This window comes from Solanum dulcamara, chromosome 8, assembly GCF_947179165.1.
Source record: "Solanum dulcamara chromosome 8, daSolDulc1.2, whole genome shotgun sequence".
NCBI lineage: Eukaryota > Viridiplantae > Streptophyta > Magnoliopsida > Solanales > Solanaceae > Solanum > Solanum dulcamara.
The window spans coordinates 12840655-12912743 of record NC_077244.1 but is presented as its reverse complement, the minus strand read 5'-3'; the positions used below and the strand labels follow the sequence as shown (position 1 = coordinate 12912743).

The window sequence follows — 72089 nt, the reverse complement described above, 5'->3', positions numbered from 1 at the left end:
AATGAAGATAGTGTTATAACAGAGCTAGAAACACGGGTCACTGGAGTACAAGTACTTTCGGATGGAGAAGTTGAAATGAGTATGAGCGCTAACTAATCACTAGTGGGGAAGAAAGAAATTTTCCCTATAGTCTCTGTAAGATTTTGAAGAAGGTTTTATTTAACATTCGAGGACGAATGTTCTAAAGGGGGGGAGAATGTTACAACCCGTATTTTTTCGCATTTGGACATGTTAGAAATAATGGTAACAAGTCAAGGGCAAGGTTATGTTTGATCTTGTTGGATACAAGATTCTTATGACTAAATTTTGGATGTGGAAATACTAGAAAAGGTTAAAGGAAAAATTGGAAATTTTGGAAATTAGTTTTGTGAGCTACTAAATAAGACTTATAGTTTTTGGGCTCAAAAAAAAAAAGAAGATAATAATAGGAGAAGTTGAGGCCCAAAGCAAGGAAGGCCCATTACCCATATATTATCTATATAGATATATCATCTAGATTACTAGAAGCTTCAAGAAAAATCAAAGTCATCAAGACTAAAGAGAGGGTGAAACTAGGGCCGAACTTGAGGAAAAAAAAAAGGGGAAAAATTGCCAAGTTCTTCAACTTTGATCCAAAAATCTTGTCTTCTTGAATTCTTGTCAAGTTTGAGGCCCTCTTCAACATGGTATAATTAATTGAGCGAGAAAATTTCGTTTGTGGCAAGTCGAAATTTGAAGAAAAAGGTAAGAATTCTATCTTTTATGTTATGGAAGAAGTCTATGTGTTGTAGCTAGTAGAATTAAGTGGAAATCATGTAATTGTGATGTATGTGGGTGTGTGAACATGTGGGTGTGCAAGTGGGTGTGTGTGGACATGTGGTGTGTTGGTTGGAAGAAGAGGAGTTGAACTTTATTTAGCTTGTTAGTTGTGTTGTTATGGCGGTTATGGTGTAATTAAAAGTTGAACGATTCGAGACGGCCTTGAAATTGGTTACAAGTTGTTATATGAAATTATGTGATTTTAGTATAGTTTTATGAAATCATGGAAGTGGAATTTTAATATGGGGATTATTGTTATTCTTAATGAATTTGGAGGAAGACAATGCGATTTGGTAGTTCCGTTGTGTTTGTAGAAGTTTTGGGTGGATTATGATTTTGATGGAATTTTTGGTATATTGTATGGAATAATGTTAATTTCTTTTGAATTATGTTTAAATGGTCTTGAGCTAGTAAGGGAATAAGAAATGTTGATATTAGTTGAAGGTGTGAAGTTGGAGTAGAAATTGTGGCCTTATGTAATAAAAGAAAGAAGAGAAAGAAGAAAGAAGAAAGAAGAAAAAGAAGAAAGACTACTAGTGTAAATTGTGTTTTGTAATAATTGCTAATATTGTTAGTATGATGTGGTTAGTGTGTAAATTATTGGGTTGTGGTAATTGAATTTGAAACAAGGGATTAGATTGTTATTGTTCTTATTGGAATTGAAAGGTCTTGGAGAAAGTAGTATATTGATTTGGTATGATTGTTGGTAAATTGGCCGAGTTAGATTCTCGGGGATGGTGTATTTACAGGGGAAGTGCTGTCGAAATTTCGGTAGACAAAATGTTAGTTTAGAATGAGGTTCTTGGATACCTATAGCTAATGTTGGCATTTATTAATCTTGTTATAGATTTTGGAAAGGCCAAGAGTTAGGTGGGGTGACTAAGGAAGCGGACAAAGTATGTAAAGCTAACCGTTCCTTCTTTTGGCATGTCTTTGGCATAAGTATGTAAGGCTTACCCTTCTTTTTCAAGGCATAATTCCGATGCTATGGTTTCATAAGTGCTTCCATATATTCTTTGTTTTCAAAAGCTAGGTGTCAATGGTCCCAAGGAAATGACTACTTTTCCTATAACCCGTCAATGTTTCCAAAATGTCTATAGTTTCCCAAAACAAAGGTTTACAATATTACAAGCTTTTATGGCAATGACGATGGATATGTTTTACAACGACATTGATGATGTCGAGGATGAGAATATGTCTATGATGGCTAAGATAAGAACGGCTTCATGTATGTAATGTTTACTCTTCTTTCTCTTGGCATGTTTTGACATAAGTATATAGAGCTACACTTTCTTTTGGCATAATTTTTATGAAACAAGTATATGTCATTTTATACAATTTCAAGAAAGTCTTATTCGTAGAGCCACTAGGATGGCCAATTTTCTTGAGTTTCCAAAGGATATTTTCTCGTGCTTAGATACGCGTATATGATTTCAAAAGTTTTATTTTGACATAATCCATGGTAATTTTCAAAAGGTACTTGACATGACTCTTATCTTGATTTTGAATCATAGCTCATTCCGATTTTTCTACGAGTCTTGAAAATTGGTCCTATGTGGATATGTATACGATTTGACGTCTTATGAGATTGTGACCTTATTCTACGTTCTCTTAATATTATCTAGAAGTAGGAAAAGACAAGCTTTACATGTACCACTCTCTATCACATGGAAGACTTGAAAAGTAATGACTCAACTTGTTACAAGAGTTCTAACCAGTAGGAAGTGAAAAAGAGCCTTAACTCACACTAAGAGTTTTAAGAGTGGAATAACTCCCAATTTCCTATACATAATACTTACATCTAAGTCATGCCAAAAGAAAAGAAAGGGTACCTTTACATACTCATCCTTTTCTAACATATGGAAGGCTTGAGAAGCCCTAGTTCGATTACTGTAAGAGTGATTTCATCAAGGAGTACATAAGAACTATGAATTACACCTGGCATTTATGAGTAACTTTACCCTCAATTTCCTATCATTCACTATTTAACTAGAAGATATGCCAAAAGAAGAAAACGTTAGCTTTACATACACTATTTTTTAGCACATAAAAGACTTGAGGGATGGGAGCTTAACTACTTTAAGAGTCTTGACATTCAGAAGTGAGCATGAATTATGAATCATGAATCATGTTCAGAGCTCATGAATAGAATTACCCCAGGCTTCATACACATATCATTTGTCACTTAAAACTAAGACATGCCCAAAAGAAAAAAGAGACAGGCTTTACATACCTCTTACGGGTTACTCTTTATCCCGTTTGCCTCGTCGTTCCTTGAACCTAGGTAACATGAAAGTAATGAAAGAATCAACAACCCTTAGCTTTCAAGAATCTTAGGTTACATATGAGTATTCATAGAACTCAACCCCTTGCTCGCCTTCTCGACTAGTTCCTTAACTAGTTAAGAAGTTAACGAAAATTGGGCAGTACCTCCCCTATAATATGCCCTATCCGAATTTCCAAGTACACTCCTAATAACTACAGCCAACCAACAACAACAACCTGCAGTACATGAATAATCAAAATATGACAACTTTATGCAATACAACCTCCAAGCAACTCACTTAAAACTACGATACCAAAATAGGGTTTTTAACCTTTATTTCATGAAATCTATAATTGTATGAAATAGAGGGCTGTGTGTCTTCAACCAGAATCTACCACACCCTAAATAAACCATTTTCCAGCCCTGCAACACACCACCACACAACCAGCAGCTTCAGCATCACAACACCATGCACTATTCGACTTTAATTTAGCTACGATGACTTCAATTTAAATTGTTTCTAACATCGAGAATTTATACGAAGTTCGTACACTTATATCATCATAAAAGATGTATAATACACCCTATAAAAATACCAAAAATTTCAAATTAAAAAGAAAGACCTTATCTTTCCCCAAATTGGCCAAAACTTGCCAAACTTTAGCAGACTATTTGTATCTTTTTGGTGCTTCTCCAAACCATAACATTACATTAATAACACCTTCATAGAATTTAAAAACCCTTACCAAAATGAGGGAGAAGAGAATCAAGTCATACCTTAACAAACGGCTTTCCAAACTTGCTGAAAATTAACTTTGGAACTTCTCGACGTGACTGAAATTAAGGGGTTGTTTGCGTTGCTTCTTTCTGCCCCAAATCAGAAATTTCTATTATTAAACACCGTTATATCACCGTAGAATAACTTAAATAATTAATTCACAGAACAAAATCAGGGCCTACCTTTTCTTTTGGCCTAGGCCGCCACTACTCTCTCCTTAGCCCTAGGGTTTCTCTTTTAATTTTTCCAAGTGCAAAGCTGAAGAATGAGACTTTTTTCAACATAATATACATATATATCCCTTTTTGGCAAGTGCCACATGGAATCCCCCTAAGGGTGATATGTGGCATCCCTCTAGGGCGCCACTTCAATCATGCGGCTAATCCAAAGCTGCCATATGGCAGCGTGGGGTCTACCCCAAGTAGGTGAGTCACCTACTTGGTCCAAATAGGTGCATCACCTACTTGCTTCAAGTAGGTGCATCACCTACTTATTTTAAGTAGGCACGTCGTCTCCTTATTTCCTTTCTGTGGGTTCATAATCTCGTCTTACTTTAAGAGCCTATGAAATGCTTGCTATGTGGGCTCAACATGTACTCCAGTAGCTTAAGTATGTAAGATGTCCAATTTTGTAGCTTACGCAAGCAAGTCGAGTCCTACGACCCATTACTTGGACTCCAACTCCTTCCAGATTCTTATATCCCCATTTTCCAATCTTTCTTATTATGGAGTATCTCATTCTCCTTTCCTTAGAGTTATTTGATAGCATTGTAACTAATCGGGGTCACATGGACACTCTTAAGAAGTTTAAGAAGGCTTTGCGAAGTTAAGAAGTACGGGGCATAACAGGTCATCCTTCAAAAGTAGAGAGTATTTGGGTGCAGGCACCCATGGTTATCAGGCAGACCAGTTCAAACAGCTATTCAGGACACAAATGGTACAGGTAGATCTAGATCAGGTCAGACTGGCTATAGTGGTTTTTTGGGCTCTGGTAGATGTCTTGACACTTCTGGTTATCCTCTATGGGGTTCAGGTCCTTGAGGTTTTATGCGTGTGATAAGTTTGGCAATAAAGCCAAAGATTTCCCAAGACATGCTCCTTCTACTGGATGACTCAAGATACCAGCTGTTTGTTCTACTCCCACTTCATTTGTTTGAGGTACTTTACAGAGTACCACAGGTGGAACTAAGGGTGCCAAGGGTTGAGCTAGAGGTGGAGCTTATATTAGTTTGTAGGATAAAGGTGATCATCAGCTTTGTTATGCTATTCTAGATAGATATAAGGTAGAGGCCTCTAATGTGGTTATTATAGGTATTGTTCCGGTTTGCCATCATCCTGATTCAGTATTATTTATCAAGGGTATACCTATTCTTATATGTCGATCAATTTTGATATGGTAAGTGATTATATGAGTAAGCCCCTTGTTGTGCCTATTACGATTTCTACCCAGGTAGGTAAGCCTTTAATGGTAGATGGAGTATATTAGGGGTGCTTAGTAATATTTTTGGAAAGAGAGACCCGTGCGAACTTGATTTTTTTTAGACATGCTTAATTTTGATGTGATATTGGGTATGGACTAGTTATCTCCCTATCATGCTATATTAGATTGTTATGCAAAGACCGTGACCTTAGCGTATCCCGGTTTGCCTAGCTTGTGTGGAAATGGTAACTCAAGTTCGTATCCTAAGGGGATGATATCTCATATTCGTTCTTATTGTTTATTGGATAAAGGTTGCTTGTCTTATTTGTCTCATGTGTGGGATCTTACTAAGGAGTCATCTCCTTTAGAGACCACGAGAGTGGTGAGAGAGTTTATGGATGTATTTCCTACATACTTGTCGGCTGTTTCTCTCAATCGTGATATCAATTTTGTGATTGATTTAGAGTTGAGCACCAAGCCCATTTCTATTTCTCCTTATTGGATAGCTCCAACTGAGTTGAAGGAACAATTGGAAGATTTATTGAAGAAGGGATTTATCCAACCTAGTGTATCACTATGGGGTGCACCAATCTTCTTTGTGAAGAAGAATAATGGTACTATAAGGATGTGTATTGACTATCGACAGTTGAACAAAGTCTATATCAAGAACAAATATCCTTTTCCTCGCATGGATGACTTATTTTATCATCTTCAAGATGCATTGATATTCTTTAAGATCGACTTGAGGTCAGGCTACCATCAGTTGAGAATTCGAGAATCTAATATCCTTAAGACTGCATTCAGGACTTATTATGGGCATTATGAGTTTGTGGTCATGTCCTTTGGGTTGACTAAAGCCCCTGCTACTTATATGAAGTTGATGAACAGGGTATATTGGCCTTATTTGGACTCATTTGTGATTGTGTTTATCGATATTGTCTTGATTTACTCTAAGAATAAGGATGACCATATTAGTCATTTGAGGGTCGTACTTCAGAGATTGAGAGAGGAGAAGTTGTATGTAAAATTCTCTAAATGTGAGTCTTGGCTCAATTCCGTGGCATTCTTGTGTCACATGGTGACCAAGGATGGTATTATGGTCGATCCGACTAAGGTTGTAGTGGTTCATAATTGGGTTAGGCCTATTTCAGTTATTGAGATTTGAAGCTTTATAGGGTTGGCATGATATTATTGTCCATTTTTTAGAGTTTATCTTCTATTACAGCCCCATTGCTTAAGCTAACTCAAACGACCATGGCATTTCAGTGGACTAATGAGTGTGAGGCGAACTTTCAAAAGCTCAAGGAGTTACTAACTTTAGCACCTATTCTAGCCTTACTCGAGGAGGGTGTGGCCTTTATTGTATTTTTTGATGCTTCGGGAGTCAGTTTGGGTGGTGTATTGATGCATAAAGATAGATTTATAGCTTATGTTTCTCGACAGTTGAATATACATGAGAAGAACTACCCTACGCAAGACTTGGAGTTAGCAGCGGTGGTATTTGTTTTGAAGTTGTAGAGGTATTATCTCTATAGTATGCATTGTGAGATCTTTACTGATCACCATAGCCTTAAGTATATCTTTTCTCAGCCGAATATAAACATGAGACAGCGTAGGTGGTTGGAGTTATTGAAAGATTATGACATCACCATTCTTTATCATCCAGGCAAAGCTAATGCGGTAGTGGATGCTCTCAGTCGCAAAGCACCTAGCATGGGTTGTTTGGCCTTCCTTAAGGCGGATGAGAGGCCTTTGGCTTTGGAGGTTCAGTCATTGGCTAGGTAGTTAGTCCGACTTGATATTTTTACATATCATAGCATTTTAGCCTTGTGGGGGCTAGTTCTAATTTAACGGATCATATTCATGCACACTAGTTTGATGATGACAAGTTGAGAACTATTCAAGAAAAAGCATTGAGAGGTGAAGCTAAATTAGCCTCTCTTGGCCTGAAGGGACTTTTGAGGACTAATAGTCGTATTTATATGCCCAAAGTTGGTGATTGGGTATGTATGATATTGGGAAAGGCTCACTGTTTCAAGTACTCTATTCACCTAGGAGAGGCAAAGATGTTTCATTACTTGAAATAACACTAATATTGTGTGGCATGAAGAGAGACATTGTTGATTTTATAAGTAAGTGTCTAAATTACCAAAACGTAAAATATGAGCATTAGAAACTGGATGGTCCTATGCAAAGGATGCCACTCCTGAGTGGAAGTGGGAGCGTATTACCATGGATTTTATGACTGGATTACCTGTGGCATTGGGTAAGTATGAGTTTGTTGGGTTATTGTGGACTGATTGATCAAATTAGCTCATTTCTTTTTGGTGAAGACTAGCTACATTGCAGAGAGGTTAGCTAGAATCTACATTTGTGAGATTGTTAGGTTGTATGGGGTGCCTATCTCTATTGTGTTAGATCGGGGTTTGGTGTTCACCTGTCACTTTTGGGAGGCATTATAGTGTTGTTTAGGTACTCGGTTAGACATGAGTTTAGCATTTCATCCCTAGACTGATGGCTAGTTCTAGAAGACTATTCATGTGTTGGAGATATGCTTAGAGCCTGTGTGATTGATTTTGGTGCATCATGGGACCAACACTTGCCGTTAGTGGAGTTTACCCATAATAACAATTATCACTCCAGCATTTAGATGGCACCGTTTGAGGCATTATATGGTCGAAGGTTTCGATCACCCATTGGGTGGTTTGATTTAGTTATTATAGATGTATTTGATACTGACTTACTCAAAGAATATTGATAGCCCTAAAGTCGTCAGAAGAGCTATGCTGATAGGAGGGTCCGTCCGTTAAAGTTCTTGGTAGGCGATTGTGTGTGGCTCTAGATATTGCCCATAAAGGGTGTGATGAGATTCGGGCACAAGGTCAAGCTTAGTCCAAGGTTTATTGGCCCTATTGAGATTTGAGGAGAATGGGTGGGGAGTCTTATGAGTTGGCCTTGCCCCCTAGATTGTCAGTTGTCCATCTGGTGTTTCATGTCTCCATGCTTCGCAAGTATATATCAGATAAATCCCATATAATTTCTTATGATGTGGTAGAGTTGGTCCGTATTTGACTTATGAGGATGAGTTTTTAACTACCTAGATAGGCAGCTTCGTAAGCTCAGGACCAAAGAGATCGCTTTGGTTAAGTTGCAGTAACGACATTGACTTGTTGAGGAGGCGACTTGGGAGTTAGAGTCTAACATGCGGGCCCTGTACCCTCAACTTTTTGAGACTCTAAGTACTTTTCTTTATCTTATGTTCGAGGGTGAACATTACTTTTAGTGGTGGATAATGTAATGACCTCGAGGGTCATATTTGGAAATTCTAAAAAATTACCATTTTACCCCTCTCGTTAGTCTCCCCCACTGTTATTTGATCAGTTTGTGTAGTTGGTTTATATAAACTCTTAATAGGTTGTGAACCGTGCAAATTTTTGGAATTTGTAAGGTTTAAGTTGCTCAAAAGTGGCTTTCGGTATGAAACAGAGATAAAAGTCTCAAAACAGAATTCTATCGGTTCCATCAGCTTCTGAAATATGAAAATTAGTCTAAGAATGTCTGTGTATTCAAATTCAGAATTGTTTCGTGAAATTAAGGTCCTAAGTTGGAAAGTTTGGGTTTAAATGAGGTATGATTGACTTTGGTCAACAACTCAAGTTCGAAGACTCGAATTGGATTTTTGATGATTCCATTGGTTTCAGTAGGTGATTTTAGGACTAGGAGCGGCTTTTTTATAATTTTTGGGGGTCACAAGCTCGTTTTGGTCTTTTTGAGTTTTGAAATTAGTTTAGTTTTGACTTATTGAGTTTTGGATCATAAAGACCTCGAATTTAAATTTCGATGATTCCTTTGAGTCCGGAACATCGAATTTAGTAAGTGTGCATATATGGTTTATGTGTATGGAATTCCGAACAAATCTCAAGAATCCGATCGAAGATTTGAACTTTACTTCTTTTGCTGTTTCTGGTGTCTGGTGCCTTGGGGACCACAATCGCGGGTGCCCTAGCACGTTCGCAAAAAAGTACCTTGGGAAGCCTCCGTGTTCATAGGTAGTGTGGTGCGTTCATGGAGGGTAGAGCTTTTGGTGATCCACATTCATGGCACTCTTCACTACTTTTGTGGAGAGCTACCTCTGTGTGCTCCGCATTTGCGGAGTTAAGTGTCTGCATTCGCGGAGAACAATTTTTACTTGAATAGTGAAATATCGAGGGAAACCCCCTTTTCATCATTTTTGGATTTCTTAAGCTTGGTGGGGCAATTTTTGAGATTATTCTTCAAGAGTTTTGATTGGGTAAGCATTTCTTTCATTCTTAAATCATTTAACTTTGGTTTTGCCTTCTAAAATCATTCAAAATTGTGTTTTCAAAGGTGGGTGTTGGAGATTTTTCCCCAAATTTGAATTTCAGGTTTTCAATGATTCTTGATGATTTCTTGATTAATTCTTGTGGACTTTACACCTACAAACTACCCTCAATGAGTAGAACATAATTTTGAAAGAAATTTCCAGATTCAACCTTTTTCGAAATCTATCAATTTTTGGATCATTTTACCCCCGATTTCAAAATTGATCAATATGGGTGTCATTGGATCCCTTATGACATGTATGTTTCATTCTTTATAGTAGGTTATCATTTTTAGCATTGAATTCAACGGTTGTTCATCTTATAGAAGTGTTCAAGTGTGGTCTCGGCAATATAGGTAGGTTTGGTTATCTTTCTAGAGACTGGATAGGGTAATTAGTCATTCTTATGTTGTATACTTTCAGGAAATTGAGGTAGGTCACATGATGTAGATCAAGTGAAGTGCATTAAGGATGAGCATGGAAAAGTCTTGGTAGAGGAGACCCTCATTAAACAGAGATGGCAGTCATACTTCCATAAACTCTTGAATGAAGAAGGGGATAGAGAGATTGTGTTGGGAGATTTGGAACATATAGGGAGGCATCACGATTTTGGGTGTTGCAAAATTATTACGGTTGAAGAGGTTAAGAGCGATGTGCGTAGAATGTGCTGGGGAAGAGTGACCGGACCTAATGAGATTCTTGGGGAATTTTGGAAGAGCGCGAGATCGATAGGTTTAAAGTGGATGACCAGGTTATTTAATGTCATCTTTAAGACGGCAATGATACCCGAAGAATGGAGGTCGAGCATCATGATTCCTCTATATAAAAATAAGGGGATATCCAGAGCTGCAACAACTATAGAGGTATAAGCTTCTAAGACATACTATGAAAGTATGAGAAAGAGTGATGGAGATGAGGGTGAGGAGAGGCGTGTATTTTTAGAGAACTAGTTCATATTTATGCTGGGACGCTCAACTACAGAAGCCATCCACCTTATGAGGAGACTGGTGGAATAGTATAGGAAGAGGAAGAGAGACTTGCATATGGTATTTATCGACCTAGAAAAGGCTTATGATAAAGTTCCACGAGAGATACTATAGAGATGTTTGGAGGCTAAAGGTGTACCTGTGGTGTACATTAGGGTGATTAAGGACATGTATGAGGGTGCCAAAACCAGGGTAAGGACAGTAGGAGGGGACTCAGAGCACAACCCCATTCATCTCTTAGTCAATTCCTATTTTCCTTGGTGATGGATGGACTTACGCTACAAATTCAAGGTGAGGTGCCATGGTATATGCTTTTCACAGACGACATAGTCCTGATTGATGAGACTCATAGCGGAGTTAATGCTAAGCTGGAGGATTAGAGACATACCTTAGTGTCTAAAGGGTTTAAGCTGAGTAGGACCAAGACAGAGTACTTAGAGTGCAAGTTCAGTGAGATACCTCAGGAGGATGGCGCGGAAATTAGGCTTGGTGACCAGGCCATCCAAAAGAAAAGTAGTTTCAAGTACCTTGGGTCTATCATGCAAGGCAGTGGGGAGATTGACGATAATGTCGCACATTGTATTGGGGAAGGTTGGATAAAATGGAGGCTCGCTTCCGGTGTGCTATGTGAAAAGAAGGTGACACCACAACTAAAGGGCAAATTCTACAAAGTGGTGGTTAGACCAGCTATGTTATATGGGGCGAAGTGTTGGCCAGTTAAGGTCTCTCATATTCACAAGATGAAAGTTGACGAGATAAGAATGTTAAGATAGATGTGTGGGCATACCAGGAGAAATAGGATTAGAAATGAGGATATTCGGGACAAGGTAGGAGTGGCCTCGGTGGAAGACAAGATATGGGAAATATGACTGAGATGGTTTGAGCATGTGAAGAGGAGAGACAAAGATGCCCCAGTACGGAGGTGTGAGAGGTTGCCATGGATGGTTTCAGAAAAGGTAGGGGTAGGCCGAAGAAATATTGAGGAGAGGTGATTCGACAGGACATGGCGTAGTTACAGCTTATCGAGGACATGACATTAGATAGGCGGGTGTGGAGGACCTATATTAGGGTAGAAGGCTAGTACATAGTCTCATTATTCTTCCATATTAGTAGGCGCATTAGCGCACTATAATTTCTTGTGCTCTGATTTCTATTATTATCTATTACTTTTTATACTTTTATTAATATATCATTTTCATTATTTGCTTTGCCTTATCGCTCTGAACTTCTCAGCCTTATCTGACCTCTTTTATGCTTCTATGCTTCTATTGAGCCGAGGGTCTCCCAAAAATAATCATCCTACCTTAGTAGGAGTAAGGTCTGCGTATACTTTACCCTTCTCAGACCCCGCGTTGTGGAATTTTATTGGGTTGTTGTTGTTGTTGTTGTTATTGTTGTTGTTGTTGTTGTTGTATGTTGTATACTTTGGGATGGGGTTGTAGTGTAGATTAGAACTGTTAAATTATTTGTGATGCCCGTGTGGGGGCTTATCTATGTTGTGTAGCCTATGGGGGGCCTTATTTGCTCTCTTTTATGCTTTGAGAATATGTAACTTATGATTTATCTATGATAGTGGTGTGAGAGCCTATTTGACTCAAATTGCCCGCCTGAGGGGATGAGTTGGGGGTTTTGAGCGTATTCGAGCATTAAACTATTTTTGAGAGAGGGTGTTCATTTATTTTAGTAGAATTCATTCCTATTGCTATCTAGTGAGGGTAGATATCATGTTTAGGTTGATTTTAGAGAACTTGATCCTTGTATTACATATTGAGTAGAGTATTACCTCCATGCTATATATATATATATATATATATATATATATTCATCCTCATTCATTTACCACATTGATATTGGGAAGTTGAAAACTCTGAAACGTCTTCTTGAAAAAGAAAATATGACACCTATTTATATCCTTGACCACGAGCTAGATGGAAAGTTGATGAGATAATGAGATTGTGATTGGTATATGGACTGCAAGTCCCTCATGGATCCAAGAGGTTGTGCGATAGCCTTTATTCCACTGTACCCACCATATCATTGCATTGCATTAGTATCTGAGAATACTTGATTTATCTGATTAATTGTGATAATGAATTGTACTTATGTGGTTACTTTACTCGCGCCTTATATAATTTGGCAGCACTGATGCCAGACTGAGACTTTTCTGTATGCAGGTGAAAGCGTTTCTTAGTTTATTTTATAGGTTTAATTAATTTTTTATACTCAATTAAATCTACTAAGTACATATGGATTATACTTACCCCTACTTTTGTGTCCTTTTTTATGCAGATTCTAGTCATGGTGTTCCGCGCGGCAGTTGATCCTTTAGTGGACTTTATACCACCAGATTTATGGTGAGATCCCGAGATCTGAATCATCACTAGTCTATATTTTATTTCTCAGTCTTTAGTACTATTCGTAGACTTATGTTGTGTTTTCATATTCAAACTTTATATTAGATGCTCTCTGTACTTATGACACCAGGTTTTAGGATAATTTCCTCATTGTCTTTCTTATTGTGTATTTTTGTGGCCTGACTTCATCTACGAGAGTTTCATATGAGTTTTACTTTTTGACTTACAAAGTTGGGTTTTGGAATGTGGGTGTAGGCCTTCCATTATTACAAATCCTTTTTCATAAAAAGCATCATTAGGGTCTTGTGTATAAGTACCCATGGCCCCAACCTATGCACTTTATGTTGATTCATGTTTATCCTCCGTTCCTAGACTGAGAAGTGGTAACTTCCTTCAGTGATCCCAATCTTATTCATGAATCTAAAAAATTCCAGTCCTATTATGTATGAGACATGATATATACAATCACGTTTTATGTTATGCTCAGGTACACAAACTCATGATAGGCCTTCAAAGGCTAGTGAGATCATATTACATTATGAATGTCCTCAGATCAAATTTCTTGAATGAATTATGCTTATGATCTTTCTCTCTAAGCCCTTCTAGTGATCCTTTCTTTTTAGTCTTGACAGCGACGTTGATGATAGTAGATGAGTTATGGCAAATGGGAGAGAGTGGGTATTCCTCATTGTGATAGTTTTGGTATGCTTATTCCATTTAAAGTTATAGGCATGGAGGAAGAGCGGGATGGAAACTTGTTGATTGGAATAGATAGGTAAGAGTATATTAGTGTCTCTTTGTAAGAGTCAATACAATTGCAGATGTAGAGATGCTAAGGCAGACACGAAAATACTTAAGTAATATTGACCTCAACAAAAAACCAATAGAGTGGTTAGTATGATAAGTTTCAATGTGTGGTTATTGTTATGTGACTGATTGTAGTAGGCTATTAATGACTCCTTGTTAAGGGTTTCAAGTGAGTAGATTGGAGTGGTTATAGAACTAGGCTTGAATATGATGTTGATGGCATATGGATGAATGTATAGTGCATTAGGTGTTTCTTTATTAGGACTTGAGGTTAGTTAGATGTGGTGGTAAGGAGTGGTACTCATGGGATAAATCCTCTATGGAGGTATAGAACATGAAGCTTGTGGTGTAGATTAGCATGATCATTTTATGTGTAGCACCTTGTGACTTTGAGTTAGGTGTGAACACAGTATAAGCATGCAGTTATAGTTAGATCTTGGTAAAGGTAGTCATATGTATCCTTGTGGGAGTTATGAGTTGCAACTAATGGAGGGTTGTATATAGAAAGAAAAGCGTAGTTGAGAAGAGTCGCCAAACTCGAAAGCTATCAGTCGTATCACTTAATGCATAGTATCCCTATTCTTATTCCATGCTCGAGGTACCCATGTTTCATATTAAATAGCTCTAGACAAAGTATAACTCTTATCCAAATAGTAATCATTCAGGCTTTATGAACCCATGTTAGTTGACTCAGATACTTAGACCCTATCAATACTTCATAGTCAGAAGTCTCCGGCAGACCATGCCTGAAATTCTTTTCTAGAAGGTTATGGAGAATCTTGATGAACGCGTTGAGGTTGTAGCCCCTCTTATTTCAGATTCAGCATCTATTCGTGTCCATCGATGAGAATGTTGAAGGTAATGTCCCTATTCTTGATTTGAATTGGTATGTCTATCTTTGAATTTGAATAGATAATTGTTTAGATCATTTGATTGGTTGCATGATTGAGTCTTGATTGTTATTCGTGCCTTGAGTCCATCATTGGTTTACTCATCATTCGAGGACAAATGATCCCAAGAGGGAGATATTGTTATACCCCAAAAATTACCAAAATACCCCTAGAGATAGCGCGCTTGCATAATATATCATCCTTAATTTTTTTGGCTAGTCCGAGGTCGGAATATCGATCAGGAGGAAAAATCATGTGGAAAATGGTCTCAATTGAACTTTAGGTCAATCGGATCAAAAGATAATTTTTGGGGAAAAATTGCATTTCTAGAAAGGTACGCGACCAGTACGCGTGAGGATCTGCTCCCCCACAATGCAATTTTCCTGAAATCTGACCAAAAATCTCATTTGCTCAAAATTGGCTATAAATCGCATGTCAGGAATGCGATTTAAGAATTGTTAATAAAACGTGAATGCGATTTATATGTATTTTTTTTTATCCATTTCCAGTTTTAATGAGGGGCATTTTAGTCTTTTCCACACCCCCTCCTATACCTAACCCACGACTTTGGGGATCAAAATCCGTCCATTATCAATTTCTAAAGGGGGTTTTCTCTCATTAAACATCCAAAACTTTTGAGAGCAAGGATTGAAGAAAAGAGGAGAAGCTAGGGTTCAAGAGTTTTCAGCCAAGTCTTTGATTTTCACTTAGATAATCTTCATTCCAGGTATGTAAGGCTAACCTAAACATTGGATTGAGTTCGTCTACGTGTCCTTTCACTTCTATTGATCTGAATTGAGTTTAAGTTTGAGATCTCGAGCTTCTTGAATTGAATTCTTGAATTATCTATTATCTTGTTAAGTTTCTAGTGCCTATTTAAATATGTATTGATGGAATTCATGAGATGAGTAATTTATTTGAGATACATGTTCATATTTTCATTCACGTGAACCTAATTAAGGATTGTATTTGATTTATGCATAAATTGAGTTTGAAGGTAAGAATTGTGATTGTTCTGAATGGGATTGAGTCGAGCATGAGTTGAGTTAAAAAGTCTTTAAAATGATAATTATTTTGATCATAATCTTACTATGCATTATTTTGAGTTGAGATTAACGATTGTCATGTATTTAACAAAGTACAATTTTTAAATTGAATCTTTGCATGTTTTAAAAAGATTTAAAAGAATTGAGTACTGAGCCTCAATGAGTTGATTTGATTGAGTTTATTTGAAAGAGTCTAGTGATTCAAGATGAGATTGAGTTTTGAAAAGAGTCCAATGAGACTAGTCGAATGGTTGGATTGATTTGAATTAACCGAAGGGACTGATTGGATAGAGTTTTATGAACATTGAGTCTTGAAAGGAGTATTGAGCACCGAATTGAGTGAGAGTAAGTAACAAATTGAACTCAATAACTACGTAGTCAACGTAGGTGAGGATTATACTATAAATCAGATGAATTCCCTTATTGTCCTTAAAGTGGACTTGATTGATTGATTGTGGATCCTTGATTGGTTGATTTGATCCTTATCCTAGCAAGGTGTTGGATGGACGTGGCAATGACGTCAACTCGTAGTACCTTACCAGTTCATAGGTGATGGTTGTCAGATAAGAGAAACTCACATAAGTCTTGATAGTACTCTAAATGATTGGTTTGATTGGCAAAAGATTGTTCCTGTCTAAATCATATTTACTTTAGACTTGTGATATCCTGATTTAGTTCCTTATTCTGAGTTGAGCTTATTCTATCTTGATGGTTATTATTTTCTTTTCATTTTGCATACTCGTACATTTTATATACTGACGCCATTTGGCAAAACACAGGTATTAGAGATCCTTGACAAGAGTACCGTTGAAAATCTATTTCCTTCCTGATAGTGGTGAGACCTCCTTGCTTTCAGAGGAATCATAATTATTTTATTCATTGTTTATGAGTAGTTTCTTTCGAGGTAGCAATAGGCTTTTCTGGGCACCTTCCTGATAGTTGATAGAGGCTTCATAGACATAGACTGAGTAGATTGAAGTTGACGTTCCTTTTGAGTCTGTTTTGCTCAAACTTTTATTTATGAGATTGGGTTGATTTTCAAAGATTGTCTAATTAAACTTATTATTTTATTTGAGTTGTTGAATTGGTTAGCCCACTAGAATGTCTCTTGCTATTGCATTGAGTCTTCCGCTGATTGATTGAATGAGTGATCGGACCAAGTGATTTGCTTGGGGACCAGCAATTATTTTCAAGTGTCGGTCATGCCTAGGGTACCCTCTCGAGGCGTGACACATGTAGTGACTTTTGCATGAAATAAAGTTATAAGTTGGGAGTATTAGATTATTATTTAAAAAATGAAAAAAAATATTATAAAATAGGAAATCAAACTTTATCAACATGATAAGAATTTAAATATCCAACCAACTAAGCTTCTGAAATTTCTAAAAAAAATTTACTCTATGAAACCAATTATTAGAAATATCTTCAATGAAACATAAGGGTAGGAATATAACAACTTCAAGGGGCATAGGAAGATTTGAAGTCGATCAGGATTAGACTATAGAGAAAGTATATAAAACTTGGAAATTATTGACTGGCTAGCTGTTTTGCAATCTGCTGAGTGACTCATGTTAATTTAGGATCTTCTGTTGATTCTGCATGCAATTTTTAATAATGTAGAAATTAGTTACGCAAGTTATGCATGTATTATTAGTCTATATATTAGTTATGTTATTTTTCATGTATAATTCACCTGCATAAAATAATACATCAATCAACTCATAACTTAAACATATTACTCATTCTAATTTATTTATCTTTCTTTTTTTAGTCTGTTTAAAAACTAATGTCATATATTACAAAATTAAAGAATATTTTAATATATTCTACACATTTTTAATTTTAAATACAAGATTCAAAAGTCCTCTGTGCATTCAAAAAATTAAAACAGAGAGAATATATTGTATAGTTATATAGGAATGTAAACTGATAATCAAACACCGTGAATAATGTGCTGAATGTCATACATAGTAGCAATTAAAATGCTACAAGGCGTAGTATTAATTATATTTATTTTAATACATAAATAATTTACTTTCTAACTACCAATCAAGATCGCTAATTCAGTAGCTCTGGCGTTGAAGAAGTGGAGGGCCATGGAAGGCTCGTAGGCGCCTCTTGCTGCGATCATGGTGGGTGTTGTCATTCAGTTCTTGATCACCACAGACATAATGGGTTATGGCTACTGTAATAAGCAGCACACCTAAACAAAATACTGCATAACATTGCCTTCCCAGTTGACCAATCATCCCTTGAAAATTCTCCATCTCTTTCCTTTTAATTTCTCTCTTTCAATTTTGTGTGAAAAAAACACTTAAATGAATATGTTTTGTAATGGAAGAATAGTGTTGTGTATATATATGGTGGAAAAATTGTGTTGTGTATATATAGGTAGAGTGACAACACTCATTTATTGGTCAATAATAAAATAGATAAAAGTTATAGGAAATCAAGGTTTCAGAACTTTAATAAAATCAGAATTTTAATTAAAAGAATGATATATTTAAAATTTAATGGACAGAATTATCTCGTGTACATGTATTAGTAAAAGATAACAATCATTTGATAGAATGGTCGAGATAAGTAGAAAATAGCAATACTTAATTCATTCACCCTTTGAAATTTTAAACGTGAAAACATTGTAGTTTTATAACTATACATTCAATATTTAATAATCATCAAAATTATAGTCATTTATATATATCAATATTCATAGTCAAAATAGCAAATTCAATTATGTCCAAAGTTTTAAAGATGCGCATAGACTAATCCAAAGACCACTCGCAATTTAAGAAGATGAATATGGATATAAGAAAACAGGGAGCAGTATTAAAGGATACTCAGAAGCTGTGGATTATTAGTGTTATCATGGTTTGTGCATGATGACAATTGGGCGCGGTTCCCGAGGTGGTTGTCGTCGTTTTATGTTGGGACCAAAATTGCTTTCACTCTTAATTAGCTCACTCTAATTAATTACGAACTGTATATATTCTATTTGTGGGATTAAACTGACCAGACAAATTACAAGTCTCACAGTTTCGCAACAAAATTAGAAAGCATTTGATCATATATTTTAAGAATTGTTAAATATTTATTTGATTAGATTTTGATTGGTTTTTTTTTTTTTGAATTCCTCACAAAAACTCATAATATTTACTCAGTGTGCAATAATTTGTAAATCATATAGGAGATGTAAATTAAATTAGGTAAACTTGAATAGCAAAAGGAGGTTGGATTCGATCTCAGGTCTCCCACAACCCAACCACTCAATCATGTCCTTGGGAGAAAATTTTGAAAAAATTGATCTTCAAATATTTTTGAATTCTCAAAAACTGACTCATACTAGTTTTTGTATTACTTATGAAATTTCAACTTTCTAATGATGTCCAAAGATAATTTCAAAATCTAAAACACAACTTTAAAAACTTAATTTTTTAAATTTATAGTTTCAATTTCAAAATCTATGATCATACAAATGCTTACTTTATGACCTATTTCACCATCAACAACAATAATGTGTCGATGATGGTTACCTTTTTTTCGCAAATCAATCTGAAAAATTTGAATCTACTACTTGAAAAGGTGACTATAACATCACAAAATTGGACCAAAATTTCATTGATTTTGGCACTCCTACAATTTAATTCGTATCTTGACCATAATTGAAAATTAAAAAATTAAATGTCTTTTTCTGCCTTTAATAGAATTTTCGATCCCATAATTACAGAGATTTACACCGTGCATCCATTGCTGCAATAAGGATCAAATTTACAATCGTTATTTCTCTGAAATCAAGTATAAATTAATAAAAATAATCTAGAACATTAATTAAATATTATCTATTTACTGATTGTTCTTTTCTCAAACGAAAATTCTCTTGATCCAGCAATAGTGATCTCATGTTGGTCACGGTCCTCTTGTGGTAGAGGAACCACTTGTGATGAACTAGGTCCAATAACTTCGGGCGATTCATGGTCCAACTGACCAAGTTGAATTTGGTGCATATATGATGACGAGCCATCAGTAGCCTCCTGATAAAATCGGGAGGGTGAAGGTGAGCCCTCATTGTCCCAATGATCAAAATCGTAGTTTGATCTACGAGGAGAGTTTTGTAGGCTGCCCATATCACTCCTATGGTTTCCGCGCAATAAATGCACGGGTGACATGCCATGATGATGAGAAGGTGTCCCTGGCCTACTTGACATTGGTGTCACTGGATTAGAATGCTTGCTTTGATCCTTAACGTGTTTCTTTGCTGTGTGGTGCCAATTCTTCAATGCTGTTGCTACTCTTTCATTAAAGATGGTTGATTTCATGTTTGAACCCATCTGCATTCACAATTATATATATACAACAATTGAGCATTGTGTTTAATTTCGTACGACTGATCAAATCATCTAAAAGATAACTAATAATAATTATTACCTGTGTTACGAGGGCATAAAGAGGAAGAGTGACATAACTGCAGAGAATCTGAATGAGAATCCTGTTCACAAAACCAACGTTATAATATATGTTAATGTTATGAATTGCTATGTTGCTCGGACTCTTCGAAAATGACACTAGGTACGTGTAGAATCATTCAAAAGTAGAACATTTTTGGAGAATCCGACCCTTGTACGATAATACTTTTGGATAATTTGAGCAACATATATGATGAATTGAAGGGCAGATGATGAGTAATAAAAGAAATAGCCAAACATCAAACAGAATTAAAGAATATCACAAGTAACAATTCTTACCCCATAGTTATTCTGATGACAATATCCTCTGTATGGTCGTGGTAACAAGATTTCAACCCGAATTCATACTAGTATTTCCCAAAAGAAAAAAAAATTAATCAGTGGAAGTTTCAGAAAAAAAATTCGATCTCTAGCTAGAACTAAAAACAAACATTTTAGTGACACATTTTTATACTTAAACAAGGCCAAAGTTCTTTGACGTTTATTTTACAATATTTTGGTTTTAAAAGTTATTGTAAGTGAGTGCTTACCCAAGTCCAAGCAAAGAAGGCCAACTGAAAAGCATTCTGCGTTTATTCAAGGAAAAAAAGTAAACAATTAAAATCCATTAATATGATATAGGAGTCCTAAAAGTGTAAACACTAGTAAAAAAAAAAAAAAGGAATTAATGAAAAATGACGGATAAATTCAGTAGCTAAACAGTAAAATTAGCCGCTAATACTCTTTAGCGATAGATTGTTAAAAAAAAATCTCTTAGTTATGAATATTTTAATAACAAATAAGCTGTGAGCAACGAAGTTCGTAGTTAATTTCAATTATTACCTGAAAGAGTACAAAGTTAATGAGATAAAGAATGAGTCGAGGACGGTTGAACCAAAAAAGGTGATCCCCTGGCTGAACCACAGGTACCCCTTTCACTACTTCTCCTCTTTCATGAATCCTTAGCCCCATCTTTGTAATTATCACTTGTAGCTTTGTCCCTACTAACAATATCACCTGCAGGCATACATTTTCTAATTCAGATATTTTACCTTTTTTGGGTTGCGCTAAAAAATAATAATCGATAAATATATGTATTTTATAGTAATTATAAATATACATGAATATATATAAAGTATACATATTACATGTATATAATCAATGTAATGTATATCATGGTTATCATCTACAGCAATACATAGCAATATTATGATATATTTGTCATGTATTAAAAGTGAATTATGCATGCAATATAAATGTATTTTAAGTGTTTTAAAATATATTATACTTGTTTGGTAAGAAATTGACACAATATATTATAAGTGTATTAAAGTGTGCGATAAATATATTATCCATGAATAAAACTTGTATTATATGAGTTTTATAAATTATTCTCGCTAATATATATTAAACTTGTATTAAAACTGTATTATAAGTGGCTAGTGAAAAAAATATTATTTCTATAAATGGTAAATATTTTCTTAATATAGTATATTTAGGTAAGTTTCCCTTTTAAATGTCACCCTTCGAATTTCCGTCATCTATTTATGAATTAGACTATATTTATGTATGATAATAATAAAAATAAAACAATATATTCAACGTAACATTATAAGGTAAGGAAAGTGCATTAAATGGGAATTCGACTATTAGCTTCTAACCAAATGCACCATTAAGCATCTTTATAAATGATATATGATGTGTTTATGGGCCCAAAGAAAATGAAACAAATATATATATACTTTATTGATATATGATGTGAAAAAAGTATAATGAGACATTCATATAAAGTCAATTTGAAAGGTGAATTAACTACTTACAATCAAGGGGATGAATGGTAGCCAGAGATAGGAATACCAGCCTGTCCAGAAATTAATAATAAAATCATGTGTTAGTCAAACATTATTGCTAGGAAATGATATACAATGTCATGTCACTTGTTAATCAAAGTAATAGTTTAAGTTTTATTTAATGAGTTTAACTTCTACTTAATAGCTTAGCTTCTATTTAGTGAATTTAATTTGTATGTATTGACGTTTTACAAATACCTCAATTTTCTGTAACAACAATCTGATAAGTATTATAAGAATGGAACGTTATATAACACTGAAGGTATGTATACAGAAGCTGAATTAAAATTTGAAATTTATAGGTTCTAAATCTTAAAATAGCGATGTTGGTGTTAATAACAAAGTTTTAAATTTATTTTCTTATCTATATGTGATAAATTTCTTAATATAAAATGCATATTTCGAATTATCGACCGAACGTATAAATTTACCATGAGTATTGAAGAGTAAGAAGAGCACGGCGAGGAACCATATTGGGGGACTGAGAAAAACATTTTAAAAAAAAGATTAGCATAAAAAATTTATTATTAATTTTATACTTACAAAATTGAAAAAAAAATTGAGATTATTTAATAACCTGATTCCTACGACCACTTTAAAATCTTCTTCAAGTGATCGTTTAATGTACTTGCGGAAATCAAATTTTTGGTGGCTCTGAGGTGCTAAATGTGCCTGAGATCATATAATAGAAAATTATTAAAATTATAAATAAAAAATTGAATTTCATAATTATAATAAAAATTAAATGCATATTGAATTTAATTTTGGTTTTTTCATGCGTGAAATTAATTGGAAATAAATGAAGATGAAGTTAATTACCGTGATAAATCCATGCCTAAGTGTTAAGTAATCAACTTTTGGGACAGATCTTACAAATTGCCTGAAAAAACAAACCTAAAAAAATGCTAAAATTATTAGAATATTTAATGAAGACATAATAATTTTAATTTTAATTTTTAAGAGTGCAGTATAATAAGTGCAGACAATTAATCAGATGGGAACATCGTCAAAGATTTCTCAACTAAAGATAAAAAGTTACACAATACATATATAAATATTGTTATTTTGAAGTCAAAAGTCAAAATAAATTGCTTCTTGGAAAAAGTCAAATAATTGAAAAGGCAAATAATTATTCATCGTTGAACGATCTTTAATTGGCTATATATGTAACGTAATACTCTTTATTTCCAAAGATTAGGGGAAATGTCTGCATTTTTCATTTTTTAATTCTTGACCTTTTTCCCTTTTAAATCGATAAAAGAACACATACCACTAGAATTAAAAATTGATGTAGCAAAATATTGTATTACTTTGTACACACGTTAAAAAAAGGAATGATTGGGATAATAAACAATTCCATCACTATATTTATTGATATTCTGTTTTGCAAAATAATACCGACCTTCTAGCATGATATAAGTCCATCCTAACCGATAAGGGTCGTGGTGGAGTGGTAGGTACTCCTCCGTTTTTAATTAAAGATTTTGAGTTCGAGTTTCTTGGATATGAAGTCGTGTTTGTTAGGGAGCGCATTACCTCCAATGAGAGATTTTTCGACGCGAATGCAAATTTAATCGAATATTGAACATCGATGAAAAACAAAAAAAATTATTCTAGAATCGATGTGAAAAGTAGCTACTATATATTATTGGAAATAATTATTGTACTGTCCAATCCACTCATAAGAGGTGCTAGTTAGTTCATTAATTTGTTCTTTTTTTTAATCTTAATCTTTCATTTATAAATACATTATTACGAATGTAGTCAAAAAAAAAAAAACCACAATAGACAATTAGGATTAACTATCAAAAAGAAAGAAATTAGTGGATATTGTGAGAATTTCTGATATCCGATGACAAATTATAATTACGATATGCTTTTCCTATAAAGAAAAACTCATAAATTTCCTAAATTAAACTTAGTATTCACATGATTCAAATACTACATATATCATTAATACATGTGCCTTTGTGAAACCAGTAATCTACACTGGGATAATATTCATATTAATTAGAATAATCTTTAACCAGTTGCGATTCCGTTGACCTTTTCTAATATACGTGAAGGATTGTTCTTGATTTTATGTTAGTCATTCCACTAATTAGCATTATCAGTATAATTTAATTTTTCGTAACATGATGTATTTCTTCATAATACTCACTCCACTTATTATGATCAAGAGTAATAATTATTATTCTCCAAGTTCAATTTATATGATACTTTTATTTTTGAAAATTAGTTATAAGCAGCGAAACTTTATTTTAAAAACTAGGAAAAGGAAAAGTTATGGAGATTTAAATTAGAATATGCTTACAATCCAAAGTAGGACAGGATTTTTGGTCCAAAAGCTCAGGTGTCTTCTCCCAAATGATGTTTCTCTTGTAAATCGAAACCTCTCAGGATCTACCACGTATGTAACATGATATCAATTAATTACTTCTAAATTATTTTACATTTTCAAATATATATATATATATATACATACGTGATTATTAGATATAAATAAAATGTCCTCTATATTCAAATTAAATGAATGTCAAAAAAAGAAAGATCTGGCTTAAATTTTCTTTACCGTGAGAAAATTCGTATTCAGCTGTTTTGGTTTCATTTTCCCATGACTTCCAACTTCTCATCTGAAAATACCAAAAAATAAATATATGAAAAAGAAACAAAATAGGTGTTGCTTTTTTCATCAATTATATATTTCAATATATCCGCAAGGAGCAAAACAAACGTATGATCTTGTCTAACTATTTGACCTTTTTTCACCTGTGACTAAGAAAGCTCAACGACAACCTCTGAATTGTCATCATAAAGAAAAAAAAAGTGTATAACGACTTTGAAAAAGACGTTAATTTCCTTGAGATTTTATGGCCCAAAAAAAAAAGTTTAAAAAATTACCTTAGCCCTTCCCAAAGCCAAAGTTGTAATACAATAGAGAACATGAAAAACGGCCAGCACAAAGATGAAAATGTGTAATTGATGAATGCCATCAGCAGACACAAATGGCACTTTACCCTGCAACAATATTATTAAAAAAAAATTAATTTATCTTAGAAATTAATTTATAATTACCTTATAAGTAACTGCGCATTTAAATAATTATTCTTATTACACTATCTATTTATATATTTATTTGTCTTTACGAATGATTTGATATGCTTAATCATTCAATATTAATATTCCCCTTTTATAAAGGAACTTTCGAGGAAGTCTCATTGTTCAAAATTGGTGACTAGAATTAATAATGAAAATTAAAGAAATTAATTAATCAAGTCATCATGCCTTGGCTGCGCATTTGTCATCTCCACCACCACCAGCCAACATTCGTCTAACACCACCCCCGGCAGCCTCCATAAGAAGTCTCCGGCGGTGTTGCTCAGACGAATCGTCTGAAATTTCTTCACCTTTAATTATTTCTTCTTCTTTTTGTTTACTACATGGAAGCCATGAATTTCCAATTTTTTCTGATACACATATGTTGGAAATTGGACTTTGTCCTACTGTTAGTAACAATGATATAAATCCCAGCAGCATAAGCTCTGTAACCAAAAAAAGCAAAACAAATTTAGATAGGAAATTTTCTTAAAATGTTCTCGATCAGAAGCAGAAGCAGAAGCAGAATTTTAAGTCTTACATTGATCCTGAATTACTCTAATCTTTTAAGTTACTGAGTTTTATAAATTCTAAATTCTAATCTTTACGAGACAAATATAAAGTGGACATGCTATCTCCATCCTGATCAAATGTTGTAAAATATTTTACAACCTTAAATTTAATTTGAATCCACCATGTATTGCAAAATACTATATTATGGGCTAATATATAAGAAAACGAACCTGCTTTAATTTTTTCAAGTGCTTCATACAAGGCACTTTTATTTTTAGACTTCAACCACTGCAATCAAAAACAAAACAAAAAAAAAATGTAAAGGTTTAATCATGTTATATATTTTTCTTCATGAAACAAATATTGCATGGAGTAGTATATATATATATATCTTAATTCTTACCTTTCCAATAAGGTGGATAATATGTTCAATCACAATAGAGATTGCAACTAACACAAAACAAACAACGGCAACCGCCCACGTCGGCGTTTTCTCCAACGATCTTCCACCTCCTCCACCCGCCATCGATCTTTAATTTTCTGTTTCGTCTTCGTCGTCTCTAAAAGAAAAAATCACTCAAAACTTGTTCCTCAAGATATCTATATATAAGAAGGTACTCTTAAGAGTGAAATAATAACAAAAAATGATGAGCTACCTAGGTAGTTTGGTGCAATAAATGTTTTATGCAATTAATTTCAAAAATGAGAGTTCATAATGGAAGGAATAAGAAGGGAATAGACAATTTTTATAATAGTTGATTCAAGTGTTTGTGGGACAAAATGAGGTGGACGACTTTGACTTAATTGCCGCGTGAGAAAATTACAAAGGAAGAAAGGATCGATGGAGGACTAATGACTCAATTAGAGAAATTAATAATTAGTTATTTGACTTTATCAAACTATGTATAGAGTACTATATTCAGGCTATTTTAATGTTATAAGTAATACCTTTCATTGTTAACATATAACTAGGTAGATAGGTACTGTTCATGTAATTATTTACACATAATATGCAGATTTCCTTGACTACCTTAATAACGTGATTTGGTGTGCGATCATGTTTCGTTGTGATATTTGAAAAGAAATATGTTTTGTTTTTCAAGTTTTTGAAAATTCTCAAAATTTCACTTCAAATTGAATTCTAGGATTTTATTACCAAATGTGTTTTCAGAGCCGTCTCAATAAGTTTGAGGGCCTAAAACTAAACTTCATAAAGAGATATTATTTTTTTAGTGGACTTATATAAATTGAATAATTATAACATACTCAATGTAATTCTAAAAATGAAGTCCGGAGTGGTAGGATATATGCGGACATTATGAAGTAAGAATGTAAACAATGTAAATTTTCAATAATAAATGTATAATATAAAGCTAGAATAATAAAATATATTCAAAAATTTAAAAAGTTTAAATAATGATTTCGAAATAGGGTTACGCTGAAATTGAAAAGTTGATATAATGATATTAAAATATTGTTGAGTAGTTTTAGTGCTTGAAATTTGAAGAAGACACCAAAAAATAAATTTGATCTTTTTATTAACACACAACAATAGATTTTGCATGATGTATAAGGGTTGTCCATTTGAGAGATTTTAGAATATTCTATAATGAGAGAATAAAAATAGTGAAAGGGGAATAATAAAAGTACATATAAAAATAATAATGTTGATTCATGATAATTGTCAGAATATAAATCCACTATTTCAAAAATAGATTTTCACTGTTACTTGTCATTTTTAACATATCAAAAAAGATAAATATTTTTTTTCATGTTTTATTCTTAGCATTAATTACTTATTCGCCAAATTATTTTTCAAGACCTCATATTAAACATCAATTAATCGAGGTATTGAAATAGTATGATAAAATAGTCATTTTTTTTTAATGAATGTGACAAATCCAAATATAAAAAGTAAAAATGAATTGAGAAATATTCAATAGTTGTCAATGATGAACCCACCAAGCCTTTTGATATTGCCAGAGGCCTAAAACAAGGGAATCCTATGTCACCATTCCTATTTGTCATAGTATGGAATTCAAGTTTCATCTCCAATGTTCTAAAGTATGCAATTACTCATATGTGTTTTATGCTGGTAGATTTGCTATTATTTTTCAAAGAAGATGTAATAATATTTATAATTGGCGGATTTATAATTTTCATTAGGAATTATTACACCATATATGTATATAAGAATATATATTACATCACATGAAACTAATAATTAGGAATTACTAATACAATAACTTAATTACTACTGATAACAGGTTTGAATTAATTTAAATTTAATTTGTTATATATTTTTTTATTTAAAGTAAGTAAGAGAAAATAAAGGCAATAAAAGGCAAAAAACTCTCCATATTCATGCACAGTAAATTCAACCCTCTTTTCAAACCCTTTGTTCATGTGCCTTTCTCTTTCTTCTTCTTCAACGAGAATTCTAAATTTTTGCTTTTAGATTTTTGAATCATGAACGAGAACTTCAAAAACTAATGTCACCTCCGGTAAGAGTCTCAGATTTGACCACATGCATGAAGTTATCGATATGCCAAATTTTAATATTTTCACACAAACACCTAAAAAAGCGGTCAAGAATATTACGGAAAGTGACAATGTTTCTATTGATATCAGTTCCACAAAACAAAAATCTAAAAAGAGGAAGTGTAACAATGTCGAATCTTCTCCGTCTATAGATTCGTATTCCGACTTTGTTCATGATTCACAATATAGAAGGGGCAAAAAGGAATTCAAGGGAGATACTTCAACATCGAAAAAGCTCAAGAAAGATTTGAAGCATTTCAAGAACAAAAAAGGAAAAACTATTGTGAAGGTATGAAATGTTTGATTTTTTCAAATAATTTTTAAAATTTTATATTACGGAGTTTTAGTATGTTTTTTTTAGTATTTTTTGAGTTGTATATAAACATTTCACTTAAAAATCAAAAAATTTGATAAAGCAACAAATTTTTGATAATTAAAATTGGTGGTGGATTTGAACATGAAATAAGTATTAAAATATGAATTATTGTTTGTATGTGATTTTTGTATTTATGTATTAAATTAGATTTCTCATTCATCTCGATCAAGTCAAAAATGAAGCTTGAGTTCTCATGATATATATAGAATCAACTTCATTTGGTTAAATATAGTTTATCACATAGTATCAATTGATGTATCAAATTAATTCAACTAGTAAACAAATGATGATTGAATTAAAAATTTCATTTTAATACCGAATATTTATTATACATTTAATTAGGACATGTACTCAATTATTGTCAGAGATGTGTATTTGAGATTTTCAGTCTTTACTTTGATCCAAAATTTCATCGTCAGCGTTATGGAGTACTTCTTTGAAATTATGCTAAAACAAAATAGAATGATGGAGCAATAAGTGAGAATGAGGTAACAGGCGACATTGCAAGAAGATTTGATGGTCCACGTCAAATGAGAGAACGTGTTCCTGATCTTCAGAAGCTATCCAGGACGAAAGAAAGACAGAATAAATTAGCTCAATTGATCGTTCGTGTCACGACCCAACCTTGTAGGCCGTGACGGGTGTCCGAACTGGACACTCGCGTGGTAGAAGTGGTATCAGAGCAGTTCGTCCTTGGAATGTCTATAGACCGTGTCTAGTAGAGTCTTGTTTATCGGTGTGTTGCGCGCCACATCTATAAACAAGAGGCTACAGGACATTTAGGACGTTACATTTCTTTCATATCTAAGATCGTGCAATAGATCCGAGTCATAGGAGAACTCCGTATATTAACCTTGGATGTTAACAGAAGGATGACAACAACAGAAGGAAGCGACTGACGATATTGGAAGTCACAAGGCCAGCAGGTAAGCAAAGGCACGAAAGATGTCTATTGGTAAGGTATTGAAGTAAAATTGAAATGTAAAGTTGTAAATTGAAAGGAAGAGTAGACAGGAAAGTGTAACAGGAAAAGTTCCAGTGGACGTACGAGGTAAGTCCATTTTCATACTGTTGATTGTGGGCGCCCTGTGTGGCTGCGATATGATGTGATATGATACATATATATGTATCTTTATACATGTTGGCCCTGTGAGGCACTGTTGGTATTTTCTCCGTGCAGGTTTGAGATAATAAGAAATACAGAGGAAACTCTACCCAAATTTTACTAGAAATAAAAAAAGAATGAGATACAGGGATGTAGTATTTCTTGAAAGGTCGTGCCCACAATAATGATGAGATTTGTCTAAACCACGAGTTTGGATGACCTCGAGAAATAAGTTAATTATTGAATTGATGGCAATAGAGACTAGGAGGTCGATATCGATATGGTAAACCGAAGTTGGAAAAGACTTGTGACCCTAGGGAGATGATTTAGAGAAGACTGGTAGTCTGGATAGAACGATATATTAAGGCCCCGATGGAATTGATACACAGGGATAAACTGTGATGAGCTATAATTAAAAGAAGTAATAGTATGATTAAGACAAGAGTGCAAGGAAAACAAAATTGTGACGGATATGAAGTATTAATAGGATAGCTTGAGAGATATTAAGGATAAGACTAACTAAGAAGGGTAAGTAACCCATAGTAAGGATCATGAAAAAGGTTAAGAAGTGTTATACTATGGGGTGGAATACGAACAAGATATGATGTGAATATAACAAGGATCGTTATGAAAATAAGTAAAGCCTAGTCATAAAGTGGCTAGTGATAAGACGTTATCCATGTAATAAGAATATAAGAGTAAGTGTGAAACGAAAAAGCGGGCTAGGGAACAAATAAGAAAGGCTTATCAAGTTCCGTAGGAAAAGTTGTGAATAAAGATTATGCGATAACAGAAATGATAGCGAGCACAAGGAAAGAAAGAGTAACTTAAAAGAGTAAGCAAGAAAAAAGCGAGATGACAGTGTAACAATAGGTCATGACATGTGTAGCCGAAGATACGAATGCTAAAAATGACAAAACTAGGAAAGACCAAGCTGTAGAAGAATGAGCAACGAGATAGAATGGGTGTTAGGGAATGATTGGTATGATACGAATAAAGATGGATGGACAGAATATGGTTTGGAAATGAGAGAAAGGATTATGTGGAAGTAATGCATTGCGAATAATACAGAGGTAGTATAAGATCCCTCTTGTACGGAATAAAAGATAGACATAGATGGGATAAATGATAAGAGAAATCTACGGAAGCACCCAAGATAGATGTGATTAAATGAATACAGATACAGAACGAAAAGGGAACGTACAATATGAACTTAAAAGTGCAATACAACTACATGGTTATACGATAAGGCCCTGGTTGAGGCGAACTTGGTATGTTGTTGAGAAAATTAAAAGCTGGTGTTGGGTACACAGTAAGAGCAAGGGGTATAAGGTATAAAGGAGTGGTGCGTACACACAACGTTGTCCCGACAATAGTGGAATCCTTAATAGACAAGGACAGTAAACTTAAGGAATAAATGGTGCAATATACATTCATCCCAAGAAACAAAGGATATAGGTTGGGATAAAGCTACTCCTACAAAAGAACCTTGGACAATTATCGTCGAAATACAAGTATTTTCTAATTGAAATTGGAACAACTAAAAGTGCTAATTAACTCTTGATAAATATAAGTGAAGTGTCGCCCTGGATGAGTTATTCCATGGGTCACATTACACAAGTACAGATTAATAGATGAGATATCGCACTATGTGTGAAAAAGTTCTCGTTGCTTTGTGAATTAGTCAAGGTTTCGTATGTACAGAATAAAGTTATAAAGGATGAAGAAAGAGATGGACATGATACATACCAAGCGGATTGGGAAAAGAGATTGGATGAGTTTTGAGATTGGACAAAGGTATAATTACCCCCTCCCCCCCTTAAGGGGGGAAGCGGGTGAGAAGAATGCAAAGGAACGATGGAAACAATGGATACTACAATATAGTAGACATGGATGTTTAAACTTCAAGAAGATCCCGTGCTGAAGCAAGTTAGAAGGGCTGAAAGCCAACAATAATGGGATAGAATTCGGAATGCTATTTAAGGCGAAGCATGAAGACTAGCAAGAAGATGCTAAGGTAAATCTTGGGCTAGGTTGATGCCTTCACATATTATTGCAAGGATTGCAATGGGACGTGACACGAGGACTTTTCGGAGGGGTCACCCATCCTAGTACTACTGTTTTCCAAGCATGTTTAACTTCAAAATTCCGATGGGATCCGGTGTATTAGTGCTGCTATGATCGCACGAGATGGAAGAATCCAAACTAATGGCGAAGCAACGACATGAGATTATGTACCTAAAGTGTTATAAGTTACGTTAAGGGAATTATAAAAGGGCTTAAGCAAAGCAAGCAGGATTAGCTGATTGCTAACAGATGGCGCACTTTTATGCCACAGTTCTTCAACATAATACCAGTTAATGATAGGCAAACCACGGAATAGCTATACAGGTTATTGTGTAAGGGTACTTCAGCATAACTTGGTAGCCGACTCTGATGGACAAAAAGAAAAACCCAAAAAGGCGAGGGTACCAGTTGATGTCATCTAAAGAAGGCAAGAAGTAATATACGAGGTCAAAGATTCCACAACACGACCTTGGCTACAAGACTCACTTTGCACTCCCTGGACAGATTATTCTATATGGAATGTTATCCGCAGATTAACAGAATCAACCCATGTTCCTCCGATCAAAGACTACCTGCTCAGTCGAGATGGTATGAAATTATAGGTCAAGAGGGGGGGTAGGACCTTACGGAGTTCCCATAGCTATTGTCCTAGATGAAGGAGCCTAGGTTACAGTTAACTACCGAAGATTAGTTTACGAAGAGATTAGAAAGACAGATAGGTCTTCGTACACCATTTTACCCTCAGACTGATGGACACACTAAGGTTACTAGCTAAACATTAGATGATATGTTGCGGTCCTATACGGTTGACTCCAAAGGTAGCTTGGCCGATTGCCTACCACCTGTCAAAAGTACTTATAATATTAACTATCATTCTAGTATCCAGATGGCTCCGTACGAGACTTGGTATGGCGGATAGTGTAGGTCGCCAATTGATTAGTTTGATGGTAGTAAAACATGACTAATACGCCCAGACGTGGTTCAATAAGCGGTATAGAAGGTGAAGCATATTCGGGAGAGATTATTAGTAGCTCAGAGTATACCAAGATTTTATGAAGATGTTAGTAATGTAAATTTATGGTTTGGAGCAGCACCAAAATGTTAGCAAGAAGCCACAAAGTTTTAGTTGCGCTAAAGGAACTTCCGAGGAAAGTTTTACCGAGTTTGGCGAGTTTCAAGAAAGGTAAGGTTTTTTCTTTCAAATTGAAGTTTATGATGTTGTTATGAGGTATATTACATGTATAAAAAAGGGCTGGAGGTGGAAAAATTGCATAAGGATACTTGACGTTAAAGATAAACTAAGTTGAAGTCATTAAAGTTAAATCAAAGTCGAGTAGTGTGTTGTGGTTGTGGTGCTGCAGTTGCAGCTAGTTTGGTTGTGTGTTACAGGGATGGAAAGTGTCCTAAAATGGGTGTGGGTACTGCTGATTGCAGCCACACGACCCTCCATTTCATATGGTTAAAGGTTTTACGTAATAAAGGCTAAAAATTCTATTTCGGTATTATAGTTTTGAGCTAGTTGTTCGGAGTTGTATTGAGTAATATTGAGGTGATTTGATTGTATATATATGTCATAACCCAACCCCATGGGCCGCGACTGGGGTTCGACCTGGACCCCCATTTATGTAACTGTCGACTATAGTCAAATTGGACTATGTATAACGTGATACTGCTCACAAAAACCTCAATGGGTTAAAAAATTTTCATGGTCATATAACCTTCTAGATATAGGAACCAAATACACGAACCCAGTAGGTGATAAAATATTCATATACGTGTGGCCTCTTTCATGTGCATCATGTCATGAAAGGGAAAGCCAGCCGATAAGGCTGCCACAACATAATAGCTTTTACAACATATCGCATAAGCATAACTGAAATAAACTTCTAAACAACCCCCACACATATGTCTACAGACCTCTAAGAATAGGAATGATATCATATGGCGGGACAAGGCCCCCGCCGTACCCCTGAATAAACAAAAACATACAGCAGAGGTTTAGTACCCAAAAGCTAGACTCCGACACAATGGAGCTTTTCCCAAACTTGCTAGGTGGAACCCTAGGCTGGTGGATCCTCAAAGCGTGCATCTGTACCTACGGGCATGAACGCAACCCCCCAAGAAGAAGGGGTCAGTACGATATGTGTACTGAGTATATAAGCACAACATAACTGAGATAACAACTGAACCAGGGATGTAGGAAACCAAGTATAACATTTAATAGAGTACTGTACCTGCACCTCACAAAATAAAGTAATGTATACCACTATCACATACCGTATCCGGCCCGCTCGGGGACTCGGTATTACAAACACATCATCTATCATGATAGGTATATATATGCAATTAACGTTGTGGGATGTACAACCCAATCCCTGTATATAGAAAGTACATGCCGAGGAACGACGGCCCGATCCGTATATCATATAACAATGCCGAGGTACGATGGTCCGATCTATATAATGCATAATAATGCCGAGGTACGATGGCCTGATCCGTATAATGCATAATCTATCGTGGAACGTACGACCCGATCCTTACATAGCAAAATGTGCCGAGGTACGTCCGGCCCGATCCATATATATATCATAATGCATATACGTGCATGCAAAACTCTGTAACATATCAAACATCCCTCAACCATTATCGTAAAGTATGCCCAAGAACCCCCAGGTTTAGGAGCTTACACATCCAATCACTATTCAGCCTATAGAAGTCTCGAGGGTCGTAGTTTAACTACTTTAAGGCCCTTAGCATGTAGGAGTGAACTCAAATTATGAATCATGAACCATGTTCAGAGCTCATGAATAGAGTTACCCCAAGCTTCATACACATATCACTTGTCACTTAGATCTGACACATGCCCAAAAGAAAGAACAGATAGGCTTTACATATTTATACCAAAACATGCCAAAAGAAGGAATAGCTTTACATACTTATGCCAAAAACATGCCAAAAGAAAGATTCACATACCTTGTCTGAATTATTCCTTATCCTGCTTGCCTCGCTGTCCTTTGAACCTATTCAACATGAAAGTAGTATGAATATCAACCACTTTTACTTTCCATCACCCTAGGTTACATCTTAATATTAATGGAATCTATTTCCTTAGTCATTTTCCCGACTAGTTCTGCTTTTCGCTAAGGCATCGACGAAAATTGGGCAGCACCTCCCCTACAATGTGCCCTATCCAAATTTCCAATTAGGTCCCTAAGACCTACAGCCAACCCACAACAATAACCTGCAGCAATTCACACCAACAATATACAACATAAACTCCAAATGACTTATTCAAAAATACGGTAGGACAATAGGGCGTCTAGCCTTTATTTTGTAACGCCTTTTATTATACGCAACGAGGGTTCGTGTGGATGCAACTAGAAGCATCCACACCCCTTTTTGAATGCATTTAGTCCCTATAACAATACATTACACCCCTGCAACAACAACTTACAAGAACGACACTTTATCTCGACGATAATTCACTTTTAGCGACTCCAATTTAGTTTATTTCGGGCGTCAAACATATTTATCATATTTTCACATTTCCAGCCACTTACACAACATATAATACCCTCTATAACAACACCATAAACTCCAATTCAAAATGAAAGGCCTTACCTTACGTTAAACTTGTCAAACTCGCCAAAACTATCCAAAATGTGAAATCTAGACAGCCCACTGTCTTATATTGTCGCTTAGTTTCGGAGGGGTAATTGAGGGAAACAGGATTTGTGGACTCAATGAAAGTTATAGATATTTGTATCAAGGTCGCAAAAATTTTTGGATTACCCTTACAACAATTTTGTACGAAAATATATGACCAAAATATTCACAGCTGTCCGTGTAGGATTTCCAAAATACAATCTGGGCAGCAGCTCCCCCATGCTTCACCACCATTTTTCGAGCAGAGAAAAGAAAAACTGGGTTGTAGAGTCTAAATGAAAGTTATATCCCTATGAAATATATTTCCAAAACATCTTGAATTACTTAAAATGAAGCCTTACACAAGGAGTTATACTCATTTTACTAACAACAGTTTAATTCAAAAACGGGTCTGTCCCTTAGCATTTTCTCTTTAAGTTTCTCTTAGTTTTCCAAGTGTAGAACTAAAAATATGGTTCCGTAGGCCTCGTAATATACATATATACACCTCTACGTAGTTGAGGAACACCTTAGATAATTAATTGACGGAGGAAAAGTGAAGAACTCACCTTTAATTCTTCTAAACCATGGCTGCCTCCTTCCCTTCTTCTTCTCCACGTTTTTCTCTCTATGTTTTGGGCTGATTTTGGATAAATAATGACTTAAAAGTCATTAGCATACATATATATAGTTCCTTAGGTAGTGCCACGTGTCAGCCCCTAAGGGTGACATATGTCAAGCCCTTATTGGGCCACGAATCCATACCAAGCCTCCATGGCTTCCATGTGGCGGTGTGGGACCCACCTCAAGTAGGTGTGTCACCTACTTGGTCCAAGTAGGTGCATCACCTACTTATTCAAAGTAGGTGCATCACCTACTTGCTTCCGAGTAGGTGCTACGCCTCCTTCCGCCTCTCCCGTGGGTTCGTAATCTCGTCTTACTTTAGGATCCCGTGTAATCCTTGCTATCTAAGCTCAACATGTACTCCAGTGGCTTAGTTATGTAAGTCATCCAAGTTGGTAGCTTACGTAAGTAAGTCGAGTCCTACGACTTGTTATTTTGGCCTCCAATTCGTTTCAAATCCTTATAGACCTATTTCCAACCTTCACTCTTAAGGGGCATCACGTCCTCCCTTTCTTAGAGTTATTTAATCATGTTATAGATAATCTGGGTCACGGGAAATCTTTCAAGAAGCTTAAGAAGACGTTCCGAAGCGTAAAGGTACGGGGTATAACATCCTTCCCCCCTTTAGAACATTCGTCCTCGAATGTAAACCAAAACCTTCCTCCAGACCTTATATCGATTATATGTAGAGGTCCTCTATCTTGTTTCCATAACATATACGTTCATCGATCAATCAATATTAGAGTTCCAAAGGTTAGGATTATCTTTAGGCATAGGGAACAAGTGATATTTCTTTTTCATTTCTTTTTTTCCAGTTCTTTTACCACACATCATATTGCACCCTTTACACTAACATGTGTAGGAGCTTAAAGTATCCCTAAAGATGTTTTAGCATCACCATACTAGTTTGTACGTAAACCTGTATCGTTTCTTACTTCCTTCCTCTACTTACCCTTGAGTTTCCTCATATTCCAGTATAGGAGAGATCTCTCATCCTTTCCTTGTTTTGCTGCTTGTACACCACAATACTAGTAGTCAGTAACTTTGTTACCAACATCTTACCTTCAGTCGAGTATAGCCTGGCTATTCCTTATAGTATGTTTAAGTTCTCATCGTAATTCTCTTGTTGTATTCATCCCCTTTGTATGAACCTATTCTTTGATGTCATACCATTCAAGTCCTTACTATTAATTCTCTGCATTGTCTCCGGTATCATGGCTTTTATCCATTTATTGCTGGACTTTAGATGTTATTAACTCGTGCTAGTATGGGATCTCACTTGAAGCCACTTCCCCCCTTTAGGGTGTACCCATGTCACTATCTGTTGTGTTCTACCTTACGCCTTTATTTCTAATTTTCCAATACGTATGATTCTTTTCCAACACATTCGGTATACTGCACCGTATCTATGCCTTCCTTTATATCTTCCATACCTTTGGTTGCCTAGGTACGACAACTTAACATAACCATGAGGTGCTAATCCAGTCTAATTATGGGTACTCGAGTCACGTAGCTATTTATTTGAAGCCACTTTCCATTTATTTTGATCAATAACAAGCTAGGGCTTATAGTCGTTTCCAATTCTCAAATAGGCAATACTTAACTTCCGACGCTCGGTGTCCCAAGCTTTGTCATAGTCCTAGCCTTATCCCAGTGGGTACCACTTATCCCTTTAATGAATTCACAATGCGCTAGTTGTTTTGCAAAGCTGCATCTCCTATCTCAAAGGGTCTTATCATCTTTCACGGTGGAGTTACGTATCCACAATACGTCTTTAGATCAACAATGCCATGCACGACCAACGTGTATATATACATGCATATCATCTCATATCACAGCCACACAGGACTTCCTAGAGGGTCACCCATCCCAATATTACTTTTGTCCAAGCACGCTTAACTTCGGAGTTCTGATGAGATCCGGTATGTTAGTGCTGGTATGATTGCACCCTGCCCCGTAGGGCGCATATCTACCGAAGAAGACGATGACCCAGCAGCTGATCTAGTAGGCCAAGTTGCACCGCCCAAGTTACCATTATATTGTTATTACACGGACCACATCCTATCTTTAGCCACTTCCTCACAAGGCTTTACTTATTTTCATAACTATCCTCATTATATTCACATCATATCCTGTTCGCATTCTACCCCATAGTATAACACTTCTTAACCTTTTTCACGATTCTTACTGTGGGTTACTTACCATTCTTAGTTAGTCTTATCCTTAATATATCGTTCTATCCAGAACTACCAGTCTTTCCTAAATCATTTTCCTTTTATTTAAGGAAAATTTGAGCAGAGTTTCCTCTGTATTTCTTACTATCTCAACACTTGCATGCAGAAAATGCCAACAATGCCTCACAGGGGCAATACGCATAAAGATACATATATACGTATCATATCACATCATATCGCAGCCTCACAGGGCGCCCAATATCAACAATAGTATAAACTGATGGACTTACCTCGTATGTCCAACTCGAACTGCGCCTGTTTAGACTTTTCGTCTACTTTTCCTTTCAATTTTCAACTTTACATGTCAACCGTAATTCAATACCTTACCTGGCACCTATCATTCGTGCCTTGCTTACCTGCGTGCTGTGTAACTTCCAATATCGTCAGTAACCTTCTTCTATCGATGTTGTCTTTCTGCTGAAATCATAAGTTAGTATGAGGAATTTCATTCCATATGACTTGGCTCTATCGCACGATCGTAGATATAAAAGAAAGTTAACATCCTAAATGTCCTGTAGCCTTTTGTCTATAGATGTGGTGCACAACACACCTATAAACAAGACTCTACTAGACACGATTTGTAGACATTCCAAGGACGAACTGCTCTGATACCACTTCTGTCACGACCCAACCCCATGGGCCGCGACTGGGGTCCGACTTGGACCCCCGTTTACGTAACTGTTGACTACAGTCAAATTGGACTATGTATAACGTGATACTGCTCACAAAAACCTCAATGGGTTAAAAAAATTTCATGGTCATATAGCCTTCTAGATATAGGAACCAAATACACGAACCCAGTGGGTGATAAAATATTCATACACATGTGGCCTCTTTCATGTGCATCATGTCATGAAAAGGAAAGCCAGCCGATAAGACTGCCACACCATAATAGCTTTTACAACATATCGCATAGGCATAACTGAAATAAACTTCTAAACAACCCCCACACATATGTCTACAGACCTCTAAGAATAGGAATGATATCATATGGTGGGACAGGCCCCCCGCCGTACCCCTGAATAAACAAAAACATACAGCAGAGGTTTAGTACCCAAAAGCTAGGCTCCGACACAATGGAGCTTTTCCCGAACTTGCTAGGTGGAACCCTAGGCTGGCGGATCCTCAAAGTGCGCATCTGTACCTGCAGGCATGAACGCAGCCCCCTAAGAAGAAGGGGTCAGTACGATATGTGTACTGAGTATATAAGCACAACATAACTGAGATAACAACTGAACTAGGGATGCAGGAAACCAAGTATAACATTTAATAGAGTACTGTACCTGTACCTCACAAAATAAAGTCATATATACCACTATCACATACCGTATCCGGCCCGCTCGGGGACTCGGTGTTACAAACACATCATCTATCATGATAGGTATAAATAAGCAATTAACACTGTGGGATGTACAACCCAATCCCTGTATATAGAAAGTACATGCCGAGGAACGACGGCCCAATCTATATATTATATAATAATACTGAGGAACGACGGCCCGATCCGTATATCATATAACAATGCCGAGGTACGATGGCCCGATCTATATAATACATAATAATGTCGAGGTACGATGGCCTGATCCATATAATGCATAATCTATCGTGGAACGTACGACCCAATCCTTACATAGCAAAATGTGCCGAGGTACATCCGGCCCGATCCATATATATATCATAATGCATATACGTGCATGCAAAACTCTGTAACATATCAAACATCCCTCAACCATTATCGTAAAGTATGCCCAAGAACCCCCAGGTTTAGGAGCTTACACATCCAATCACTATTCAGCCTATAGAAGTCTCGAGGGTCGTAGTTTAACTACTTTAAGGCCCTTAGCATGTAGGAGTGAACTCAAATTATGAATCATGAACCATGTTCAGAGCTCATGAATAGAGTTACCCCAAGCTTCATACACATATCACTTGTCACTTAGATATGACACATGCCCAAAAGAAAGAACAGATAGGCTTTACATATTTATACCAAAACATGCCAAAAGAAGGAATAGCTTTACATACTTATGCCAAAAACATGCCAAAAGAAAGATTCACATACCTTGTCTGAATTATTCCTTATCCTTCTTGCCTCGCCGTCCTTTGAACCTATTCAACATGAAAGTAGTATGAATATCAACCATTTTTACTTTCCAACACCCTAGATTACATCTTAGTATTAATGGAATCTATTTCCTTAGTCGTTTTCCCGACTAGTTCTGTTATTCGCTAAGGCGTCGACGACAATTGGGCAGCACCTCCCCTATAATGTGCCCTATCCAAATTTCCAATTAGGTCTCTAAGACCTACAGCCAACCCATAACAACAACCTGCAGCAATTCACACCAGCTATATACAACATAAACTCCAAACGACTTATTCAAAAATACGGTAGGACAATAGGGCGTCTAGCCTTTATTTTTTAACGCCTTTCATTATACGCAACGAGGGGTCGTGTGGCTGCAAACAGAAGCATCCACACCCCTTTTTGAATGCATTTAGTCCCTGCAACAATACATTACACCCCTGCAGCAACAACTTACAAGAACGACACTTTATCTCGACGACAATTCACTTCTAGCGACTCCAATTTAGTTTATTTCGGGCGTCAAACATATTTATCATATTTTCACATTTCCAGCCACTTACAAAACGTATAATACCCTATATAACAACACCATAAACTCCAATTTAAAAGGAAAGGCCTTACCTTACGTTAAACTTGTCAAACTCGCCAAAACTATCCAAAATGTGAAATCTGGACAGCCCACTGTCTTATATTGTCGCTTAGTTTCGGAGGGGTAATTGAGGGAAAAAGGATTTGTGGCCTAATGAAAGTTATATACATTTGTATCAAGGTCGCAAAAAATTTTGAATTACCCCTACAACAATTTTGTACAAACATATATGACCAAAATACTCACAGTTGTCCGTGTAGGATTTCCAAAACACAATCTGGGTAGCAGCTCTCCCATGCTTCACCACCATTTTTCGAGCAGAGAAAAGCAAAACTGGATTGTAGAGTCTAAATGAAAGTTATAGACCTATGAAATATATTTCCAAAACATCTTGAATCACTTAAAACGAAGACTTACACAAGGAGTTATAGAGCCCGTTTGGATTGGCTTTAAGTTGGTCAAAACCAGCTTAAAGCCCCTTTTTAGCTTTTGAACGTGTTTGCCTAATGCTGACTTTAAGCCATAAAGTTCTTAAAGTCAGTCAAAAATGAAAAGTTAGGATTCCTAACTTTTTTTTTTCAAAGTGCTTAAAGTCATTTTCTTTGACCATGAAAATTACTTTTATATCCCTTATATTTTAACTAAATTCCCAAACTACCTTTTTTTATTGTTTTAACCCTAAAATTCACATCATAAGCACTTTTATCCAAACACTCAACTGCTTATTTATAAAAATAACTTTCAGCACTTCAAAGTTCTAAAAGCACTTCATACATAAAAGTTACTTTTTTTAAGCCAATCCAAATGGGCTCATACTCGTTTTACTAACAATAGTTTAATTCAAAAACGGGTCTGTCCCCTAGCGTTTTCTCTTTAAGATTCTCTTAGTTTTCCAAGTGTAGAACTGAAAATATGGTTCCGTAGGCCTCGTAATATACATATATACACCTCCACATAGATGAGGAACACCTTAGATAATTAATTGACGGAGGAAAAGTGAAGAACTCACCTTTAATTCTTCTAAACCATGGCTGCCTCCTTCCCTTCTTCTTCTCCACGTTTTTCTCTCTATGTTTTGGGATGATTTTGGATAAATAATGACTTACAAGTCATTAGCATACATATATATAGTTCCTTAGGTAGTGCCACGTGTCATCCCCTAAGGGTGACATGTGTCAAGCCCTTATTGGGCCACGAATCCATACCTAGCCTCCAAGGCTGCCATGTGGTAGTGTGGGACCCACCTCAAGTAGGTGTGTCACCTACTTGGTCCAAGTAGGTGCATCACCTACTTAGTCAAAGTAGGTGCATCACCTGCTTGCTTCCGAGTAGGTGCTATGCCTCCTTCCGCCTCTCCCGTGGGTTAGTAATCTCGTCTTACTTTAGGAGCCCATGTAATCCTTGCTATGTAAGCTCAACATGTACTCCAGTGGCTTAGTTATGTAAGTCATCCAAGTTGGTAGCTTATGTAAGTAAGTCGAGTCCTATGACTTGTTATTTTGGCCTCCAATTTGTTTCAAATCCTTATAGACCTATTTCCAACCTTCACTCTTAAGGGGTGTCACGTCTTCCCTTCCTTAGAGTTATTTAATCATGTTATAGATAATCTGGGTCACGGGACATCTTTCAAGAAGCTTAAGAAGACGTTCCGAAGTGTAAAGGTACGGGGTATACCAATATTGCTGCTGGTTGTTTTTGAGAATATGGATGCTAAGATTAGCAGTTGGATATGGCAAGTTATAGGGGAGATGTTGCCCGATTTTTGGTAACTTCGAAACTAGTAATAAACTAGTCGAGGGAAATGGATAAGGAAATGATTCCTATGGATGCTTGGGTGTAGAGTTTGAAATTGGAAAATGAAAGATTATTAATCTTAGTGTTACGTTCATGTTAAATAGGTTAAGGAGACATCAAGGCAAGCTGGGTTACAATTAATCCCTAAAGAGATATGTGAATCCCTTCTTTCTCTTGGCATATTTTGGCATAAGTACGTAGAGCTATCCTTCTTTTCTTTTGGCATGTCTTAGATGTAAGTTATGAATGATATTTATATGAAGCTTGGGGTAATTCTATTCATGAGCTCTGAACATGATTCATGATTCATAATTCTTGTTCACTTCTGAGTGTTAAGGCTCTTAAGGTAGCTGAACTATCACTCTCGAGCCTTCTACATATGAAATAGTAATCAGATACATGGGAAGCAGGAACTATAATTCTTATTCACTTCTTGATATTAAAGCTCTCAAGTAGTCGAACTACTACCCTCGAGTCTCCTATATGACTAATAGTATTTGAATATATAAGCTCCTATACCTAAGGTCTCTACGATGTCAAACGTCTCTAATTCTGTAAGCCGATTAACCTTGTCTTGGTACATGTCTACGATTCCAGAGACCCCAGTTGATATGATCCCTAACGATGTTTAGAAGGTAATTAAGATGATTACTATTCTGGTCTTCGAGTGATGGTTCACTTGACTGTTTCATTGAGTCTCAGATGATGATGTAAATTGCATATGGTTTCTCACTACTCTACTCATGCTTGTTGTAACCCTTCATTCTTCGCATCCCACGATGGGCCGTATATAATATATTGGGTGTAGCTTTATTACTCCTTCACCGAGTTCCGGATCGGGTATGTATATATATGTATGAAGTATATGATTATAAAATGTCATATGATAATGCCGTATGTGATGAAGTTATTCACTAAGTTCCAGACCGAATATATATATACGATGATATGATGAAAATATGGATCGGGCTGTATGTTCCTCGGCATTATTTTAAATTATGGATCGGGCTGAATGTTCCTCGGCATATTTTATTATAGAATCGGGCCGAACGTTCCTCGGCATATTTTACTATATGATAATAACACCGAGTCCCATAATGGGAATGATGCTGTACGATATGTACACTACTCTTTCACCGAGTCCCTCACTAAAGGGCCGAATACGATAGATAGGCATGCATATGAAAACATAGTGATGTACTTGTAATATATGAAATGATACCGTATACGATGGTATGATGCCGTATACGATGATATGGTAACATCGAGTCCCATAGAGAGCCGGGAGTGATATGTGAGGATGATATACATGCCCTCTTTTCATAAGATGCAGGTATAGTAAATTGTTAACTGTTATACTTGTTTCATGCATCCCTATCTCAGTTGTTGTTTTAGTTATGATATGTTATGCTTTATATACTCAGTACATATATCGTACTGACCCTCTTTTCTTCGGAGGGGGGGGGGGGACTGCATTTCATGCCCGCAGGTATAGATGTTCATTTTGGAGATCCGCCAGCTTAGGATTTCCGCTCAGCTATGTTGGAAGTGCTCCACTATTTCGGAGCCTAACTTTTTAGTATTGGTCCTTCTATGTGTATATTTGTTTGTTCAGGGGTACGACGGAGGCCCTATCCCGCCATATATTACCGTTACTATTCTTAGAGGTCTGTGGACATATGTATGTGGGTTGTATATGTATGTGTGAACAGTTGTGCCTATATGTTACGATAGCCTCATCGGCTTATATATTGTCTTGCCTGTTGGCATGCTATGACTCAAATAGGAGATAAGTTTACTTATAGTTAGCAAGGGTACACGCGAGTGTTCAGTTCGAGCACCCGTCACGGCCTACGGGGTTGGATCGTGACAGTTCATTTTATTGAATACATTTTATTTTATTTTTATAAAACTCTACATTAAAAATTTGAATTCATTTTTTTTACTTGTATAAATTTGATTTTGCCTTTGGAATTTAGTTTCTATTTGTATGGATTTAAATTTGGTTTGAACGACTCAGTTTATTATTAATGGTATGAAATAAGATTTTCAATATACTAATTTTATTCCTTATCATTGCAATAATATTTCATACCCTTATAATATATATGAGAGCGATTTTAAAATCGCAATCCATAGCAATATTGCATCACAAGTGCGATAAATCATATAGTTCATTTTGAAACCACAATTCACACCAATATTAGAAGGTATTTCCAGTTAATTTTTAAATGCATACTTCATATCAATATCATATAATCAAAATAAGTATTTATATGTGGACTGTACAAATCACATAATTTAATTCTTGTTTTATATCACAATCATACAATTCATATTTGTTATTAATGGTATGAAAAAAGATTTCCAATATATCCATTTTATTCCTTATCCTTGCAATCATATTTCATACTTGAGAGTAATTTCGAAATCACAGTTCATATCAATATTACATGGCAAATGCACTCAATTATAAAATCATGATTCATACCAATATCATACAATTAAGTATCTATTTCATTCAGATTAATGCTCATTTTGTTGTCTATTACATTTTTTATTTTATTTTTTCTAAAATTCTATATCACAAAATTGAATTCGTTGAGTTTTCTTGTGGGTATAAATTTTATTTAATCTTTAAAATTTAATTTTTAGATCACCGGGTATAAATTTGGTTTGAATAACTCAATTTATTTGAAATCCTAATGCATACCATTATCACTATAAATCAATATAGTTAATTTCAAAACCACACTCCATACCAATATTATATGGCAAGTGCACTTAATTATATAGTTCATTTTGAAACCACAAATTCGTATCGATATTATAAGGTATTTTCAGTTAATTATTAAATGCATACTTCATATCAATATTGTACGATCAAAACAATTATTTATAGCTGAACTGTGCAAATCATATAGTTTAATTCACGTTTTATACCACAATTATACTATTTTCATTTTATTCATTGTATTGTGTGTAAGAATTATATATAACTCCTTCCAAATTGTAATCAACACATCTACCGGAAAATGAACAAAATATTTACTGTCATAACGCTACAAAATAACGCCAACACAAATAAATTAATACGAACATAAAATAAATAAAACTTTATTGAAATAATTAAAACAAATCAGTTAATACACAAACTTTTTAACAATAATCAATATCATTTCAATACAAACATCAAGTTCTTATATTTAGAAAAACAAAGTCATTAAGAAGCATTTATTATACAGAACTTTATTTTAAAATTTGTAAGTGCATAACACAATTAATACTAATATCATACTAAAAAATGATTCAAAATCAACAAAAGGAGAATGCCTATGATACAGAGAGAAAAAAAGTAATGTGGCAACGGAAGACTAACCTACAATATCAGTTATAATCAAAATTAATACCCAAAAAAAATTTTAAAAAATGATCATCAAAAATAAAATACTTGTACAAATTACTTTCAAACCAACAAAATTTTAGTAATCATAGAAAAATACTATCAAACCAACAAAAGATCATATGATATAAAAAAAATACAAATGATAACAAAAAGCAAACCTACAACATCTCATTGACCTCCGTATTGAATCAATATTGAGCACAATTGCTACTTTCATGATTAACTCAACTACATAAGAAGAAGAAGAAAGGCTGGAGAAAGCAAAAAAAAAAAAACGCAGAAAGAAGTAGAGAGAATTATGGTAACAATCAATTGAATAGAAGGAGAGCTAATTAAGGGATTCTATTACTATATCAGTTATACTATATCTATATTTATGGAATGGATATATCCTATCTTCATTTCGACTTTAATTAACATTATTCGTTTTTTTTCAACCTTAATAATCAATTTTAATATTTTGTTAGATAGAGTTACAATTCTGCTGCTATGTATGGAAAGATAAAAACTCGACTAGTAATATCTAATATTTAATATGTCATATAGTCAATTTACTCTCTCTATATTTTATCTGTGTCACTTTTGATATTTTCTTTTCCACATCGCTTTGAACTTCTCAACCTTATCTGACATATTTTTATGTTTTTATTAAGCCGAGTGTCTTTCGAAAACAGCCGTCCTACCTTGATAGGAGTAAGGTCTGCGTACACTTTACCCTCTCCAGACCCCACGTTATGGGATTTCACTGGGTTGTTGTTGTTTATAGTCAATTTACTCTTTCATTAAGTGGTCCAAAAAATAAAAATATAGTACTTGAAATTTGAATTTAAAACCTAAAGATGTATTTAAACCCCTCAACCATTAAACCAACATCTAATCTTATATTTACAAGGTTCAACGTCTATATATATATTTAATGTTTTTTCAAAAACTACCTTATATATATCGTATAATTTTTTTGTGGACCCCACATTTTCCTCTAAATCCACTCCTGGCTATGCTACATGAGAAATATTCAAATGATGTTTATTCTCACGATATTCTCAATCATAATATATATATGTAATATTATGGCTCATTTCAATGAGTTAATTATTCTCAATTTTCATATTTTTGTTTTTATAATTGAATAGATCTTTTATAAGCATGTGTTAAATAACAATGCTAACTTTGAAAATTTGACGCATAATTTACGAAGGAATTGTTGGGTGAGTGTGAGCGTTGAGGATTAATCATATGTTTTTTTTTTCGGGAACAGACCCTACATGAGGTTTCCACCTCTCGTGCACAGTCAGGGGTTGAACAGCACCCCCAAGCCTTATTATAAATAGAAAAATATAAAAATACACGGAGGGGGACATAAACCTTACCTTCGAACTTAAGATGGTTCTGAAGTTGGCTAATCCTACTAAGGTCGGTCAACTCATCCCCGATACTAGAAGGTGTTAGAAAAAGCGATAAGCCTATGAGAGGACTCCTCTCGATACAATGTGATTAAGAAAAACGTAAATGAGGGAGACTCTCCCCTTCCATGTAAATACGAGAAAGAAACCTACACTAGTTCTATTCAACTAAGCTACATTCAATACATAGCTAACTTGAAGAAAAGCAAGTATACGAAACTTTCAACTTCCGTGGATCGAGATCGTTATTGTCATCTTCGTCCTTCTTAATCTTTTCATACCGATTTTGTCCATGAGATGCGAGTGCGTCATGTATAGAAGGTACATGGTGCTGCATATTTGGCTATATATAGAGGTATACCACATTGATGAAACTTAAGTAGGCTAACTTTTTCAAGGTTGATATTTTCCAAATTTGCAACCACCTGCATATTCTAAAGGAAAGAAAAGAGAATACAAAATATGAAGAAATCTACTTGAATGGTAACTAACACTAAAGCATAATTAGTGATTTTCTTCAAGGTGGTTGCTTGATCTTCTTCATTTTTGTTCTTCTGAAGCTAGCCATTCCAGCTTTGTCCATTTTGTAGTATCCCTTGGTCTATCTTGGAAGCTGCTGAAAGTTGTAGAAGTGTTGTGTATGGTTTTTCATGTGGCTTTCCTTTGAGAGTGTGTGTGCAGGGAAATTAGCTTCCCTAAAGATATGTCTGCAATGGAATACTTTCAGCTTGCTAACCAGTACCTGCAGCTCAATAATATGGGTATGAATGTTCCATGGCGGTTTGATCTCTTGATTGAGCCACTTGATCAGTAGCTCAGAGTCTACTTCAAGGACTACACTGCTGTAGCCATGTTGTAGGCACCAAAGAATACCAATATGTGCTGCCTGCACTTCAGCTTGGTTATTAGAACCAAAGCCTAGTGAAGAGGCAAAAGCATATATTAGCACCCCATTTTGGTCCCTAAGAATGCCCCCTGCCCCTATTTTTCTTGGATTATTAAGAGCACTACCATCTATGTTGAGCTAGACCATTGTGGGGGGTGGTTTATTCCAGCAGACTTTGGTTACTCTCATCTTATGTTGGCTTTTTTCAATCATAGTAACTAAATCTGCCCAATTACTTGGCCAATCCATATATGGAAACATAGTAGAGATAAGCATATATATATCTTTGGTAATGGAGAAGATGACTCTAGCTGAATTAGACTTCTTGCCTCCATACTTGCATGCACATCTATTCTTCCATAGATTCCAACACACAAAAATAGGGGTAGGTTGCAGTACTAACTTATGCAGTTCATTGTTGGTTTTGATTAGCCACCACCTCATCAGAAGGTTCTTTAGAGGAGTGGTGCTGTGCTGAATACCCCAATAACCTGAGAAGTATTTCCAAATATGTTGTGCAAAATAGCCTGAAACAAAGATGTGGTCTATATCATCAAGACCTTCCCTATAGCAACAAGAGCATATAGCAGGCTCTTGTCCAAAGGCTATAATTCTATCATTGGTGGGGAGCTCAAGTCTGAAAGCTCTCCATAGCAGAAAGGAGACCTTGAAAGGAATGTTGTTGTGCCAAATGTTGCTGTTGGTGAGTGATTTTGTCTTTTTCTTTCTTACTAAATCCCAAGCTGATGCACAAGTGAAATTGCCATGAGAGTTAGGCTTTTAGTAGGCTTGATCCTGCATATCAGGATTGTAGCTGAGGGGAAAGTTAAGGATTTTGCTCACGAGCCGTGGAGGGGCATGATGTCTTACCTTCTCTTCATTCCATCCTCTATTTTCTATAAAATCTGATACAGTAGTGTTATTCAATCTAGGGAGATATTCATTGTGGTAAGCTAATGGACTAACCCATAACCAATCATCCCACCAAAAACTGCATGTTCCAGACTTAATCCACCAATGTATATGAGGCTCTATATCCTTTTTGTTGGTCATCATGTGCTTCCACATAAGAGACTGACCTGTGTTCCATTTCTTGATCACTAGATGTGCTCTATGATAGTACTTGGCCTTCAAAACGTCTCCCCATAATATCTTTTTGGATCTAAAGATCCATCACTATTTGTACTATAATGCTAAGCACACATCATATATATTTTTCATACCAATACCTCCTTCATCAACAGGATAGCTAAGAGTCTCCTAAGCTGCCCAGTGGTATTTTCTCTTATCTTTGTCCCAACCCCAGAAGAAGTTTGCTATAAGGGCCTGAATTTGTTTGAGGGTAGTGACAGTGGGAATGGTAACAGATAGTAAATGAATTGGAAGGGACTGCAACATTGATTTAATAAGAGTAGATCTTCCCCCATAGCTCAATATTCTAGTTTGCCATCCTTTGATTCTGGAAGTAACTTTGGATACCATACTATTAAAGTAAATAATCCTTTGACCTCCAATATATAAGGGACATCCCAGATAAGTAATAGGTCCATGAGTTGACTTGATAGCAGTGATAGAATTGACCCTTTCAATAATGTCTGGATGAGTATTCAGAGATAAATTGACTCTTTTCTGTGTTAATAAGCTGTCCTGAAATCTGATCATACATCTGCAATGTCTTCCTAATCAACTTGAATGAATATTTACATGTTGAAGTGAATATGATTATATCATCAGCAAAGCTCAGATGATTGATTAATGGACCCTTCTTCTGTATGTGGAAGCCTTTATACAAATAGTGTTGATGAAGATTATTGAGCATTCTTGAGAGTACCTCAGCACCTAAAATAAATAGGAAAGGAGATAACAGATCTCCCTATTTGAGACCTCTTGTAGAGTGGAAGAAACCATGCTTGCCTCCATTCACAATAACTGAATACCAATTATTTGTCATTAGCCTCCAAACTATATCAATAAATACTTCCCCAAATCCCATTCTTCTCATGACTAGGCATATAAATGACCAAGACACCCTGTCATAGGCTTTGGCCATGTCTAATTTAATCACAATATTATCTCCAAGCTTTGGTTTTTTAATGCTATGTATGATTTCCTGTGCCAACATAATGTTTTCAGCTATGCTTCTTCCCTTAACAAAACTTGACTGGTTTTCAAAGATTAATTGAGGTAAAATGGGAGCTAGTTTGAGACATAGTACTTTTGAAATGATTTATTAGTGAAATTACTAAGGGATATAGGCCTGAAGTCTGATAACTTATTAGGATGGTCTACTTTTGGGAGTAGAACCAAACATGCATGAGTGATGGACTTGGGAATATACTGACCATAGAAGAATTGTATCACTAATTTTAGCAAGTCCTCACTGATGATTTCCCAGCAAGTATGGTAGAACTTGCCATTGATTCCATCAGGACCTACAACAGACACTTCACTTAATGAGAAAATAGCTTCTTTCAGTTCCTCTTTAGTAGGGACAACACTGAGAATTTGATTTTGTTGATTTGTGATGCTGTTAGGGATGCACTTCAGGATATCTTCATTGATCAGCTCTTCTTTCCCAGTGAAGATACTCTTACAGTAATCACAAGCAGCATTAGCTATGTTCGGATCACCTTGAATGGTATTTCCTTAGTCATCTGTAATTTTATGAATGAATAACCTTCTACTCTTTCCCCTTATAATAGCATAAAAGTATTTGGAGTTTGCATCTCCATCCTTAAACCACTATAGCTGACGTTTTTGTTTCAGAATGGAGTTGTCAATCTTCAACTGTCTGATATACTCTGCATTCACTTGATTAAGCTTGGTTCTATTTTCTTCTAAATTATCTTGGATGATAGCATCTTCTGCTTTCTGTACTCTTTCTTCAAACTCTTTGACTGTGGCATGTATGTCTCCATATTGTTGTTTTGATCACTTGCTAAGAGTATTAGAGACCCTCTTAAGCTTCTAATGGAAAAGTCTCATAGGATTGCCTTCCATAGGTCTATTCTAACAAGTTCTAACAGTGTCCAAGAAAGTTTCCTTCTCCACCCAACAGTTAAGGAACTTGAAGTATTTGGTTGGATTACTCTGTATGTCCTTACTTTCAAGTAAGAAAGGGCAGTGATCTGAACCTGTAGAAGCAAGATGAGTCACTGTAGTTAGTGGCATCAACTCCAACCATTTATCATTCACCATGGCTCTGTCCAGCCTCTTCCAGATTCTTGCATCCATGTCTCTGTTGTTGCACCAGGTAAAGTTTTGGCCATGGAAGCCCATGTTAGTGAGGCCACATGCTTCAATTACACTTATGAACTCAAAACTTTTGTTCATGTTGTATGGTAGTTCTCCTAGCTTTTCTTCCACATCAGTGATCACATTAAAGTCTCCAATAATGCACCAGGGCTTCTCAGTATTAGCATATTTCATCATTTTATCCCAGAGGCTTCTTCTCATGTAATCTTTACACTAGGCATAAACAAATGTAATGATGTGAGGAATAGGGCTAGCTACATGTTTGATATCACACGTGATCTGCTGTTCATCTTGATCTATACTATGGCAATCCACATCGTGATTCCAAAATAACCAAATCTTGTTATTAGGATTATAAATAACACTGTCCATTCTTAGTTGATTTCTGTAATAATTGAGATGTGATTGATCAGCAAAAAGTTCAAGAATTGTCAGCATAGAAAGGGTGTGATAATCCTTGAGTTTTTGAAGTCTATCCAAGACACCTTGAGTATTAATACTCCTTGCATTCTAGCAAATTGTATTCATCATCAAGGTTTCAGAGATTTGGACCTTGTGTTGATGTTACTTTTACCAACAACATTGTCTGTACTTGTGGTACTCTCTTGCTTCTTCTTTTTCTTTTTTTTTCCTTCTGACTCTTTGGTGAGAGATCATTCCTCTCATTAGCCTGCATTATTTTTTCCTGATTTGTAGAATCTGTGATCAGATCAAATGCATTCAAGTGGGTATTGGTTTCATCATCTTCCTGTTGAATCTCATCATATTGGTCAGGATCTTCCTCATCCTCGGAATGTACCACTCTGTATTCATCTGTTAGATCTTGTGGAGTACTGCTTTTGTTGAGTTCAGTATCTGCCTCCTGAATTTGCAAAGATGTGTCATGGATGCCTGTTTCCTTTATGGTTGCTGTTGTAATAGTCTCCTCAGTGGTAGCAGAGGCTCTAAAGTCCCTGCTAGGGTTATCCACAGAACTTTCCCTCCCCCTGATAACCCCTTCCTGCGGGTTAGTAGTTTCCTCCTGTATTCCCCCATCCTCACCTCCATAAACTACATCTAATCATATGCTTCAAGCGAACAATTGAGCAGTTGTTATGCCTCAGAACGTTTTGCAAGTGCCAATCTCAAAAAATCTTTTACAATACTGGTGCATAAAATTTGATTATTCTTAATTAGGCTAGATATGTGTACAATTCAATATAATTATTTATTCATAAAATATATGGAAAAAAATTAAATTTACCTCGTACGAAATTGCTCAATTTTACCATTCCTTTCACATTAGTCTCATTAACACTGTAGTTGCCATTAACGAATCTAGCATCAGTTGGGATGCGTCCAATTTTTCGAAAATATTGTCTAAATCAATCAATCGTAGACAATGATAGACAAAAAAGAAAATTAATAAAATGAAAAATTGCTCAATTTTGAATAGTATGAGCACAAATTTAATTTAATTTTTCCTCTCTCTCTAATGTATATACAGATTTTGAATGACTATGTAATAATGTGCTTTGATCAATTTGGTTATTAATTATCATAAAGAATGTAATTCTTTAATTCGTATCATATTAAATATGTTATTATTATTGTTGTTATTGTTCAAAATGGTGATTTTCGCATTATGATTTCTTTTTTAAAAAAATAAAAAATTAGATGCACTAGAACTAGACATCTTACAAAAATATATTAAGTATCATTATTATCATATTTTATCACGTATTATCTTGGTTGAGATTTTCTTTTAAATATTACTAGAAGAAATCATTTATTACGATATATCTTTGAAAAATGACACACTTTTAAAAATCTATTTACTCCCCCAGACCAACCTGTTTTTCAAAAATAATTAATAGTAGCCGTAGGATTTAGTTATTTACCAATCAAAGCCCACAAAATCTTGTTCCAGGCCAATGTATATTGACTTTTTCTTTTAAATATTACTAGAAGAAATCATTTATTACGATATATCTTTGAAAAATGACACACTTTTAAAAATCTATTTACTCCCCCCAGACCAGCCTGTTTTTCAAAAATAATTAATAGTAGCCGTAGGATTTAGTCATTTACCAATCAAAGCCCACAAAATCTTGTTCCAGGCCAACGTATATTGACTTAAGAAGGCTAAATTATACATAGGAATCGGATGAAAGATGGAAACAGAATAAACTACTCATATTTTAATAAAAAATAAGGGTTCTTTTCACACACATTTTTCCCTCTCTTTTAAGAGAATATACAAATAAATGTAGCAGTATTCAACCAAGGGAGAAAAATGGTATGAATGCTGACTCGTATTAGGATTTGACCGTATATGGTGTATTTAAATACTGGTGATGATCTTGTAGTTGACTATGTATGGGGGTTTTGAGCGTATATTAGTTAATTTGGATTTTAAAAAATTTCTTTCTTATTTTTTCGGGCAGAATAACGAATAATTTTGAACTTAATATTGTCACGATCCAACTATCAGGCCGCGCCGACACCTAATCTAGTCACCTAGATAGAAGAACCCTTACCATCCAATTTTAAAATAGGTAATTCGGAAATCAAAGGAATACATAAGAAATGTCGTTAGTAATCAAAAAAAGTTATGAAAACTCGAGTACAAGAAAATCTTTAACCAAAATAACTGAAAATCCTTTCTAGGAACTAGTTTAAACAGATACAAGAGCTTCTAAAAATATGTACTTTATGAAAATAGACACAACTCCCAACATAAGAATGAGAGGAGTAGAATTTGTAAGAGATCACCATCGTCTTCACCTAGAAAACATCACTACCAAGTGGAATAACAAGAGTAATATCATCACAATCCAACCCACGGACTGTACGGGCACCCACTCTAACACCTAAGTAGGAGAACCCTCAATCTCTAAAAGGGTATAACATGCGGAAGTTTAACATACCAAGACCACAACTTAAAGAGTAAGGAATACACTATAATTAAAATTTTAAAACTCTAAGGTTTTACAAGAAACATCCTAATACCCCCAAGGATACTAGTCTAAACAAGTACAAGAGCTTTTAAAGATACAATATACAATAAAATAATGACACAACTCCCACCATAAGGAAGGAAGAGTAAAAACTGTTGGAGAATCATCTTTGTCTTCACCTAAGAAACATCACTGGCCCTACAACCAGACTATACCAAGTGTCATAAAAAGAGTATTATTATTACAAACAATACATACTGGTAGGCATCATCGGTCAACCCAATACCCACTGCATAATATAAATAAATCAACAAGGCTCTTAAGGAAATACACCGCTAAAACTTTACGCACAAACTCTTATCATTCTCATTTACCTTCTTATTTCCATTCAAGCCTAATACTTATCCTTTCGGGTTGATCCACTACCAACTCTAATACAGATCAAGGCCTAGCCATTCTAACACGTAGAGGAGTCTCTAAACTACGGGCCACCACTAACACTGTCTAGCCAGTTTACTTCTTTAGGCTTTCACACCAACACTTGAACCTAGAATAAATAACATATTACTTGCAAGAGGGCAACATTAAGATGGACTAAGTCTTATGTTCTAACCGTACTGGCCAGCCATGGCGGGACCTAACCCTCTTTAACGGCCTCGCCACAACGGGATTCCTCCAACCAGAGCGGCCTGTCCGAAGACAGAATCTCTGAATTCCCTCCCAATCCTCCCTTTTCACATGTACCAATAGGACACCATCAAAATCTGACTCTAAGTTACTAATCTTACTAAATCACACATCAACTACTCTCCACTTATTTACCCACGGCCTCATAACTATGATACAGACGCATGTAGCAACCATAGCACAATCCCTGATTTTTGGAGAGAGAAACAATAGAGACGGACCTAAATTCCATGGGTGGAAGCCCTCCTTGAGTTATGAATCTCTTCTCCCCTTCTCTTCAAGCCTAGAGAAATTTTTTAGAAGTTTACAGGGTAACCCTCATCTATTTTGGCACCTAAGGGAAGAAGGAGATAATAAAAATACGCCCTCTTTTACTTCTGGCCCGTCGGATCCCGCTCTGGTGGCTAATTCCCACCACGGTGCCCTAAGCACAGATAGTAAAATGAGAATAATGTTTTACTCCAAACTCCTAACAAGGCAAATATGTTTTAATCCAAACTCCTAACGAGGCAAACTTAGTGGATTTGGAAAGAAGACTCATAGATCTTTAATTTGATAGTTCATGGACTACCCTATTCATTATATGTTGAGAGTTTTGGTTGTTTGAAGTTGACTCTATTTTAAAATCAAGTCTGAGACTAAATCAGAAAAATATTTTCAACTTAAATTTGAGATAAGGACATCGTACGACCCTAAATTTACAACTTATGCACTCGCATATCAAGGAATTGGTCTTAATATTATGACGAATGATATTCGTATATTTTTACCGCATATATTTTTAGTAACGATGGAATAGGTTATTATAATAGATATCAATTTACCCCTTGTTCATCCCTGAATGACAAAACAGAGGAGAGGGCATGAGCCGATCTAAGATTTTTTCAAAATCAATGGTGAGACACCATTACAACTTAGGGAAAATCGCATCTCTGGCTAACCCTTTTACGTCAAACACCAAATTCGAAATTCTACCAACCCGAATTTCATTCTGAAAGTTTCTATGGAATACTATGTCCCTCACATATCATGATACCAACTTAATATTCTCATACTATACCTCGAGACACCAAACATCTCTAAACCACACAATTCATAAAGTTCATTGGAATCTATTCTAAATTGAAATCTTATCAACTCTCATATTAAGGGAAACATTACTCGGGCACTTACATGCTAACCAATGCTATAACAAGCACATTACCCCCACTTAAAGAGCAGTAACCACAAAGTATCTCATGAATAATACAAGAATCAATACACCATAAATAAGTATGCAAGGATACTTATTCATAATCAATAATCAAGTATCAATCACATTCGTCAGTAATGACCTCAAAATCATACTCTCGCTGGAAACTAACCTCGGCAACACACTCTCACCGGAAATGACCTCGATATCACACTCTCGCTGTAAATGACCTCGGCATCATATTCATACCAAAAATGACCTCGATATCATATTCTCCATCTCATGACAGTGTCCAAAAATAAAATACAATTCGGCATGTTCACACAATAATGAGAAAATGACAAGTTCAAGCAATTCACATTCATAATGAGATTATCAAGGCGTGTCATAAGATTCACTTCAATGTCAATATCAAGCATTTTACACTCTTTAATCCCAATCATAGCGACACATTATCTTTTTATTAACTCCGTTTATTTATTAAGATCAACTCATATGAATACATAACCCATTACCTCAACCCGATAACATTACACATAACAAATCAATAACCTTTATGCCCATTATCAACTAGGTTTTAAAAATACTAGACAACCATGACCAGTCACACACTTAAAAATTTTCCCCATTATCTTAGCATAAACAAGCATGCATGCTATAGGGATCTGTTCATCACCCACCTTAAATAAATAACATCATGATAAAATAGAAACACCATTTTAGAAACAACTAAAGCATTGAGTTCCTATAACTCAATCTAATATTTAAAACAAACAACAACAACAACCCCAGTGAAATCCCACATCGTGGGGTCTGGGGAGGGTAGAGTGTACGCAGACCTGACTCCTACCAATGTAGGACGGCTATTTCCGAAAGACCCTCGGCTCACAATCTAATATTTAAAACAATTATGAAAAATAGACACATAATTTAGCAACAAATAAAGCATTGTGTCCCCATAAACTCAATCCAATAATTAAAACAATTATGATCACAAGTACAATATAGGCCGAACTCCAGTGTCAATTCTTAGCTTAGTAAACACATAAAATCATATTAATGCCTTTAACATAGTTCCAAGACCAAACCAAGCAATGCATAGTCAAGAACTCAGGAACACATTATTGAAAATCAGTCATGAAGTATGTTAAGAAAATCTTACATAACAACAATTTCACTATTATGCAACAATAGCCTTTTTTTCATATGGTTTCCAATCAGGCCTGACTGTTCCAAAACCAAAGTTCTTCCACAGTCATAGTTCATTCTTTTCACTTATTTTCTTTACCAAGGGTAAACCCATGTACGACTAATAATATGCATTCCCTCACATAAAATACATCATGTAACACATAATAAATTCATTCATTAATCATCTTGTACTCTAGATATACTTAATTCCGTTATGACAATAACGTAATCATGGACCACAATTTTACAGAAATTCAAGCAATCATATCTCACGTAATTTAAGGCGTACATACAAGTACACTTCATACATTGACAGTTATTAAGGCAACACTAGCATATAATCACATCATGTTATTCAGAAAATTACACTTCACACTCCGATAGTTATACGGGAAGCACTATGCACATAATCACAATTTCAAGCTACATCACACAAGCAAGTTCAAAGTTATTAACTTAATTCGCTTCGTTGATGACCATTAGTTGATCATCTATGCTTTACTCAACCCCTAAGGCCAAATACTAATTAGAACCTTCTGGTTTCCAATTTCTCTTGCTTGTGTCCCTTCAACCACAACACCGACATCTAGTTTACTTCATTGAGATACCAATTGGAATCCAGAGATACCAATTAGACTCAATCCATACCACAAGTGACAAATCGCACGAAAAGAGAGGAAAAAAAGAACCACTTCCTAAAATGCTTCATAGCTTCATTAAGATTAGATGTGGACGTTAACACACTAATCAACAAGTGTCTATTCCATACTTGTTCTTATATTGGGGGACCGGTAACCTGACTTTGATACCAACTTGTTACGACCCAACCCACCGGACCGTGTGGGAACCCACTCTAACACCTAAGAAGGATAATCCTTAATCTCTAAAAGGGTATAACATGCAAAATGTAACAAAATACCAAGACCACAACTTAAAAAGTCAGTAATACACAATAATTATATTTTAAAACTCTAAGGTTTATTACCAAAAATATTCTAACACCCCCAATGATACTAGTCTAAACAGGTACAAGAGTTCTAAAGATATAATATATAATAAAATAATGATGCAGATTCCACCATAAGGAAGGAAAAGTAGAAGCTGTTGGAGAATCATCTTTATTTTCATCTAAGAAACATCACTGACTTTGCAACCAGACTATGACAAGTGATATAACAAGAGTAGTATCAGTACAAACAATACGTACTGGTAGGCATCATCGTTCAACCCAATACTCACTGCATAATATAAAGAAATCAACAAGCCTCTTAAGGAAATACACCGCCAAAACTTTATGCACAAACTCCTATCGTTCTTATGTACCTCCTTACTGTCATTCAAGCCTAATACTTATTACTTCTAGTTGATCTGCTGGCAAATCTAATACATATCAAGATCTATTCATTCTAACACGTAGATGAGTCTCTAAACTATGAGCCACCACTAACACTGTCTAGTCAGCCTACTTCCTTATGCTTTCCCACTAACACCTGATCCTACAATAAATAATATCTCACTTGCAAGAGGGCAATGCTAAGGTGGACTTAGGCTTATGTTCAAACCATACTGGCCCACCATGATAGGACTTAACTCCATTTTGGAAACCTTACCACAGTGGAATTCCTCCCGCTAGGATAGCCTGCCCGAAGACAGAATCTCTGAATTCTTGCCCAATCCCCCCTTTTCACATGTACCAATATGACACTATCAATATCTAACTCTAATTCACTAAATTTACTAAACCACATATCTACTGCTCTCCACTTGTTTACCCACATCCTCATGCATATGATATGAACATATCTAGTAATCATAACATAAGCCAAACATGCATATATAGTAGCACATTATCAATTTACCAATTCAAGAGAAATATACGTTTCACAGTGTAAATCTCAAATACAACATACAACATGGTAACACTTGGACCTTCGATCCTTTCATATCAATTATTACACAGGGCGAGCATGCTCAATTATAGTCGAGCCAGTTTCTCTATCATCTCACATATAGTCAAGTTCAATTCACAGATGATAGTCATACAATGGTTCCCTCATAGAACCCATATCCAACTGTTAGCGTGTTGGTGTGACACCTGATTCAATAGTTAGTATGTGTTATAACATAGCACCAAATACAATATATATGTTTGAATAAGACACTCGATCTAATATATGTGTTAAAATATGACACCCGATCTAATGTATGTGTCGAAACGTGAAACCTGATGCAATATCTTAATCACAACCATAATCACAGTCCATAATGAATAGTTCACATACTTGCACAATTAAATAATATGTTCATTGCATGCAATTGTTCACAAATAGTCATTTTATTAGTTTCATTCTAACTTTCCCTACATTAAAATATTTTATCAAGCCTTCTTTATTGAAGGCACCATTTTTGGTAGAGCAAGTTCAAGATTATAGATGATTATAGATTTCACGGTCTTGGGATTGTAGACCAATCACAAAAATATATCAATCACTCAACCACAATAATTATATGCACAGTAAACTTCACAACATTACTCAATCACTATTAAGAGTCTCTCTATGATACAGACTAAACCATAACCTACAGTCACAGATAATCTAATAGGTTCATGGCATGAGATTTATCAATACTAAGTCATTCACATTCACCCTTTATTTCATGACACTCATCTCTCAAGTATTTCACAGGGAATAGTGAACATGAAAACACATAATTATTGATATAAACACATCCCTCTATATACATCAATATCCCATAGCCCACAAGTCTAAAGATTTTCAAGTTACCTAATAATTATCTATATTTAATCTTGCAAGGGTGATTGGCCTTCTAAACAGTTTTCACCAAGGTTAACATTCAAAGATTGGAGCTTTATCACTATTCACATAATAATCATTACCATATCATACATTCCCACTCTAAATAACAATTGTCAGTCATTTAACCATCCATACTCTGTGTCCGAAGGCCTAGGCATAAAATCTCCCATCAATCTACATTATATTAAGCGATGAAAATTAATTTATATCTACACAATTGAGAAAAACTAACCTACCTGAATGCCAAACTGTTGTAGAAGGATTATAGCATGATCCCTGATTTTTGAAGGGAGAAACAATAGAGACGGACCTGAAAATCGGGGGTGGTAGCCTTCTTTGAGCTAGGAATCTCTTTCCCCCTTCTCTTCAAGCCTAGAATAACTTTTTGGAGATTTCTAGGGTAACCCTCATATATTTTGGCACCTAAAGAAAGAAAGAGATAATAAAAATGCATCCTCTTTTACTTCTGACCATCATATCCGCTCTGACAGCCTAATTTTTGCCACGACAGCCTAAGCACAAACAGTAAAATGAGCATAAATTTTTACTCCAAACTCTAAATGAGGAAAACTCAGTGGTGTTGGAAAGAAGATTCATCGAACTTTAATTTTATAAGTCATGGACTACCTTATTCTTTATATGTTTAAGAACTATGGTTGTTTGAAGTGTCCCTAGTTTAAATTCAAGTCCGAAACTAAATCAAAAAAACACATTTAACTTAACTTTGAGATAGGGGCATCGTATAATCCTAAATTTACAACTAATGCACTCACATACTAAGGAATGGATCCTAATCTTATTATGAATGAGATTTGTATACCGTTACAACATATATTTCTAGCAATGATGGAATAGATCATTACAAGTATCAGTACAAACAACATGTACTGGGGTTGTATATGCCTTCCAGTATATGTTGTTTGTACTGATACTTGTAATCGACCCAAATTCAACACATAATATCATGTACATTATTAGAAGAAACATTTAACTTAAAGCTACACAACCCCAGTCACTTAACAATAGCTCTTACTACCAAATATACTACCCATGAATGCGTAGACTCTATCACAAACCTCACTACCTAATTCCTATGTCAACTCTACTAGCCCTTCAATCAAAGTAAGGCTTTCCAATCCTACCAAACTTTTCAAACACTAGAAATATCTTATTAATTCCAATTTTGAATTCAATTTACTAACTATCCTTATTAGCCGGTCCATCACCCTCCCTTAAGATCCTATGCCCACAACCCTTAACCTTATCCCTTAGCCAATTTAGTGGACCAATTGCAAAAATCTTACTTAACCACCTTGATTCAATCCCCCTATCAAATATATCCTGGACCACTTGAACAAGCATATACAGTCCAAATTAATGAATATAAGAAGGACTCTCAGTCAACAATCTGACCTAATAATTGATATGCCCAAATTTATACTTCAATTAAGAAGTATAATATGGTCATTGTCAAATATAGAATCTAATCAAAGTTGGGGTTGATCCCATAGAAAATTCAGAGAAAATACGTCCACCAGTACTTATATTCAATTGTAGTCAATATTTTGAAAAGGTAAAAATGTATAAAGTAAATGAGGGGTTTTTGTTTCAAGTTAATAATTAGTAATAATAGTCACAGTCGCGAAGTAAGACAAACTTAAATTTGTGATCAATAGATGAAAGACGCTAGGACTGTGTTCCTCATGACGCCATAACTCGATAGGCACTCTATACTAGTAATTGTCTCTTAATGTGCAACATGCAATATCTAACAAGTTAGGGAAACCTAAACGTTTCTCGGCCCTATTAGATGAATTTCACTCATCACCTTTCGATCTTAGAGCGAGTTAATTGCTAATCCTTATTTTTCAACCTAGATAAACTATCCCCTCTCGGGCTCAAGTCTTTAGATGAAGGTTGATAACTCTGAATCTCTGTTCTTGTTATCTTTTTCTAATCACTATCCCTCTCTCGAGCAAGAATTGAATACAGATAAGTCCTAACGCGTGCATTCGTTGAAACGCAATCGAAACAAAGATAACAACAATACATGCATGCACATTGATCGTGGATTACTTCGTACTTAAGCTACTTTATTACCCAGTCATGATTCCCACAACTCTAGTTATAGTGTTTAGCCGCTTATGATCGTAAGAAAAATAACAAGAATTGATGTAAAATTCATATGAAAGATACTATTTTTCAAATATAATTAGTAGTATTCCTGGGATCTAGCCATTTACCTATCAAAGGACACTAAATCTTGTTCCAGGCCAACATATATTGCCTTAAGAAGGCTTAATTATACATAGGATGAATGTAAAATAGAATAAACTACTCATATTTTAATATATTAAAATAAGGATTCTTTTCACACACATTTTTTTCTCTTTTACAAGTATATAAAAATAATAATTGCAGTGTTCAACCAAGGGAGAAAAATGGTATGAGTGCTGGCTCGTATGAGGGGATATATTGTGTATTTAAATACTGGTGATGATCTTTTAGTTGACTACGTATGGTTTTTTTTTACCATATATTAGTTAATTTGGATTTTTTAAAATATCTTTCTTATTTTTTGGTAAGAATAACGAATAATTTTGAACTTGATACTGTCATGATCCATACCGGACCGTTCGGACACCTACTCTAGTCATCTAGATAAGAGAACCCTTACCATCCAATTTAAAAGCAGAAAATGCAAAAATCAAAGGAATACATAAGAAATTGCCTTAGAACTTAAAAACAGTTTTGAAAACTCGAGTACAAGAAAATCTTTTACCAAATAACTAAAAATCCTTCCTAGAAACTAGTCTGAATAGGTACAAGAACTTCAAAAAAATATGTACATTATGAAAATAGACATAACTTCCACAATAAGGAAGAGAGGAGTAGAAGCTGCCGGAGATTACCATCATTTTCACCTAAGAAACATCAGTAATCCTGCAGCCACACTATACCAAGTGACATACAAAGAATAGTATCAGTACAAACAACATGTTCTTATAGGTATCATCAATCAACCCAAATCCACCACATAATATTATATAAATAATTAGAAGAAACATACAATTTGAAGCTACACAACCCAGTCCCTTAACAATAGCTCTTACTACCAAGTATACTACCCATAAACTCATACACTCTATCACAAGCTTTTCTACCTTATTCCATTTTCAACTCCACCATTAGGAGCCATTCACCCTCCTATCATACTAAGGCTTCCCAAGCCTACCTAGCTTACAAAACACTAGAATTATCTTACCGATTCCAATCTAGAATTTAATTTACTAACTATCCGTATTAGCTGGTCCATCACCCTCACTTACGATCCCATGCACACGACCCTGACCCTTATTCCTTAGCCAATTTAGTAGACCATCTACAAAACTCTTACTTAATCACCTTGACTCAATCCCTCTATAGAATATATCGTAGGCCACCTAAACAGAGATATACTGTCCAAATTAGTGAATATAAGAAGGTTTCTCAGTCAACAATCTAACCTAACAATTGATACGCTCAAACATACACCTCAATTAAGAAGTATAAATTGGTCCATTTCAAATATAAAACCCAACTAGAGTTGGGGTCGATCTACAGGAAATGCAGAGAAAATACGTCTACTATCTCTTATATTCAGTTGTAGTCAATATTTCCAAAAGGTAAAAATGCATAAAGTAAATGGAGGGATTTTATTTCAATTTAGTAATTAGTAATGGTAGTCAGAGTAGCAAAGTAAGACAAACTTAGAGTTGTGATGACTAGATAAAAGATGTCAGGACTGTGGTCATCATGTCGTCGTAACTCAATAGGTGCTCCGTACTAGTAATTCTCTCTCAAAGTGTAACATGCAACGTCTAATAAGTTAGGTACACCTAAACGTCTTTTGATCCTATTAGATGAATTTCACTCCTCACCTATCGATCTTAGAGCAATCTAATTGCTAACCCTTATTTTGACCTCAAATAAACTATCTCCTCTCGGGCTCAAGTCTTTAGACAAAGGTTGATAGCTCTGAAACTCTATTCTTTTTATCATTTCCTAATCACTACCTCTCTCTTGAGCAAGTATTGAATAAGGGCAATTTCTAACATATGAACTTATTGAAACGCAATGGAAACATGGATAACAATAATACATGAATGCACATTGGTTGTAGATTACTTCATACATAACCTACTTCCTTACCGAGTCATGCTTCCCACAATCCTAGTTATGGTGTTTAACCACTCATGGCCATAAAAAAAATAATAAGAATTGATGTAGAATTCATGTGAAAGATACTTATGATAATCAGAAAACCAATTGAGAATTACTGGTTGAACAATGGATCAAGATATGATTAATAATGAAAAATACATCAAAATCTCCAAGTATGTCTTCACAATGCTCTAAAAATGAGTTAACAATGCGTAAACTTGAAATAAACCCTAACATAAACTATTTATATTCATAAAAACTAATCGTAGAAAAAATAAGAAAAATAATGTCGGCATCCTTCTGTGGCCAGTAAGAAAAATAATGTCGGCACCCTTCTTTGTCCAGTTTCACAGCCGGGGAACGAGTTAACAATGCGTAAACTTGAAATGCATTTTGGCCATCATTTTTCACGGGCCTATTCACGGTCCGTACGAGTTTTCACAGCCCGTGAAGAGTCTCATACAAACTTTTTTAAGAACTGATGTCATCTCCTTTCATAAACAATTCCACAGACAGTAGAAGGTTTCACGGTTCTTACAAGGTATCATAGACCATGACTTCAATTTTTCCTTTCTAGGTGCAATTTTCACGGACAAGTTGATGGACCGTAAAAATCACTACGGTGTTTACAACATCTCGTAGACTTTCTCAAACTTTATTTTTAGCTTTAATTCTCCCAAGTGCTTTCATGCCATTTTTCCTGCAACACTTAATAAAAATACATCATATCAACATAAACATGCTCAAGAACTTGTAATAGTCCTTTATTTTGAGCGTCAGTAGTGCCGTAAATTTACGACACATCAACAACCATATGGGACATGTCCAAAACCACAACAATAACCCATTTATATTTTAACACATATTTCTAATAATCTGGACCACCCAAGGATCTCTAAGATATCTTTTATCATGTTTAAGATGCAATCTGGTTGACTCAAGAACCACTCCAGGATTTAAGCATAGTAATTTGGCCCCTCATGTACCAACATTTAATAAATACATCACAATGAATAAATCTGATTCAATCATGAAATGAACAAATAGAAGAATAATCAAATATATACCAGGCGTGGTATCTAAACCAACCATAACAAAATTTGTACCAGGCATGATACCTGAGCCAATCGATAGATATTTTGTACCATGTATGCTACTTGAGCCAGTTGGTAATCTGTATCAAGCGTGGTACCCTAGCCAATCAAAGAATCACATATATCACATAACCACAAGTACAATCAATACAACCACACTTGTAAGACCATAAGCAATTAAGACAAGTTCATTTCATGATATTGACAACAAGACATCATTTTACATTTATTCCTTTATTTCCTAAACACGTATTGTACAAATAATACTAATGTAATAGTTAACATGCACACATAATATATCTTGGGAAATAATTCAACCATCACCTACACCAACTATGGTCCATCGTCCTTGAAAAATCCCTTCTTATCACCCTGAACATAGTACTCTCCCTGTTCTTTCCATTTTTCATCATTTATAACAAGTCCAAAAATCTTCTATGACCCAACAATTTGTTTACACTTAATATTTGCTAATGCCATGAATCGACCTTAGAATCCAATTACCCAGAGAGTAACAACCAGCAAATAAACATCCACCTCTAGTCATAAGGTTAACATTATCTACTACATTGAGTTTCCACCCAAAAAAGAAATAATCAAAATATTTAGCCATTCAGACTCCGTGTCCGAAGGCCTAACCATGAAATTTCCTGTCTATCTATAATATATTATGAATTAGAAATAGATCTAACTACTCAGTTAAATCTAGCCTATCTGGGCACCAAGAAGTTGCTACAGAAGTTTGAACATGAACTTCTGACTCCGTGGAGGCAAAACTAAGAGAAGTAGGCTCGAAAACCATGGTATTTTACCCACTTCACATGAGATATTTTCTCCCTATTTCTCCCAAGATCGGAGTAACCTAGGAGGATTTTTGAAGCAACCCTCATCCTTTTTGAATTGAAGAGGAGGAGTCCCAATATAAAATCTATGTTTTTTTGTTAGTAGTTCCGTCAGCCTGCTATGGCGGCCTGTCAATCGTTGTAGTGGGAAAAAACCCGTTATAGCTGGATGACGTTATCTTGAGATAAATTCAAATTCTGAAATTTGTTGTCTTGTCACCCAAATTAATTATAAAAGTTTATTTCAATAATTCTCACAACTTACAAAGAGGTGCCTTTTTGATGTACCGTAGATTTATGATACTTGAAATGCTTTAAACTTAAGAAATTTTATGTCTTTTAATCATACGTTAGTAGAATTGATGTTTTTATATTTTATTTATTGGAAAATAGGTTTTTGTAGCGGAAGTGGAGGAAGGTAGTGTTGACAACACAATTTTGGCAATCTACAAGCCTACCCTATGAGCTGTGGTCCTTTCCACGAGCCATAAGTAGAACTCGTATGTAAGAGTCTGAGGAACTAAAGTAAGTCTAAATCTACAAAGTGAGGCTATGATCCATAGGTATTTATACGATCCGTAGAAGATGTTCGTGCATGAGAATCAGAGAGGTGAAAATTGAATACTCAGAGTATGAGTTGTTAGAACGAGTCGTAGATAGACCTACGATTTGTAGGTCTCGTTCGTAGATGTGGTCGTGAAGATAGGCCAACCATTGTGTTCTACGAGTGCATCACATGAGCCGTTCAAAGACGTACGACCCTTAGATCGTGGGTCGTAGAAGCTTAACCGATCTAATTTTCCTATTTTTTCTAGATTTGTTTTATTTAGAATTAGTTGTCTAAATACGTTTTTGGGTTATTCAATTTATGATGCACATTTGGGTTTAGGAATTACGGCGTAAACTACTTTTGACTTTAATTCTTGAATTCTTGGATTTTTATCATCGATGTTTACATTCTGATTTAATTGAAGATTTTGGATTCTCATATTCGTTATTGTAAGTGCATGAATTATTTCAAACAAATTATTATAAATTGTGAGCACCAAGTTATTAGTAGCTAAATCCAAAACTAGAATTGTGGGAACTATGAAGAATTAACGATGTAGACCTAATATAACGTAATTCTTGAATAGAGTGCATGCATATATTGTTTTTCCCTTTGTTTTGATTTCTTTCTAACAAATACATATGTTAGAACTCGTCTTATCCTTACTTGCCGGATCAAGAAGGTAACTTGTGGGAAAAGGAATTAAACATCGAGATTTAAGGCTATCATCCCTCATCTAATAGCTTGGATGAATCAAGAAATAGCTAATCTGGGACCACTGATAAGGTTTAGTAAAACATACACCCGTAGATGGATCAAGTTGTGTGGTGATAATCACCTTTTTTCCGGATAAAAGAATTAGGTGAAATTAACTTATCGATTCTGCATGTAACACACTAAACAAGGATTATTAATAAAATGGAGAAGAGTCTAAAATGCCCGTCAACTATTTGAATTGGTACAAAACTACCTTTCATCCACCATTCAATCCTCAAATACCCCTGACGTTAACCTTTTGCCTCAAACATACCCTCGATATTAATCTTTTGACTCATATTTGCCCTTATTGTTTAATAACTCCCCTAACATAAAATTATTAAATATTTATTTATTATATTGCCTAATCTGATTGATCTAAATTTAAACTATTCTCAAATAAATAACAAAAATCACATATAATTCATATTTTGACCTGATACGCTTAAAAATAATATTAAAAAATATATTAATTTCATGATATCTTTCTATTGGCCTATTTTAGTTTAATACTCAATTTATTATAAATTAACTCATAACTGGGGATTCATCTAAAATTCGCATCTGAATGTCCATTTAAAAATTATTATTATTTTTTGTTAACATAAAATTTTCTATTAATTATCCAATTGTCTTGTTCATTCCCTGTTTGTATTCTTTTTTAATCTCTTATTTTTAATTTGGATATCAGAGAATCAAACTTGAAATGAACTTACATGTTCATATTCTTTTAATTTATATTATTATCTTGATGGGTATGAGTGGGGATAGGAGAAAATATTATTGTTTGTCAATTTATTTTAAATTTTGGGTACACTCAAAAGAAATGATGCTATTAAATTATCTTCTATTGAACTAATTATTTCTATATGAATGTCCTTAGTATTTTCTTTCTTTTTTCTCCCTTATTTTTTTTATAAGTTTAAAAAAATTAAAATTTAAAATTGTGGACAAGATTCCAAGAAGAAAAAAAGTGGAAAAGAGAGGAAGTGAAGGAGTGGGAAGGTGATTTTACTATTTAATGGATAAGGGTCTAAAATACCCTTAAACTATGAAGTTTGGTACAATATTGCCCTCCCATCCAACTAGTGAGTGTGAACCATTAAAAATAAGGATATTTTTGAGCCAAAAGATTGACGTCAGGGGTATTTGGGAGCCAAAATGTGGACGGAGGGTAATTTTGTACAAATTCAAATAGTTGAAGTGCATTTTAGGTCCTTCTTTGTTAATAAAAAAGGTCTACATAGTTAAGGATTTATGGGAAACACATACACGCTAGTTTTTTCTTTTACTGAATTAAACCACATTAAACTGTTACTTTGTTATTTTATACTTATTTGATACTTGCTATTGAATAAGTTAATAATTTTTATACAGCCACCCCTCTTTAGAAAATAATCCGATTATGAACATAAATAATAAATGATTAACTTAAGTCTAAACTGTATTCCTCGTAGGATCTAACCTTCATTACATTTCATATTTGATCAACGATTGCTTTATACTTCTTTACGGAGGTGTAATTTGCGCGTAACAAATTTTGACGTCATTGGCGAGGAATAAGTCTTTTAGATTGGATCAATTCTTATTATTTGATTTATAATCAATATTTGTTGATTTTTATGTTTCTTTTCTTTTTTTTGTTCTGAAATAGGTTTGAATTCTAGTGCATGCCAAATACTCGGAGTCAAGACATTCCCTTGATTCCATTCAACCCTAAAATTCAGAGAGCATTAAGACGAATGGAGAATAACGATGGACATGAAACTGAAGCCAAAGTCGCAGAATGACTCATAATGCTAGGAGGGGATGCACATTAAAACCCCACTCAACATCCATCGCAATATGTCCTCCACAACCAACCGATAGTAAGAGAATGCCCTCCACCCAAAATACGACCTAAATTCAACATTTGAAATAACTATGGGGTTAATCACGATGCCATTGGGACTACTGGTGCCATGGTGTTACCTCCTAGAACAAAGTTCAACATTTCAAGTGGCTTGATTCAAATGCCTCATAGTCGAGGATTGTTCGCTGGCCTACCATTAGAGGATCCATACACCCATCTCAACAATGTGATGTATGTTTTTAAGAGCAGTGTTGGTAACCCAAATTTAAACATAGACGACATCAGACTGTGAGTGTTCCCATTATCACTCACTATTAACATAATACATTTCAATCACTACTTAGGAACAGTTACATGAGGTTTTCATTGAGAAATACTTCCCGTTGTCAAAGAAACTGAAGTTGAAGGATAGGATCAACAATTTCCAATATATGCCTAGAGAGTCGATTAGTGCTGCTTAGGAATGATTCGTAAAGTCTCTAAGAAGTGTGCAAAATCACCGAATCACTGATGAGTCACTTATTGAGATATTGTATTAGGCACTTGATGAAAATGGGAAAGTTGTACCATACACCATCATTGGATGAGCATTCATGGACAACACTTGTGTGGAATTCGCTAAGAAACTTGATCGTGTTGCAAAAACCAATACAGCATGGAGAAATAGAGATACCAAAACTTCATGGAGAACTTTTTGTATTGGTACCAACTAGGATTCAAATATAGAAAATGAAGAACAGCTACAAGAGATAGCACAATTGAGGAATGAAGTTAAATTGGCATTCAAAAACTTGGGGTCTAATAAATTAATGCAATCGCTCAACAAGGTAGAGCGCCAATTCATGATAGAGTATGGTTATGAAGAAGATGCATACCATGTGAATGAACAATTGGGGAGGGGAGGGGGTTGGACTAAATCCCAAGCTTCCAATCAGGATATTTGGTGCCAGGGTCAAGGAAATCAAGGTCATAACTATAGCAATTTCAATCGAGAAGGCCATTACATCCGCGACAACAACTATAATCGTGAGGGGAACTACAACCATGAACAACTACAACCAGAATAAATACAATGATCGAAACCACAAGCAATATTGAAGGTAATTGGGGAAGGAGAGATAACAATAAAAGTGTTGCATACATCCCACTCGAAAATCAAGATAGGGGTTCTGGACTTGCAAGGATTGATGATATGATGTAAAAATATGAATATACTAAGGAGAATATTAAGGATATGCATAATGATACTTCTGAAATAAATCAAAAAGTAGAGTCACATGCCACATCCATTAAGATTATTGAGGAACAATTGGGTAAGATTTCTTCGTCTTTGAATCCACGCCAGAAAGGAACTCTCCCAAGCAATACAATTCAAAATCCTAAGACCGACGGGCAATGCATGGCTGTAAACACCCAAAGTGGTTCTCAAATAGTATATCCACCAATGCTAGTTATTGAGGATGATAAACACGAATCTGATTCGAGTGGAGATGAGAAAGCTAGCAAATCTAAGGAGAAAGTAGAGACAGAGAGAAGTTGAGCACCGAATAACCTAAGAAGGGAGATAAAAATCTTGATATGGAGGTTGACAATGACAAAAAATCTACTTCAACTCCAAATTCAATGCCACGACCTCCCTTACCTTTCTCGTAGAGATGGAGAAAGAAAGCCGAGGATGGAAAGTATCTCAAATTCATGTCTATGTTGAAAACAATTTCAATAAATATTACTCTAATTAAAGCATTGGAGAAAAATTCTTGGGCAAACAAAGTTTGTGAAGGACCTAGTTACAAAGAAGAGAACCGCGAGCTTTGAACCGGCCGACAACTTGCATCATTGTAGTATTCACCATACCATGTACTATTAGAACGTTCAAATTGTACAAGGCTTTGTATGATTTGGGTGCTATCATTAATTTGATGTCACTAGCACTCTCCTGACAAATAGCTTAGAAGCTCCCAAACCGATATCAATGCGGCTCCTGATGGCAGATCTTATTGTAAAAAAGCCTGTAGGAATTCTTTATGATGTTCTAGTGAAGTTTGAATGATTTATATTTCCTGTGGACTTCATCATTCTTGATTTCGATGTATATTTTGAGGTTCCTATCATTATGAAAAGAGCATTCATCATTCTTAGCCACTAGACGTGCTTTGGTAGATGCATAAACATCATAATGTTTTGTGAATGGTTTCTCTGATCGATCTTATTGATGAAGTGCAACCTAAGATACTGATTAAGGAGAGATTGGGTGTTAAAGCACCAACTGCCGTTATAATAAATTTCAATGGAGATCTCATTGGAGAGCTTGAGAAGATGGTTAATGCACTTGATGGAATTGGACAATATAACTTTTCACCAAA

General features: G+C 35.2%; 1 protein-coding gene and 1 pseudogene across 1 annotated transcript; both read right to left on the bottom strand.

Annotated features, from left to right (window-relative positions):
• Positions 1-19348: 19348 nt before the first annotated feature.
• LOC129901076 (MLO-like protein 6) lies at positions 19349-26286 on the bottom strand. Its single transcript, XM_055976195.1, has 15 exons — positions 25991-26286; positions 25818-25875; positions 25264-25520; positions 24880-24996; positions 24551-24611; positions 24293-24381; positions 22798-22872; positions 22556-22650; positions 22410-22459; positions 21949-21989; positions 20972-21145; positions 20680-20715; positions 20429-20496; positions 20112-20172; positions 19349-20014 (listed from the first exon to the last, which is right to left on the bottom strand). The coding sequence occupies exons 1-15, from the start codon at positions 26111-26113 to the stop codon at positions 19526-19528; spliced, it is 1794 nt and encodes a 597-aa protein (XP_055832170.1). The 5' UTR covers positions 26114-26286; the 3' UTR covers positions 19349-19525.
• An 11488-nt stretch (positions 26287-37774) lies between these two features.
• On the bottom strand, positions 37775-37895 carry LOC129901828 (5S ribosomal RNA; annotated as a pseudogene).
• Positions 37896-72089: the final 34194 nt, after the last annotated feature.

Bases quoted from the DNA above. Each gene is read 5' to 3' on its own strand.
- LOC129901076 (XM_055976195.1), bottom strand. From the start codon at position 26,113: ATGGCGGGTGGAGGAGGTGGAAGATCGTTGGAGAAAACGCCGACGTGG. The intron at 20,716-20,971 runs GTAATAATTGAA...GAATAAACGCAG, and splicing joins TTAACTTTGTACTCTTTCAG to AATGCTTTTCAGTTGGCCTT. The intron at 20,497-20,679 runs GTAAGCACTCAC...GGGAAATACTAG, and splicing joins CCTTCTTTGCTTGGACTTGG to TATGAATTCGGGTTGAAATC.